The 67512-nt window shown below is 39.9% G+C and overlaps 11 protein-coding genes and 2 long non-coding RNA genes across 14 annotated transcripts in view; 5 read left to right on the top strand and 8 right to left on the bottom strand.

The window, feature by feature from the left end:
- Positions 1-5476: 5476 nt before the first annotated feature.
- LOC124197432 lies at positions 5477-6184 on the bottom strand. The gene is made up of 3 exons (XR_006876141.1): positions 6145-6184; positions 5789-6089; positions 5477-5730 (listed from the first exon to the last, which is right to left on the bottom strand). It is a non-coding gene; the product is annotated as an uncharacterized LOC124197432 (long non-coding RNA).
- Positions 6185-6717: 533 nt separating this feature from the next.
- LOC124197431 lies at positions 6718-7365 on the bottom strand. Its single transcript, XR_006876140.1, has 3 exons — positions 7245-7365; positions 6855-7190; positions 6718-6783 (listed from the first exon to the last, which is right to left on the bottom strand). It is a non-coding gene; the product is annotated as an uncharacterized LOC124197431 (long non-coding RNA).
- A 6454-nt stretch (positions 7366-13819) lies between these two features.
- On the bottom strand, positions 13820-18777 carry LOC124197598 (glucose-6-phosphate exchanger SLC37A2-like). The gene is made up of 14 exons (XM_046593113.1): positions 17304-18777; positions 17082-17223; positions 16743-16921; positions 16564-16642; positions 16291-16426; positions 16040-16121; positions 15691-15902; positions 15434-15607; positions 15254-15344; positions 14772-14923; positions 14517-14684; positions 14421-14454; positions 14093-14190; positions 13820-13953 (listed from the first exon to the last, which is right to left on the bottom strand). The coding sequence occupies exons 2-14, from the start codon at positions 17177-17179 to the stop codon at positions 13897-13899; spliced, it is 1560 nt and encodes a 519-aa protein (XP_046449069.1). The 5' UTR covers positions 17180-17223; positions 17304-18777; the 3' UTR covers positions 13820-13896.
- A 1059-nt stretch (positions 18778-19836) lies between these two features.
- Positions 19837-21372, top strand: LOC124197600. 2 transcript variants are annotated; one of them, XM_046593114.1, is made up of 6 exons: positions 19837-20032; positions 20164-20391; positions 20463-20595; positions 20743-20817; positions 20930-20997; positions 21090-21372. In XM_046593114.1, exons 1-6 carry the CDS (start codon positions 19973-19975, stop codon positions 21174-21176), a joined length of 651 nt encoding a protein of 216 aa, XP_046449070.1. In that variant the 5' UTR covers positions 19837-19972; the 3' UTR covers positions 21177-21372. The 2 variants fall into 2 exon arrangements, with proteins under 2 accessions (XP_046449070.1, XP_046449071.1); XM_046593115.1 differs by having other exon boundaries at positions 19839-20032; positions 20167-20391.
- A 772-nt stretch (positions 21373-22144) lies between these two features.
- Positions 22145-27592, top strand: LOC124196731 (B-cell CLL/lymphoma 6 member B protein-like). Its single transcript, XM_046591911.1, has 8 exons — positions 22145-22419; positions 24475-24623; positions 24968-25129; positions 25197-25574; positions 25869-26048; positions 26157-26367; positions 26448-26569; positions 26665-27592. The coding sequence occupies exons 2-8, from the start codon at positions 24480-24482 to the stop codon at positions 27064-27066; spliced, it is 1599 nt and encodes a 532-aa protein (XP_046447867.1). The 5' UTR covers positions 22145-22419; positions 24475-24479; the 3' UTR covers positions 27067-27592.
- LOC124196730 (integrin beta-PS-like) lies at positions 27564-30713 on the bottom strand. The gene is made up of 14 exons (XM_046591910.1): positions 30533-30713; positions 30284-30470; positions 30092-30199; positions 29755-29860; positions 29617-29683; positions 29397-29552; positions 29306-29320; positions 28976-29236; positions 28714-28872; positions 28508-28642; positions 28295-28430; positions 28179-28227; positions 27878-28118; positions 27564-27809 (listed from the first exon to the last, which is right to left on the bottom strand). Exons 1-14 carry the CDS (start codon positions 30665-30667, stop codon positions 27735-27737), a joined length of 1830 nt encoding a protein of 609 aa, XP_046447866.1. The 5' UTR covers positions 30668-30713; the 3' UTR covers positions 27564-27734.
- A 739-nt stretch (positions 30714-31452) lies between these two features.
- On the bottom strand, positions 31453-35203 carry LOC124198545 (protein zer-1 homolog). The gene is made up of 12 exons (XM_046594418.1): positions 34511-35203; positions 34104-34453; positions 33883-34037; positions 33633-33820; positions 33407-33564; positions 33165-33342; positions 32933-33094; positions 32704-32865; positions 32481-32630; positions 32267-32421; positions 32094-32191; positions 31453-32029 (listed from the first exon to the last, which is right to left on the bottom strand). Exons 1-12 carry the CDS (start codon positions 34835-34837, stop codon positions 31842-31844), a joined length of 2271 nt encoding a protein of 756 aa, XP_046450374.1. The 5' UTR covers positions 34838-35203; the 3' UTR covers positions 31453-31841.
- Positions 35204-35339: 136 nt separating this feature from the next.
- Positions 35340-37661, bottom strand: LOC124198546 (probable medium-chain specific acyl-CoA dehydrogenase, mitochondrial). The gene is made up of 9 exons (XM_046594419.1): positions 37501-37661; positions 37199-37334; positions 36966-37133; positions 36800-36900; positions 36649-36729; positions 36332-36571; positions 36122-36262; positions 35763-36035; positions 35340-35669 (listed from the first exon to the last, which is right to left on the bottom strand). Exons 1-9 carry the CDS (start codon positions 37516-37518, stop codon positions 35526-35528), a joined length of 1302 nt encoding a protein of 433 aa, XP_046450375.1. The 5' UTR covers positions 37519-37661; the 3' UTR covers positions 35340-35525.
- Positions 37662-42337: 4676 nt separating this feature from the next.
- LOC124197563 (probable G-protein coupled receptor 21) lies at positions 42338-54702 on the bottom strand. Its single transcript, XM_046593081.1, has 3 exons — positions 54241-54702; positions 51596-52115; positions 42338-43808 (listed from the first exon to the last, which is right to left on the bottom strand). Exons 2-3 carry the CDS (start codon positions 51912-51914, stop codon positions 42895-42897), a joined length of 1233 nt encoding a protein of 410 aa, XP_046449037.1. The 5' UTR covers positions 51915-52115; positions 54241-54702; the 3' UTR covers positions 42338-42894.
- A 2641-nt stretch (positions 54703-57343) lies between these two features.
- On the bottom strand, positions 57344-60075 carry LOC124197792. Its single transcript, XM_046593339.1, has 3 exons — positions 59439-60075; positions 58374-58748; positions 57344-57621 (listed from the first exon to the last, which is right to left on the bottom strand). Exons 2-3 carry the CDS (start codon positions 58716-58718, stop codon positions 57577-57579), a joined length of 390 nt encoding a protein of 129 aa, XP_046449295.1. The 5' UTR covers positions 58719-58748; positions 59439-60075; the 3' UTR covers positions 57344-57576.
- A 1653-nt stretch (positions 60076-61728) lies between these two features.
- On the top strand, positions 61729-63864 carry LOC124198803 (chitin deacetylase 7-like). The gene is made up of 9 exons (XM_046594848.1): positions 61729-61889; positions 61976-62049; positions 62121-62319; positions 62434-62551; positions 62617-62766; positions 62884-62943; positions 63017-63069; positions 63149-63347; positions 63449-63864. Exons 1-9 carry the CDS (start codon positions 61819-61821, stop codon positions 63650-63652), a joined length of 1128 nt encoding a protein of 375 aa, XP_046450804.1. The 5' UTR covers positions 61729-61818; the 3' UTR covers positions 63653-63864.
- Positions 63865-64956: 1092 nt separating this feature from the next.
- On the top strand, positions 64957-67033 carry LOC124198801 (chitin deacetylase 7-like). The gene is made up of 9 exons (XM_046594845.1): positions 64957-65117; positions 65198-65271; positions 65341-65539; positions 65651-65768; positions 65827-65976; positions 66076-66135; positions 66198-66250; positions 66327-66525; positions 66628-67033. Exons 1-9 carry the CDS (start codon positions 65047-65049, stop codon positions 66829-66831), a joined length of 1128 nt encoding a protein of 375 aa, XP_046450801.1. The 5' UTR covers positions 64957-65046; the 3' UTR covers positions 66832-67033.
- Positions 67034-67426: 393 nt separating this feature from the next.
- The window catches only part of LOC124198802 (chitin deacetylase 7-like), a 2793-nt gene continuing 2707 nt past the window's right edge, over positions 67427-67512 (top strand). Inside the window, exon 1 of the mRNA XM_046594847.1 lies at positions 67427-67512. This exon is cut by the window's right edge and continues 791 nt beyond it. The gene's annotated coding sequence lies outside the window, so the exon portion shown is untranslated.

The following is a 67512-nucleotide window of genomic DNA, read 5'->3' as shown; positions in this document are numbered from 1 at the left end:
ATTATTGTAATTACGTAATTGATGAATTCTTATAGGATATGGGTAATTAAACTGAGGATTTGGACCATTTATCTAGAGAAAGTGATAATAATGAATTAGCTTCTTATTGCTTGTAATATTAGGCATGTTATGAGAAATATTTTGTATGAGGTTTTTTTTTGGTACTGAGTAACTATTAAAAATAATCTCTACATTATAAACATTAGATTTTTCAGGACTTTTTCTAATCTTTCAAACAAAACGGAATTTTTTTTCTCTCGACATGGTATTGATTGCAATGTTATTCTATGTCACTGAACTTTTTTTAACTACTTACATGTTAATATTTTTTTTAATGTTTTTTGCAATCCTTCGTCACATACTGTGTCACATCCGTTCCTATCTGCAGTTTTCCAATCTTTTTTTTATATAAGAACTCTCCCCCCCAAAAAAAAATTAATGAACGTGAAATGAAAAATGCAAAGATATTTTTATAATTGCATATTAAAAATCAATTTCCATTTAAAATCATAGCTGAAACGATTGGGCTTAAATACCACGTATTTTAAGTGCCATTGGTTCAATTAGTGGCACTCTATTCGAAATCAAAGTCTGTATAGATAAAAATTCCAAGTCCTTTTTACCGGGACTTGAAAGGTTAAAATTCGTCTGCCAAGACGAAAAATATTCCTAGTAAGGCCTTCTGTTATTGACTCAGTTGCCACTTTCATGTTAAGTAGCGTTCCTAAGCCAAATAAAAAATCTAAGTTAAGTCTAGTGAAAAAAGTGACCTTTTTGGGTTCGGAATCATACTCGGACTTGAGATTGAAAGTTTGTAACTTAAGCTCAAAACTTGACTTTACTCGGACTTAAATAAGACTGTTTAAAGTCAAGTTCAAGTCAAGTCTTTAAAAAAGTTCGGAATTTGAAGGTGTGGGTGAAGCCAACCACTAAACCCCCACACAAGGTCAACTTCTGTGTTAAGATTTGTGTTAAAAACACATAATCTGAAATTCTTCTAAGACTGAGTCTTTAACTGGATTTGAACCCAACACTTACTTGCTTTAAAATCGTAGCATCCATCGCTGACAAATAAGCTAAAAAACATTGTTTCATATTATTATTTTGACAATTGACATAACGCGGGACATTTAAAAAATGAACTTAGAATTTATCATGAACCTCGAGTCAAAGTTAAAATAAAGAAGACAAACACAACAACTAGTTTATCTCGATTTATTATATACCTTTCTTGGATTATTAGTGTTGAACCCTTCGAAAAAATCAAAACATAACTACTTGTTCTTCAAAGTATTCCAGCATAGGATGAGACACTACAGCCGATTACAGGTAGCAATTGAAGACATTTGGACAGGACAGCAGTTTAGCCAACCGTGCGACCAAATGATTTCGCAAAGCCATAATAGCCAATAGGCTAAATTAACTGTAAATATAAAAGAAATTGATAATAATTCAAATGATGAAACAGTCTATCGCGTTTCTAGAAAAACAACTACCTTTTTAAACTTTTTTTCTATGGCTCTATAACCTGCAATAAGCTTACAGATGCACCTTTTCAGTGGGTAGCGGTAATGTTTCCACTCCTTTCTGCAAAAGTTCCTAGCTTCCGCCACGTTGGCGCCCTCATTAAAAACGAAATGGAAAGTATGATGATGGGCAAGTTGTAACAACATAATCCCCTGCACACTGTTTCAAAGTGTGAAAAGGTATGGGTTGGCTATGAGCTATAAGCATTTAAGGCAGTACAGCTATCCCCTTGTGCCTTTTAACGATAAATAGAAATTAATAGCTCGAGCATCAAGGGTACGTTTAAATAAAACGCACCAGTCCGCAGCTTCGCAAGACTCGTAGTAATGTGGAACTTTTCACGGAATTGCTGCCGCGAATCCTCCGTATACTTGTAGGACACCCTATATGCAATGAAAATATTAGAAAAAATATTCCATCTTTCATGCTATCACGACAGAAACACACTTACACGATCCAATTCTTCGGTTTGCTAAAGTGAAGTTTGTTGATGCTGAAGGGGTTCAAATCTTCCATGTGCCAGCAGGAGAAAATCCCCATCAGCTGACCGAGGAAGATTTGAGGCACGTTTATCCCAGGTATAATTTCATCTGGGCGATGCAGAAATGGCCTAAAAGTCTCGCGAAGATTGGGTAGGTACCTATTTAAAATGAATAATGGATAAGACATTCCCATTATGAATACCTGTTGTTTTTTACCACGTGCTGTTGCTGTTAACGAGGAAGAGGTAAAACTGAAGATCAATAACGTACTGCGGATGCTGTTCCCTACCTTCCGCAACGTTCTTGAAAAGGTGCAGCATGACAAACCAAATGGGCAACTTTTGCTTTGTTACGTTTCTGTAGAGAGCTCCGTGTTTTGCTTCGTCGGCTTTAAGGAATGAATCGATGAAATTCTCAACAGTGACAACTGTTGAAAATTTGAAATTAATTTGAAGAATGAATTTAATATTTTAATACCAGAAAATTTACTGTCACCTTTCTCACCCTTCCTTTTCTTTCTGTCCTTCAAGTCGGTCATGGGAAAAACCCCATCCTGCTTGCTGGGTGGCGGTGTGTAGACTTGTTGCAAGTGGGGTCACTTTTGGTTTTCTGAGATCTGTCATTAGTTCGTAATCGGGTTTCAAAATTGACAGTGGCCTGACAATGAAACGACTGTGTTCCTCCCAATTATCAGCATAACTTTGTAAGATTAATCTTTCAAATTAATCAAACTCATTTTGAATTGGCGTCAACACCAAACCGGAGTTTTCTGGTAAATCTGAAAACAAACTCTGTTTAAAGTGGGCCTCTTAATTCATAGAAATGGCTAATCACCGATCAAAGACAGCCTTAAGAACTCTGATTTGTCATCGTTGCTGAATGTATCGTAGCATTTTGACACAAAGTGTGTCGAAATGTCAACTTTAATGGTGCCCCATCGCGAAACAATGAAGGCAAGGCAAGGACTTGAGGCTGGGACACTCTCGATGCAAATGTCCAGCTTCACTGCATTTATAGCATGTACGTTCGATTGAAATCGAAAAAACGAATAAGAGTTTCGAATTTTTGCGACGAAAAAATTCGAAACTTGGCGGAACGCAAGGGGAAAAAGTGGTCAAATTTTCATTCGATTTGAATGAAAATTTTTTCGTAGGTTTTCTCGGATGCCAGGAACAACGCTATTTTTTTTTTTTTTAATTTTAAAATAATGGGAAGGGTAGGTTTTTGTCCGAGGCTAAAGTGTCCGGACAGTAGATTGGCCCATATGTAAATGGGCTTACTTTGAGTTCCGATTGTGACTCATTGAAAAGTGCTAGAGAAACGCAAACGGTCTTAAAAAAAAGATCTGCGTTTCTTCTATGGCACCCGTGAGTCACGATTTTGACGGACGCCATTTTTGATTTCTACCGCCATTAGTTGGTTTTCCTTTCCTTCCTACTTTGAAGCATCCACCCTGGATTAAAGTTGGAGCAGACCAGCGTCCTTCCCCTTGTGCAACAACCCGATTCTATAAACTAAATATTTTTCAGAATGACACACTAATACCTTATAAATCTGTATACCTCATTGGGGTTTTTCACTTTGAGCGGATATACGGAAGGTATTCCTTGAAGTCGCTGAAGATGCCAAGCGCAAGCTTCCTGAAGCCGATAAACGAGAGCGCGAGCTTCTTAAAGCCGATAAACGAGAGTGTGAGCTCGAATGGGAGGAACTCGAAGAATCCCTCGATGTTGAGCCAGTGTTTGAATCGGTCAGCAAGGAAGTTTTGTTGTTCGAAACTGGAATGGTGTAGGATTGTCCAGTAGTCTCGTTGTTCTGACCATCCACCCTCGCATCCTCCCCTCCGACGTCAAGTGGCGTACTTGAATTTTGACTGGGGTACTGTAATCCAGAGACAGATACCACATTTACTTTGGCAGGAGTGGTAAAAAAAACCTCCCGCACAAGTATTATTTGAAACTTTGGTTTCGACTGGGGATAGCATCCATCCGGAAGCGCGGTTGGCAAAAAAACCCCGTTTTTCCTAATTGATTTTTACAAAACAGTTTAAACACAGCAAGTGAGGTATCATTATAAAGTATACCCTTTGTGGTCCAACTGCGTACGATACAGGCCTTTGGTTGGCCGGTGAATCGATCCCTGTCTTGGGAGTAGAAGTGTTATCCGGCGTCATCGGGACTCATCAGGCGGACTATAGTTCAAGGAAAAAAACTCGATTTTGGACCATTTTCCATATTTTCTAGTGACACATGAAATCAACCCAGAATTTGGCGAGAATAACGAATGGGTCGTTCCGCTAAGTTTCGAATTTTTTCGTCACAAAAAATTGGATTTGCTCCATTTTCATATCGCGTGTTCTTCCAACCATGAAAAACATTGTACCAAAGGATTTTTTTTATCATGAACGAGAAGCATTCAATTAAATGTTAAAGTTTTGCGCTTTTTACAAATTTTATGCGCGTTTTTTCATTTAAATTACTGCGCAGGTCATTTAAGTTAATTTTTAAATTATGATGTACGTGCGCCCCATCCCTCCCTCTGCCTCTCCCTCGCTCCTTCCCTCCGCGGGAAAAGGGAGCGCGTGCATCAAAGGCATAGGGAATAAAAACGAAATTAAAAAATCATAACTCTTGAAACGATTGCGGAACAAGTTTTATTCTTTTACCAGATGTTCTTCATACTACCACCTATAAGTGGTAGAAATTTGGGTTCTATCCGAAAGACCAAATTTGATCAGCTAATTATTTAAAAAATATATTTGAACTGAGATTGCTCCATGAAGACAACATTTTTTAAAAGTTCCAAATACATCATTAGAAAGAGAAAACAATTCTATTTTTATCGTTATTTTTTCATAATTTATACTACAGTCTACCCTTTTTTAAAAAAATGCCGCCTATCGGTTCGCAGCAGAACTACATGAAGTAACCAGACAGTTAGGGTATGGGGTAATATTCTAGAAACGGACAAAGGCTTAATTTCCAAGAAAACGAGACAGCCTTAAAGGCATTTAACTCTCTAGCACATGGCCTTGATAAAGGAGAGGTTGGGTCAAGTTGCCGCAAGCCATCCAAAACAATTTTTCATTTTGCCTGGCTTTTGAGTTACGTGTTCATTCATTCCACCTTTCTTCAGTTCTATTATGGATGACCCAGAAGGAATAGTGAAATCAAGGAATAGTAATTCTACTTCCATAGAGAGTTTTCGCAACATCTCCCTCTTCGTAACTTGAGCTCACATCAGATCTTGTTCAATACGACGATTTTCGTTGACGATATCCAATAAACAACCATGGGATTTTGATAGAATGACATCTATCTGCTCTAACTCTTTATATGTCCATTGCTGAACCTCGTCAACAATCCAACGGTAAAATAAGGTATTAAAGGATATGCCCAGCTTTAGATAAAAAGTATACAACTTATTAGTCCATTTTGTGCAATCGTTTTAACCATTATTATTTGTCTGGAATCCATTATACATCTGGTAAGTAGTTTCCCAACGAGATAAAATGACCAGCCGGACGTTGAGTTCATTTGATCACGGTGGGTTGTTGGTAATGAGAATATACAGTCGTACTTTGAACGTAGTCAACCGTCTGTAACGGACCATCAACGTCAAAGGTAACCCGTTCTCCTCGCCACAGGAAAAGGTCAAATCTCTGGATTTCTCGACTCAGAAGAGAAAAAAACTCCCTGGTCGGACCCGACCCAAATCCATACTAAACAATAAAATGAAAAATAAAAATTTTCCGTGAAAATTTTTGGAAAAAAACTCACCTCTCCTTTGAACATAATTTCGAGAACAGCATTCTCTTTTACGGTCAATTTCTGTAGAATCGCTTTTGAATCTTCCCGAATCATTTCACGATCACATTCTTTTGCTTTACGTGCAGTTGAGCAGTGATATGAGCACTTCTCGGTCCAACAAATTCGGGATTGAAGACAGCAAGAATCCGTAATAATGCGCGCTCACGGTCAAACGTTGTGGAAAAGTGTCCACAGGAAACAAAAATGGACAGGAGCTGACTATATGTGGAATCCACAACGGCAATTCACCGGTTGTAATGAATGTGTAATCCTGATAAAACATGCTATTCAGTGTTTATAAACGAAAAAAATTTAACCGTAAATACCTTCAAATATTCGTTGACTTTACTAGTAAAGAGCTTCTGAATAAATCCGTCATTGGTTAAAATAGGTTGGAAGTAATCGACATCGTACAGCGTTCCCCAAAAACGACTGATACCGTATAGAATCCGTATCAGATTAATTGCCTCCAGGGACGGATCTTTTGCTGTAACAAAATTGGGCAAACGCCCAGCCAGGAAAGTTTCAAAATGCGAATGCACTTTAGGTGCACCCACAGTTGAAAGTACTTACAAAGAAATAAGAAAAAGAGATATTAGTACTCCTTGCGAGGTGTGTGGAAATACACGCGAAGATTTACCCGTCTAGGAAGTACGTGTGCTAGTTGCACTTTCCCTTTTGGGCTCTGGATTGTCACTGGTGGATGCAATTTTTCAGTAGTATTCATACTAGTAAAGAGGTCGTAAGAAATTGTATGAATGATGTCCCAGATTGCATCTTTCTGAGTTTGATCCACTTTTGAAAAAGTAGCGTTCTTACATTTCGAATTTAAACAATTTACAAATTTTATACCAGATTCAGAAAGTACACCATAGACAATTTTTGTCAGAGGGAGCCAATTTGTCGTTGATAAAAATAGCGAGTAGATGAGGAACAACATTTCCTCTCTGAATGTGCCTTTCCATCTAAATGTATTTAAAAATGTGAACTGTTGATGTAAAAATAACTTAAGTCTATAAACTTAGTATTTCGTTACCTCATTTCTAGCTTCCACTAGATCCTTGTTTTCACTGTTGAAGTCGTCGTCCCTTAGACGCGCATAGTCATGGACTAGGAGAAATTTCTCAACTTCTTGAATGAGAGAATGTGGTTCAACCTCTATAACAACTCCTTGATATTGTTTCAGATGCGTGCATGATCTATGGCGCTGTAACTTGCACTTGATTAGGCGAGAAGTTGGCGAGGAAAACACGTTTACAGGAAATTGTTCCATTATCTAGACTCCCTGTCCCAGTTTATCAATGAAAACGTTCAAATGAATTTTAGCTCTTGAAAGAGAAAAGTCATCCGTTGCGGAAATCTCTAAATAGTGCTAACAAAATCATTGTTAAAATAAAATAGGTTTAAAAATTGTCAACATTAATACTTTTAGAAAAAGTCGTAATCTATTGTTGAGGTCAGGACCATCAGAAGTGAGGTATTTCAAAAGAACTTGGACCATTCGCCTACTTAATATTTCTAAGGCTTTCACTTGATCGTTTTCAATAATGATCTCATAAATTTTTGATTGCCATCTCCAATCTGTTACGGATTTTTTAGAAGATAATGAAAATGTTTGCTCAGGTCTAACCGAGGATCGTGCGATGTAGCCAGCGCGATGTTGATTTCCCACATTTTGTCAATGTTTGCTTGTAATATGCAAAAAGCGTCAGTTTCGCTTTGTGGCTGAACATTTCTTTTCTTAGGCTGGCACACATTTGCGTCGTCGTTTTTCATCCTTTTACCCGAAGGGAAACGCGTTGGTCTTTCCATGCTGTAAAGTCTCTGTAGTTTGTAATATAAAAGATATTTCAAATTCAATATTTGAAAAAATTGTGAGTTACAGACGAACTAACACACTCATTAAGAATTTTAGTAAATTTCAAAATATTTAAAGTCCAAGAATCCAAAAATTTCCCACACAAAGTTCATTTTAAATTTATTAGACTTATGGAAAACCGTAGACCAAGAATAGAAAGACTAAGATCTGCCTATAGGCAGATCTTATAGTCTTAGCGATCTTAGCTTGCTAAGAGGATGCTTAAAAACGATGCTCGTCGATGCCGCCAGTTGGTACTGCCTCTGCTAGATGTAAATATTTCAGCGATTTTTACATTTCCTCTCCATACCCCTGATCTAGGTGATCTAGTGGAGACAGCGCCAACTGTCTCATCGACGAGCATCGTTTCCATGTGAGATAGGCTGCCCGAAGCATGAAGATAGCGGTTTTTCCCATAAATTTAAAACATAATCTCAAAACAAAGATTAAACTTGTCTCCATAATTTCTGATCACAGTTCTTCTGTGAATTTCAGTTGAAGAGATTGACTACGCTCTTGATTTTCTGAGGCTTCCCTTACAAACATAGTAAAAACATGTAATTGAAACCCGTCCCGTAAAGTTGAATTCAAGTTTTGTCATGAAAGATTGACTGCTGCTTTTGTCTTTCTGAGGCCTTCCTTGTAAACATAGTAAAAACACAAAATTGAAACTCGTCCCTCACAAGTAAGGTTTAATTCAAGTTTTGTCATGAAAGATTTACCGAGTGCTTTTAATTTTCTGAGGCTGGCTTCCCTTGTAAACATAGTAAAAATATAAAATTGAAACCCGTCCCTCACAAGTAAAGTTGAATCCAAGTTTTGCCATGAAAGATTGGTCGTGCATTGGATTTTCTAAGGCTTCCCTTGTAAATATAGTAAAAACATGAAATTGAAACTCGTCCCTCACAAGTAAGGTTTAATTCAAGTTTTGTCATGAAAGATTTACCGAGTGCTTTTAATTTTCTGAGGCTGGCTTCCCTTGTAAACATAGTAAAAATATAAAATTGAAACCCGTCCCTCACAAGTAAAGTTGAATCCAAGTTTTGCCATGAAAGATTGGTCGTGCATTGGATTTTCTAAGGCTTCCCTTGTAAATATAGTAAAAACATGAAATTGAAACCCGTCCCTCACAAGTAAAGTTGAATTCAAAATTTGTCATGAAAGATTTACCGTGCTTTTAATTTTCTGAGTATAGCTTCCCTCGTAAACATAGAAAACACATAAAATTGAAACCCGTCACTATCAAGTAAAGTTGAATTCACGTTTTGTCATGAAAGATCGACTGTGCTTTTCATTTTCTGAGGCTTCCCTTTTTTAAAAACAGTAAAAACATAAAATTGGAACCCGTCCCTCATAATTCAAGTAACCTGGCCATCCCAAATATCTGATCTTAGTACTTCACTTTCACATTTTGAAGGGAAAAATTTACTGTGTGTTTGGTCTGAATTGAATGTATTTAAATTTGGCACAAGAATCACATAGACGAGGGCAGAGCAAAGACTGTCTGGTCTATTGTGTAGCCCGGACTCAAGACGACTGACCTTCGTAGGGGGAGACATTGGCATCGATGCCATACCTGATGGCTACCCAACCCTTAAGCTCGAGCATACAACAGAGAGAGCTTGAAAACAGACGGATAAAGACAAAAAGATACAGATAATGGGGGGGGATATCCGTTCAACGGAAAAATATTAGCAAGTAAAATAGAAAATCAAATACAGAGAGCAGATTGGGGTCTTCTACTTCTAGTCGTCAAAACATCGCGGAGGCTTCCGCATTCACGTCGATCGACGTGGTGGGTGGAGAAGGCGGGTTCGTTCCAGTGGTGGTTGCGATAACGTCTGACGCTGAAATCGATGGAAGAGTGACCGGAAGATGCGATGACAGGCCTCTTGGGTGTGGTCGGTGCGAAGGAAACGTCGATTACTCCATAGTACTCGTCCGCTGGGTTTCTTGATCCGGTAATCCCGGCGATCTCCGATTCCGACGACGATTCCGATCTGGTCCCATAAGCCCGTGTCCGTGACCTGGACACGAACGGGTGTGCCAATGCGGAGGGGGGGGGGGGGGGGTAAGAATGAGCGCATTCATTATAGCGTTGGGCTGCGCAATCTGTTGCTATGGCTTCTCGTGTGTCCCAATCTGCCATGGATTGTTGCCATTCAGCCGAGAAGGAACGATGATGGGCAGGCACCAGGGAGTGGATGGGGTGTCCGAACACAATTTGGGCCAGTGATGCGCCGTGATGTCTCGGAGTGTTGCGCCACTCCACCAGTGCCTGGAGAAACACCTCCTTGTCCAAATCACCGTTAGGGACCGTCCGGATGACCAATTTTCTCATGGATTTGACTGCAGATTCAGCGAGGCCGTTGCTCTGTGGGTAGTGCGGGGTTGAAGGTACGAATGACACGCCCCAGCGCTGTAAAAAAGAGCGAAACTCGCGGGAATCAAATTTGGTTCCCCCATCAGAGTGGAATTTTACCGGAACACCAAGATTAAGAAATTCACGGGCAATCGTTTTGATGAGATCATGCGACGTCGGGTCCTTTCGCCATGCTGTCACCGTCCCGAGAGACGGTCGTCGTACGCCAGGAAATGATAGCCGCCGTGTCTGAATAAATCCGCGGATACCTCCTCGAAAATGCGTGACGGTGGCGGATGCAATTTCATAGGTTCCTGTAGTAGACTGGCAGCCGCTCGTTGGCAAGGAATACAAGATTCGCAGTCGGACTGAATGTCGTTATTGATGCCTGATCAGTAAACCGTCTGGAGAGCCCGGCGCTTAGTACCGTTGATTCCCTGGTGGGCTGTGTTAATTTTTGGCGTACATCTTTCCTCGCGGCCATTGGGATGACAAGGCGATGGCCAAAAAGTATGAGGACGTCGTCTACAACTAAATTTTCTCGGATCTTCCAAAATTGTCGGGTGAACATCTCCAGGCTTCGGCTGTCGGTGGGGAATCCGTCGTCGATCAGCAATAGTAAGCGTAGATAATTGGCGTCGAGGGAGGCAACTCTGCGCAATTCCTCCAGTACAGAGTCTGGTGACGCCGTTGGATTCGCTGTATCGTCCCCGTTAAGATCAGTGGCACAGATACGAATAATTTTCTGGATGTGATGGTGGATGCAGAAATCGTCCGCAATGTCACCTGGAGTTGGGGTGGAAACTGGGGCACGAGAAAGAGCGTCTGGTATGGCATGCTCACTTCCTTTCTTCCATACCGCCTCAAAATTGAAATGGGAGATCCGCTCTTTCATACGTTGGAGACGAGGATTTTTGACGGCGTCTAGGGTAAACTTATTGAGAATAGGGACCAGAGCTTGATGGTCGACAACTACCGTGAAGTTTTGGAGGCCGATGAGAAATAAACGGCATGCTTTGAGCGCCCATACAACGCTATTCATCTCCAGTTCTACCATCACGTGTCGTGATTCCGCGTCCGATACGAAACGGGATCGGCATTGCACCAACCGCCATCCCTCCGGGTGATGTTGAAGGAGCGCATATCCAAGGCCATTTTGGCGCGAAGCGTCAGTGTGAAGAGCTGTTTCTAAATTTGGGTCGAATTGCTTCAAAATAGGAGGCGAAGTGAGAGCTTCTTTCACATGGTTGAAAGCCAAGTCGTGGTCGGACGTCCAAACGAAATCATGTGATAAGCTCAACAACTGGCGAAGAGATGTCGCCGCTTTGCTTATAATTGAAGAAAAATCCGATAGTTCTTCCACCATTCCCATGAAACGTCTCAGCTCAGTGATATTAGTGGGCGCTGGGAATTGAGAGATGGCGTCCAACTTTGCCGGATCCGTCGAGATTCCGTTTTCGCCAACGATGTAACCGGCCCACCGGACTTCGGCCGCTGGAAAAACAAATTTATCAAGACCGAGGGTGATATTAGCTTCACGATAGCGCTGTAGTAAACGGCGGGTCCCCTCTACATTACTAGCAAAGTCATCGTCGAACTGCAGAACCTCGTCCACTACTTTCACCGTATTCGGTAGATCACCAAACGCCTCGTCGCCCCGCCTACAATATTCGTCACCCGTAGCACTCAGGCCCATAGTACCGCGTAAAAACATACATCGGCCCCATGGTGTGATAAAGGTAGTCAGGGGTTGACTGTCGGGGGTTAGGTTCAATTTGATGGTAGCCTTGGACCGCATCAACGGTGGTGAAGAAACGGGCCGACCCAGAAATGCAGGCGATGACATCCTGACTCGACATCTTTCCGGTAAGTGACACTGACACGAATCAAATCGACAATTTTCCTTTCTTTCTTCATTACATTTTTGCTTCAATTGAAATTACTTTTGTTTGATGTTTATTATTTATTCGGTCAAATATTTTAATTAACCCAATCAAAAGGCAATTTTGAATTGTATAATTTAAAATCCTTCCTCGGATTCATTTGAAAAGTCTTGCCTTTATCGTTTCAGGAACTCGAATTTATTTCCAATGTCTATTCTATACCAAGGAGTAGCGGTAGTGTTGGCAAGTCCAACAGCAGTGCCACCCTCGCCAGCCAATTAAACATCGATTTTCAGCACAGCCTGGACAAGTACTTCAGAGACGCGACCCAGTTGACTACAGATTACGTCTGCACGGTGGCAGTTTGCTACTTAAAAACGGGTAAAGGCTTAAGTGCAAATCTACTAAAAGAATTATTTGAACACTTAAGTTGTTGTATCGGGAAAAAAAGGGCGCGAGTACCGAATAGTCACCCTAACTCTAACTCTTCCTTTCTACCTCATCACCCACCTCCTCTCGCCTAATATTCATTCCCACCACTCGCCCACCACCCATTCCCACCACCCAACATCACCACCCACCAGTTAGTTGTTAGGAAACAAAATTTAAACTTTTTTTTCCTAAATTCATCGGCTTGATTTGATTTGAACCATATGTCCACATGATGAGAAGCTTCTATCTCAGTACGCTACTGGCTGAGCTATGGTTCCTTATATCATTCTAAATGTATCAGACTAGAAATCAATCACTAAGGGTATGGACTTAGAACATTTTTCAGTCTCACACTAACGGTTTCGACAATTCTAGCTTAATTTAATTACTCTGATCCCAGACAGCACCATTCCGTCTTTTAGACGTCTTTTTTCCCAGTGATCGGGACCGACGGTACCGTTTAAAAGACGTCTTTCTGGGTGGTTTTATGAGGACCAAACTGGGAAACATGTCCGTTTTTTCGGGGTTTAAAACGGGCCAAAGCCGGTTTTTTGGACTTCAAACAAAATTAATCAAGTTTTTGTTTAAATTTAGCCTAAAGGCTAAAACATGCTAAAATTTTTTTTATTATTATTTAAAAATAAAATTATGGTTAAATCACTTAAATCGTACTTTCTTAAGCCGAATTTCAATTATATAAGATCTCTACGCTCTGCGGTTTAATCGCGATTGCTACTCATATTCGATTTACTAGTCCGACACTCTAACCATTCGCCCAACTCCTGTTGCATATCAGTAGAAGTTTGAAAAACGGATTGTTAAGATAGAATTTGGACTTAGAATTTTCGCGCATTTCGTGTCTTTGTGTCATTGTTCACATAAACCCAAAACACGGAAACGAGACCAGTTTTAGACTGCTTTGGGCCAAACGGATTGGAAGGACAAAAGCCGTCTTTTTCCGTCCTATTTTTCCCGGCACGATAGGGGCCCTTAGTTTTTAAGGGTTTCAATTAGAAGGATAAAAACCGTCTTTTTTCCGGACTGTTTGTACGGTACGGAAGGGACGGTTTTTATACCGATTAAAAACCAGGCGTACATTTGAAATATAAAGAACAGTACCTCAGTCAGTAGCGAACTGAACTAGAATATGCCCATCATGTGGTCCCTTGGTTCAAATCTTGCCGATCACTTTAGGAAATAAAAGTTTAAATTTTTTAAATCCCTTTCGAGACCGTTTGCACACCTCGCCATGGGTGAAAATAGATAGCCATGTAGAATCTCATTCAAACTATTTTTTTTTAAACATCGATAAAAGAGCTCGTTAAGATGTTTGGAACCGTTTGGCCTTAATCGGTAAGAACATCTTGTTCTTAGTTCACTTTCTATTTTATGGCTACTTCGAAGCACTCTATCACCGATAACCATAAATATAACCTAGTAATAATGGTACCTTATTAAATACTCTTGAAAAAAAATTAAACTGACAGTTTTTTATTGAATATCCTGTGGAATATCATTATGGACTATAAAATAATCAAGGCGTTTAATCATATTTGCGGCACTTCCCCTTGACTTCGTTGATCATCAAGCGCGTCAATAACTGTAATAATGAAAAAATATGAATATATATATTACAATTCCCACTTTCTCGTTTTTTCCCCCTCATTATAATGACAAGGAATCTTCGTAAAATAAATTATATTAATCAAGTTTAACTCATGAGTTCTAAATATTCTTACCAGCAACCCCATGGCGCTTGCTATCATCAAAACGTAGAATACGTAATCCCATCCTAAAGTGGACAAGGGTCCCACGAGCAGCGGACCGACGGCCGCACCTTGTGATAAAATATGACAAGAAATTGTAATTAAAAGCATTGAAAAATAACAATAAATTAATTTCGGAATCCCTAGTTTTTCGCGGTAATTCGAATTGGTAAGTGAGGTAGCGTATTGATAAATCTCGGCAAAAATCAAATGGCAATACCTGATGCGCTTTAACTATCAACTCTTAATTTTCTTTATACGATAACAAAAACGTAAACTTTGTAAATAGGTTTTAGCTCACCTATGGAACCTGTGCCGTCAATGATGGCCGTAACCTGGGAACCAATGCATCACACAATGAAATGAACTTTAGTCGAAGTCAATAAATCTTTATTACCGTAGCTAAGGCGCGTGTTGAGCCTTTCAACTTAGGATGAGTACCTAAATCAGCACACACAGCTGTAGTGATCAAAGCGTAAGGACCATTTGCCAGAAAGCCCACAAGAAACAATAAAGACATATTAAAGCCTCCACTCATGGATCCAAATGCCCGGTAAATGAACAACTGTGTAATTAAAAAAATTATATAAATATTATTATTTTTGAAACCATTGTAATGAAATAATCGTGAATGTTATTTAAAAATTATTACCGAAGGTATGGTGAGAATAAAATAACCAGCGCATGTAAAAGCGCTCATGCCAGTCAAGTCGCTCAAAAGACCGGCTAAGATTCCACCGAATATTCCGCCAATATCAAACAACGTTGACAAATCGGCCGCTTGTTGACTGCCCATCGTATCACCTTTGAATATTGAACCGCATTTGACATTCGAAATTTAATAAGCAACAGAAATGGAATTTGAAACATTTAAAAACAGTCTCTAGCTTCTAAAATTTAATTTATTGCTTTTTGCACTGAACTTACATCTAGTCTATGTCAAAAGCTTGAGAAGCCTGTAGTCGTAAACGTTCGGCCAAACCATCTCACGCAACCTCACCATGAAAAATCGCTAATTGAATTTAACATTCTAACAATAACTCTTATAGACTAATAGCAGCCCAATTCGGTTTTTCAAAGACTCTTATTAATATTATTTCGTTACTTACAAATTTAAAATTAAAAAAAACTTACTTGAATCCTTTAAATAACGAGGCAGCCAATAAAGAAATGTATAATTAATACACTTTGTGAAGAAAAGACTGAAGGAATATTCAACGACGCCCTGTAAAATTATGAACAATAATTTTTAAAAAATACTTAACAGTCATCTTCTATCTATGTGATTGACAGACATGAGAAGGAAGACATTACTGGAATTTTAACGGCTCGCCAGAAACTGATGGCTTCTTCTTTGCCATCGGGTTTAATTTCCTGTGTCTGCTCGAAACGTTCACGTAGTTCGAAATTAACCATAGTTAAATCCACACCATTATTTCTGTGATTTTCGTCTTTTGACAAATTGCTGTCACCAAGTGGACTCTCTTTCTTTTAACAGTATAAAATCCTCTGATTAATTCGGCAATTAAATATATTTCAATTAAACTATTAATGATGAATAAAATCCTCACCGACATATCGCTACCGTGTTCTGGAACAGGGCACCCCACAGCTCGTGGATCAGGAACCAGAAAGAAATAGAGAAGCAATCCAAGTCCAAAAATGATGGCAGAGGGAACAGCAAATGATAGACCCCACGAATCCTCGACAAATGCTCCAGCAATGAGGGAACCCACTATGTTACCGATGCTGTGATGAGAACGCCAAATTCCCATTATAAGCCCTGTTTGTAGAATTTTTTAGTGGGCATCAATTTTTCAAATTTCTCAAGTAGGCTATACATAGACCTAATTAATTCAAGCTAAAAAAAAACGCAATATTTCTATTCCTTATTATTACGAATAATTGCATTATTATTACCTCTTTTGCTTTTACCAAACCAATTACCCACGACTGCGACGCACCCAGGCCAACCAGTGGACTGGAATAAACCAGCTAAAATCTACGCCAATAAAATAAGATTAAAAAATACAGTATATATAAAAACAAACTACAATTGAATTAAAATTTGATTGAACTCCCGAATAAGTGGGGTTTAAATCTGAAATTTTTAAAAAATGTCGCAATCTCACCAATCTAAAAATAAATTACAGTCAATTACTACCACACACCTGAACGGAGAGGAAGTAGGTTAATGAGTGAATGTTAGCCCAATAGGCCAAACCCATAAGAAAGGCAAAAAATCCTGAAAGCATCATTCCGACGGAAAGAAAGTATCGGGTGTTGATACGTTCACCAAGCAAGCCCCTGTAACATTTAACGTCTGCCGTTAGTATATACATTTTATAATCCGTGTTGATTCATACGGCCAGATTGAGATTTACTCTTTATCACTAATTTGGGGTTGTTAAATAACTGAATTTAAACTGAAGACGTATACTTACATAGCATACATCCCGAAAGCATATGAAAATAGCGAAGCCGAATCCAAAGCTCCCAGAAGAGTGTCCGCATTGTCTCCATCTGATGTGCACAATCCATTGCGGGAATAGACAAAAATCGGAATAATAAGATTGTTTGCTGCAATTGAGAACGTAGAAAAATGTTATATGGGATTACTAACCAAATGGATGCCAGCTACACCAGCTATCTTCAATGCCACTGATGTTTAACTCGGATAAATGTGGTTGTAATCCGGTGCAGTTCTGTTTGAGGACATTTTTAACGACACTAGTTGGCTTACGAGCGATGTGGTAGCTGGCGTAAGACAGGAACGTCAGAAATAAAATGTTGAATTTGTGCCTTTTCTTAGAAAAAATAAATTATGTCACGATGATTAACGATATAATGATGTGTTTTTTTTCCCATTTTGATGATATCTTAAATTTCATGACATCTTAAATATTATGTGTTTTTTTTTCCATTTTGATAACTAGTTTAAATTTGATTAGATTGTAATTACCAGCGATGTTTCCAGTCGTAAGAAAGTTTCCTTAACGAGGGAATTTTCTCTAATAAACGGATCCCAATGGGGACGTCGTAAACTTTTTCGAAAAACATGTCGCGTTTCAATAAACTGACAATGATACACGAAATGGAGGATGCTGTTAAACAGATGAATGGACACGATTAGTTGTACACATTCTTTGAATTCCTTCAGATTCAGACTAGACTTGCTACTTACGTAATATGTAGAAGTATAACTGTAACTAAAAGAGAGAACTCGAGAAGTCAACGAGCGGCTCGCTATTAGTTCTCTAAACAAAGCCCCAAACAGCACGTTAGAATTTGCCAACAAAGAAGTAAATGCAAGTAGATGAAGTATGTCCAAAAGAAAATGAACAAAGTACAAGAGGGGAGGATCAAGTTTTCCGGTTAATGCCCTTTGGCCCAACATGAAAACAGTTCAACCAGCAGGTCATCAAGCAGATATGGGCTGTGGCAGCAGGGACCCGGTTCGGCTGGACCCCCCTCAAAAAATAAAAATAGTTATTTTAATAATCTTTTCTTTGCGATATGTACTTGTAAATGCGGAATTCCAAAAAATTTAATCGCAGAAATGCGCTTCCTGTTTTGAAATATTTCTACAATATTAGATAGTAAAATGATCGAATAAAATTTAAAAAACAAGCAAAAAGCGAAAGTGTTACGTAAATTTGACATCTTTAGTTTATCGCAATTTCTTAGTCAATTTATCAGATATGCCAAAGTGCTGTAGAGTGTTAGACAACTGGTAGAAAATTCATGTATCGATTTTCTCACATTAGCGGCATTGCAGCATTTTAATTAGGAAAGCTTTGTGAAATGCGTATAATTATCAATCAAATTAATCATTTAAAAAATTTCTTTACAAGACTCGTATAGAAAAATTTACTAAATATTAAAGACTATCGCGCATTTACTTAAATTCGGAGACTTAATCGTAGTTTTTTTCAGGCTCATTTTTTTTTAAATGAACAGCAGTATTAGTTCGACGACTTCGCCATCTAGGGAAGATATTTAAAAAAAATTGTCTGAAAAAGTCGATGCGTGACGTGACTGACGCGACCTAGTCGTTAGAAAAGACAGTACTATGTATAGCCGCAGACGGGCTACAATCTTTTTGTTATCCTTTTTTTACTAAATTATTTACAATCACCACTGCGCTACTACGCTCAATATTGCGCACCGGAATTTGTTATAATCAAGTTCATTCTTCTGCTAATGGCTGCATTAGAGGCCTTTATCAAGTCACATATATCTTCTGTAACTCTTCAATATAGCTTCCATAGATGTTTGCTATTCACAAGGCCCAAAAACTTCACTCGAGTCAAAACGAGGAATTTTTGTTATTCTTCCTGTGAAGAATCTGTGCGTTTTCTTTTTTATCTGTGAATAAAATAAACTTCGCAATTTGATACACACCGAATAGTCCTGGAGACAACTATGTTGAAGTTCCAACAAAAAAAATTAAAAAGTAAATGCGTCAAGATTCTCATCAGCGAGATTCCCAGCAGGTTGAACACTAGACAGAATAACTGAGGTCGCTAATAAATAATCCATGATCGACCAACACCAATCACAGACAAGTTCATCTTCATTCGTTTATTTCCAGTCATTTCTCCCGACAGCCGAATTCATGAGCATAATTATTAAAAACACTACAAAGAGTATCTGAAACAGCTTAATGAACTGAACCATCTCTGACTTGATGACGCGAGGCCACTACTACCGCTTTCTACGAAATGTATTCGCTAACTTAATCGCTTGAATCTAATCACTTTTTAAATTGAACTACTATTATTAATTGCTGTTTAATAATGCATCCAAAACTACATTATTGTTACCAGAAAAAATCACTAAGTGTTAGCGCTTTTCGTTAATAATTCCATTATTAAAAACTCTAAGCAGCTTACTGCCGCCATAATGTAAAAAAAATAATAATAATATGCGGATTAACGGGAAAAGCGCAAAAAATTGTAAACCTTTAACAATTTTCAGATTTGAATTTGATAGTGAGCAGTAATACGTTAAAAAACAACCAAGTTCTCTTTGACAAATTTTTTTAAATAAAAAAAAAGGGCAAGCAAGGAGATCAATAGAAATGCTGGAGCATTATGTAAACGTAGCTAATTTGGATGAGCTTCGATTTTTATTTTTTTTTTCTCAGATTTCTAGCTTCACGGAATTATTTCGATTGTTCGATCTACGAGCGATTCTGCGTCGTCGCCTCACCGTCAGCGGAACAATAGTAAAGCTGACGCCTCTTGAAGTAAAATTCATCTTTCAGTCCATCGCATTTAATTCTTTCTAAATTGTGACTGTGACGTAGCAATTGTTTAATTTCAAACTGAACCGGAGAAGAAATTTGACCGGCACAGACTGACTGATTTCTCTCAAATTTGCAAGTATAACAAGTAGACAGTGAATTTTTAAAAACGTAAAATTCTAAACCCAAATCTTATGTGAAGGACTTTGGCTACTACTAAAAAACCTTTTGCTTTTCTCAAAACTCTTTTTTACACGTAAAAGCTAAAAAAAAAAGTAGCCCACATACCTGCAGAATTTGTTTGGAACCTTCACAAATTTTGGTTGCCGTTGGTAATAATTCCTTGAATATTTTAAAAGTACTAATTTTTTAATTGGCTTGTCATACCATGCAATAGATGGCAGTAGATCCACCTCCTTTGGAAGAAGAAAAAAAACAAATGAAATGTGAATAATACCAGGAAATCAGGATGAATTTTTTGGACAGCGCTTTCAAAGATGATGACAATTTGATTCGGTGGTTACACTCCGTCAAGTGAAAGTGAACCATACGGTTGCTGTCCCTACTTTATACTGCTACTCGATTTGATTTCACTACTGAATGAGATGGCACGTGATCAATCTCCAGTCCCGGTATTAATAACCCCACAGACGTCACTGGAATCGGTAAGACATATTCAATTTCCCTATTCAATTCTTACCTGCAATTATCTGTGCCAAGTTCCTAGCAGTCTTAATTTTTTACGAAAATATCTATTTCTGACTTGTCTCAAAACCTGTTACGAAATTCTCGGAAGCAGGTGTCTAGTTCTAGCTGCAATCAAGGTAATAGTAGTAGCCAAACTGTGAAATCACCGTGGTCCCGTCTCCGTCAACGTGTTCACGAGGTGACTGGCCGTTCTAGAAACACGAAAAATCACAGCAGCAAATATGGATCACTTCTCAAATTGGCAGACGAAGAACGTCGAATCATTCACGGAGCTCGGCGATCCAACAGTCAGATTCGTCTCAATCCCACGTCCGATGTAAACTAAATTAATTGAGAAACCCACACTTTGGGTCATTTCTGAATTTTCATAATAATCCAATCTGACAGGATGGCGTCAACGCTTTGTGGCACATTATTCATTTGTTGGAGGAACGAGTGGAAGTGCTGGAAAACAACTTGGAAGTGAGTCGGGAGCACATTGCCAAAACCGAAGAGAAGTGCGATAACCTCCAGAAACAAGGTAAAAGGAACGTTTACTTTTACTTTTTGTTATTAATTGTAGTCATGTGTGTGTGTGTGTGCAGACTGTGTTTGCAGACTTATGAGTAGTTCCTGGAACCTAGTGCCTTATATTTCTCTTTTTTTGTTTCCATTTAATTGGCCCAAGTTGAAAAGATAGTCGAACAACAAATCCTTGAGAAGAAATTGTTGAATCCGCCGCTAGATGCTGAGACTCTTCCAGGTATTTACGAACGTTTTTCCCCGAAAATTGACACACACACGCACACAAAAAAGGAATAACAAACGAAACATTGATTTTCTAAACGAACGCGAAACAAAAAAACCAATTCTAGATGGTGTTAAGGCCGAAATGAGTCGCTGTTTCGAGCAGATTCGCAACAAAGAGTATCGTCTCAATCGCGTAAGGAAAATTGGATTTTCTTTTCAAAAATTTAATGATCATTTTTTTTATTTGGTCTAAAAATGTCTTGTGAAATAATTATCATATCCAAGGTGGAAGCTGCAACATTGGACCGGACGTCGGTGGTAGCGTCGAGAAATAGGAGGAAGTGCGCTGGATGCGGAAAGGGCACATTTTAATTAACTGATCCTACGCGCTCCGCATTCCTGATGAACGTTCTGAAGTCCGCTCTGCTCTCACAGTCTGCTGCGAATGATGTCGAAAAATTGTTGCTTTTGTTTTAATCGAATATTATTATTATTATTTTTGAAAGAAAAAAAAAATAGCCCGAGGGGGATTTAAAATTGATTCAAAATACACGTTTTTCTCTTTTCATTTTCTCTTTTGTTGGATTTGCATGGGGGGGAAATGATTTATTTTGCTAATGAATCTGACGAATCTGAATGCACCAAGATTGATTGCTTTCTGATGAGTTTTTTTTTTTTTTTTTCGTCAACCCCCCCTCCTCTTCCCCCATTGCTGGATCGTTAAAAGGGTTGAAATTGCTTGTGTGCCGGAAATAAGCAAGAGATGGCAGCGTTTTGCGGCCGGCCATTTTCGGGCGTTTGTTCGTGAAAAAAAAAATCGACGGAGGGGAAAATAAAAAGGAAAAAAACAAAATAGGGAAAACACACACAACAAATGGAATCCAAATGCTCCGCCTTCCCTCCGGCACCGGATCTAAGAGTTGGCCAATGCGGGACGTCGTACCATTTCGGCTTTTGCGCGCAAAAAAAAGAAAAATAAAGATAAAAAAAATATTTAAAAAAAAAAGAAAATTAAAGCATTTTTCCAGCTTTATACCATAAAGATTGGTGGGAATAAAATTTCCCCGTTTTCTATCTTTTGATTTTTCGTTTAAAATAAAAATTTCTTTTATCTGAAATATTTTCTCGAAAATTTTTTTTATTTATTTTCGAACGAAAAATAATTCGAAGCTCCGCCCATCTTTTCCGAGTATCCCGAGATCACGTGACCCGCGCTACTCCCCTTTCCCCAAAATTTTTTCCCCCCATTTTTTTTATTTTTATTATTTTTTCTTTTCGTTCAACTCTCCCACCATCCACCCTCTTTTTCTGTGAGAAGCTCCCCCCACCACCACCACAGGTCCCGGGGCCCAACAACACGGTGTGGGTAAAGCCAGCAGAGGAGGAGGTTTGCAGTCGAGAGTCGACACTTGAAACCGATTGCAGCTCGTTGCCGGGGCTCTCCACAGTCTCCAACGGCTGCGCGTGTGTTGTTTTGTTGGGGTGTGTGTGTGTGTGGGTAAAAAAGAAGAAAAAAAAAAGCAGACGTCCATCCACGAACGACGAACGAACGACGACCATTTCTGTTTGTTTTTGGCGCGCGCGCGCGCTCTACCCCTTTATTTTGCCTCTGCCGGTAAGTTTTTTTCCGATTTTCACGCTCACGCTACTATTTTGTATTTGTTGGTTGTTGTTGACTTGTTTTTCGACTAAAATTATTTCTTACTTCCAATCATGGGGGGTAGGAAAATAAGAATTTTCGGGAAAAAAATTTTCGTGTGGGAATAACGGTAAAAGTAAGCCGCAACAATATGACGTCATTAAGTGAAGGGATTTCGTGGAAAAAAAAACGGGGGGAATTTTTTTTTAGAGGAGCTAAACAAAAACAACGAAAAAAAAGAAAAAAATAATAAATAATAATATCATCCGGGAGAGAAAAAAAGAAAAATAAAAAAGCCGAGCCAAAGACGCCATATTTCCGTCTTTTTTAAGTTTTGGTTGTTTTGTTTTGTTTTTTTCGTATTTCCTCCGGCTGTTCAAATTTCGAATGACCGTCATGGCTTCACATTTCTATTCATTCCTTTCTTTTTTTTTTTTTTTATTTTGTTCGTGTGTTAAAAAAGAAACACACACATCTATATGGTTGAAACGTTTTCACGGAAAGAGAGAAAGGACACGAGAATTCGATTCGTCTCTTCCTGGAAATTCGCTCTCTCGCGCCATGCTCCTTTTTTTGAACATTTGAAAATTTGCCTTTCAGGTTTTTAGAAATGAGACTATATAATATAATTCTCGAACGAAAATGGTCGGGGGGAAAGACAACTGTAGATTTCAAAGTTCGTTCGTGATCTCGGACTTTGGTCGTCTGAACCATTTTTTGTGTGTGTGAGAATATCGAACGAACTAGAAAATTTTTTATTATTATTATTTTTTCGAAATCGGCGGGAATTGATTAATCCGTGAGATTGGATTGGGTGAAACAAGCTGAGCTTTTAGTTTTATTGATCGTCGAGCATTAATCATGACACGAATGCATTTTGTGTGTGTGTGTGTGTGTGTGACTCACTTTCAATTTTGATCCAATTACAAATCAATAGTAGAAATAAATAAAAAGACCTTGAAGAGATGGTCGAATCGATTTTTTCAAAATTGCTTCTCCCCGCCGAAAAATTTTCTTCAGCGAGTCAGGGGGGGGGAAGAAGAATTTTTCCCCTCTTTTCTTTTTACACGTTTTCTTCGTTTATTTTTTTTCTATTTTTTATTATTTTCCCGCCGGCGCATGCGCTTGCGCCATCTTTGCTATTTCGGCGTGACTTTTTTTTTTTTTTTAGTTTTTTTTTAATTTTTTCTTTTTTTCATTTTCATATTATATTTATTTTTCCTTTCTTTTTTTCTTTTTTAGAGGGTCGCATTGTATTCCCTCTTCTTTCTATTCCACCCGTCCGGGTTCTCTCTCTATCTGGGCCATGACTTGTAGGAAAAAAAATAACACAAAAATAACGAACAGCAGACGGGTTATATTTCCCTCTTTTGTTGAGAAAAAATAAATATACTATTTTACTTTTATTATTATTCTATTTATTTTTTTCCTCGTCTTGTTTTTCGACAATTTCCGTTTTTTGCTTTTTTGTTTTTTAACGAGAAATTCATCCACCCGAAACCGGTTTTTCGAGTCCTTGCCAAAAATTCCGAGAAAAAGTGTCGGTTATATTTTCTCCACAAACTTTTTTTTTTTTATTCTTTTCTCTTTCCGTTTTTTGTGCGTGTGACGTCGAAAAATAACAAGTTTCAGCTCGATCGATTTCGAGGCGTCCCTGCGTCGTTTTTTTTTCTTCTTTTTCTTCTTCTTCTTCTTTCTCCCGGGGAGGAGGGGCGCCGGCGGGTGGGTGGGAGGGGAGAATAAACAACCGAAAGTAGACACAACGTATATAAGAGAGAGAGAGAGAGGGAATTAAAAAAGTGGGGAAAAAGAAAAATATATAATATCAAAATAAAAAAAAAGAATGATAACAAAAGACCGGCCCTGTGTGCCTGTGCACAGCTCGGCACCCCCCCAAAATAACCCAAAAATCTACTTCGATCGGGTTGCGCATTATTGACGTCGTCTAATGACATTTGATTGCATCTCTTTTATTTTGTTTATTTCTTCCCCACCAAGTCAAAATAATTTTCTTCTCTTTTCCGTTACCAGGAACCATGGAAATGTCTCATCATCAATTTTGCCTGAAATGGAACAACCACTCTAGTAACCTGCTCAAAGTCTTTGGTCGACTCTTCTCCAACGAGAGTTTCACCGATGTCACTCTGGCGGCAGAGGGCAGAAGCATCCGCGCACACAAGGTAAAATGCAGCAGCAGCAGCAGCTTCAATATTCCCCGTGTTTTTTTTTCTTCTTCTTCTTCTATCCACCCCTTCTCTTTTAGATCGAAAAAAAAAATATCCATTATATCCTCCACATAGTTTTTTTTTGTCCCCCCCCCTTTTACCTCCTCCTCCTTTCCCCCTGGAGCTCTGTGAGCTCTCCGCTCCCGAACCCGTTGTTGGCGGAAAATCGATAATTTTGCTTTGCTTTTCCCCGTTTTTTTTTTCTTCTTCTTCTTCTTTCGTTTCTTTTTTATTTTGTATTTTTGTGTGCATTTCCTTTTTTTCTTTTTTCAACATTTGCTTTCTTCTTCCGACTGCAGATGGTGCTGTCGGCTTGCAGCACCTACTTCGAACAGCTCTTCTTGGAGCACGCCGAGCCGCCAGTCACGGGGCCGATGATTGTCATTATGCGGGAGACCAGCTTCGATGATTTGGCCATCATCGTCGAATTCATGTACAAGGGCGAAATCAACGTCTCCCAAGTTCGTTTTTTAATTGTTTCAAATGAAAAATGACGGTAATTATAATGAATTGAATCGATATATGTAGGATCAATTGGGATCGTTATTGAGGACGGCGGAGAGTCTGCGGGTCAAAGGTTTGGCCCAGGCGTCGTCGGGTGGGAGCGGCGACTCGTCGTCGTCGGGCGTCGAGCACCCCGCAGCGCCACCGCCGCCGTCACAACAACAGCCGGTGTCGCTGATGGCGGCGGCGGCGTCCAACTCGTCGTCGATCGCGACGCCGTGTCAGACTAAAACGACGCCCACCCCTGCGACGACGCCGCCGCATAACAGCCAATCTCACCAGCAGCAGCCCGGCACATTCTCACCTCCTCCGTACCATCACTCGATGGGTCAAGCGCCGCCGCCGCCGGCCCTTTTGCCCCTTTTCCAGAACGCCGCCCTTTTGTCAGCTGCCATCACAACGGTATGAAATATAATGCGACCATCGAGAAAAAATGGGGTGACATGATGAACAATCGATCGATCCCACCTTTCCAAGTTTAATTTGGGCGCCCTCCTTGTCCGTTTCTTCTTCTATTCTGGTTTTCGGTGGGAAATTCAAACAACATGACAATTGTTCAGGTGGTGAAAAATCGATATCGACTCTCCTGGCTGGCCAGCAGCTGTTGTCGTTCCCTTGTTGAATCAAACTGGAAACACTCGGACAATTTTCATCATGTCTTCTTTTATTTTATTTTTTTTACCTTTGTCGATATAGGGCATCGAATCCTCTTCGTCGTCCACCGGGCGTGAATCGCCGACGAGCAAACGCCGGCGACTTCGACCGAAAATCGAGCCGGGCACCATGGCCATCCATCAAGACTATTCCAATCATTCAGACAACAGTCGCCCTTCTTCGGCCACTTTCACGCCCCGCATTGAAAATGTCGTTACCATGGTAACTTGATTATTTCCCCCCACTACCACCCTTTATTTTTTCTTCTTGACAAACCTTTCCCCCCGCACCATCAAACGAATTAACGCGCGTTTCTCTCATCTCATCCAGGGCCCGCCGCCGCGTAACGAGGCTTCTTCGGTCGACACGATGACACGATGTGAAACGACAGAGAACACGCCGACCTCAGCGCTCGACCTCCGCCTGACGGATCCTTCCCACCTTCAGGAGCTGACAGCTCGGCTGGAATTGCGAGGCAATTTCGCCATCCAGCCGCCCGGCGGAGACAGTGAAACTCTCCGCAAAGTCCAGCAAGAAAAAAGTAAAAAAAATAGAATCATCAATAATTAATCCATATTTTTCGGTACATTATATAATTATTTTATTAAATGAAACTCGCAGGTGAACCTCACTGTTTCTTTCGGGGCTTCGCCGTATACAAATTCAACGACTATATTGCACACGGAACTCGGCAGCAGTACTGGGAAGAACCGTTCACCAAAGCCGTCATGGAGGGCATTCAAGTATAATTCATTTATTTTTAATTCATTTTCCTTGCCGCAAAAAATTTAATTTTCTACAAAAATTTCAATTTCAAATTTTTTATTTTTAAAATCAGGATCGTGAATTGGACTTGAAAAAAGGTGCTGAATTATTGGGCGTGTCGTACAGCACGCTTTATGGGCGGTACCGTGAGTGCCACGGTTACTTGCGTCACGCTTGGACGCGGGACTACCGCCGTTCATCGGGTTCGGGAGCCGGCGGCAACGGTGGCGAGTGGTGGGAATCCGATCCCCAAGAAGCCCATCGGCGCGGTGAAAACGGCGGGATGACGGCCGAAGAGTTGGTCGTCGAAGTCGACAGTTACATGGACGAGGACGTGATTGTCGAACGAGTGTCGGGCGAGAAATCTTCGACCGACATCGAGGCCGCCAACAAACAAGAGTCTCTCATACTCAGCATCAGACACGGCAAAGTCCAGCGGAAACTGCAAGGAGCCCATCACAAAGAATCGTCGTAAAAATAAATAAAAAAATCCAGCAGACACACAGAAGTAAAAACAAGAGATTTTTATTGTATACCCATTTTATTCAGAACGTCCGTTTGAAAAAACAAAGTCATTTTTTTTTATTAATTTTTCCAAAATGTTGTACACACTTTGTTAGTTGTTTTATTTCTACGAAAAAAAAGAAACGACTCCAAAAAATAGAAAAATATTTCACCCAGAAAAACAAAAAAACAAAATAAAACAAAAAATAACGGAGTTGAGTTGATTGTCTACATACAATTCAGTCGATCTCATGGCCAATCATGTTGGACATCTCTATATGCTTCTTTCAACTTTTTGGTTTGCTCGCTCGCTCGCTATATAACATATAATCCTATATTTATCAGATATGTTTTTCGATGTCTGAATGTCACAGTAAAAAAAAGTAAAAAACAACAAAATAATTGGGTTTTTTTTTGTGTTCGTAGTCGAGCACTCGCGCAACGGTGTCCAGTTATTTTTAATTTTGTATTTTTTGGCAAAAAAAACTTTATATCGACCTACTGTGTTTTTTTTTTGTTTGTGCGTGTGGTGTGTGTGTATGTGTGTGGTATTCTCATATATATTTATTGGATCTGATTTTCAAAAGATGATTACAAAAAAAAAAGTTTTGACGACACATTTTGTTTTGTTTAATTTCTTCATTTATGACCTCCTTGTTGGAAGGCCGGATTATTATAATTAGTCGAGGCTTCGACGTAGAGCGGATTATTATCCTGATGGGAAAAAAAAACAAATCATTTTTAATAATTGTTTTTGTTTTTCTTAATTTGAGAAGACTTACGGCCGTCCATTTTGCATTTTGGCTTTCGTTGATGAATTTGGCGTATTCTTTGCGGTCGTACATGAAGAGCAAGAGTCGCCACAAGAGCAAAAGTGCCAATCCGACGGCGACGAGAGAGCCCATCATCATGAAAGCAATGTTGGGGGTTAACTCGAATTTAAAAGCCGGCGTGCAAATTGTGTTGTTGAAGAGAACTACTTTCTCGTCGTCCGCCGTGTAGCCGTAAACGAAATCCCTTCGACTATAGATTTAACATTTTTTAGTCAATTGAAATTATTTTGATAATTATATTATGACGAACCAGCCGGTAGCGTTGTCGAAAATCTCGCACCTTCTCATAGGAAATAGATCTATGTAATTCAAAATGAATTGATTTTAAAAATGGGCGCGAAATATAAAAATTTGGAATAAATTTACCCGGCGAAGATGGGTCGTCTTTGGTCATATTGAATTTGCTACATTCCTGAGCTATTTTTTCCGATTCCAATAATTCCTTCGGGATGCGACTGGGCTCCAAACAGTAAGTAAGTTCGTCACATTGATGGGGACAACTCTGCGTTTGTTGATCGTCAAACCAATAAATGTTCGTGTCGAGGTGTCAATAACATTTTGAAATAAATAGAAACTTGCCACACTGTCAGCTCTCTCGCAAGGGCATTCGTCACATTCAATTTCCAGATCGATGACCAAAGAATCGGTCAATCCGACAGGAGAAACGACAACAGTTTGACGATGGGTGGACTTTCCAGCAGGACATTGGTCGATCTAAAATTTTAGATTTTTTAAAAAAGTCCAGTGACCCATGAATCTAACCTATAAAGGCACTAATAACCCACTTCGATAGTGATGTTATATTTGATTAGACTTCCAACTTTGAGCTTATCACAACTAGCCGTCTCTCTGGCTGAAGAATCTCTGTCGAGACAGTTGGTGAAGTATCGAAGTTTGACTCCATTATTGGCGTTATCTCTCAATTCCACCGAAGAAGTAATGAGCTGTTGAGACATCAATGACGCCATCAAGTCGATCAAGATAATAGATAACACAGCGGATTATTACATAATGATTTATGACTTTTTATTTTTTAAATTTTTTAACCTTATACTGCTCTTCGACAAGGGTGACGACGTTGGACGAATCTTTACTCATAACACCCACGGACGAACCTCTGACTAGCGGTTGGAAAGCTTGGTAAGCTTTGGCCACATCTGCCGTCACGGCAAAGATGACATTCATGGATTGCTCTTGGACAAGGCGACTGATTTGGCCTAGCGAGGGGTAATCGTGTAACAGTCCAAATCCGTAGTCGATTCCGTTCAAATGACACTTGCCGTCATTCGGAGTCAAAATGCCTCCCAACTTGAAAATCAAATGTTTTGATCAATTTTTGATAAAATTCTAAAAATTAAAATTGAAAAAAATCCAAACCCTTCCATCGCCAGCCTGTTATAATCACATAGATGAAAATAAAGTTAATTGACATAAAAAAAGGGAATACAACGCTAATTTTCTCAAATACCAAATGTGAATAATTGTCGGTAATCAATAGAATGATGTGTCGGGCTTTTTCTCTCCATCCGATTTCGTTTGTACACACAATGGCTTGGACGAGGGCTTCGAACCCACCTTCAGGCTCGTCGTAGGTGTTGACAATTCCTGCCCGTTTGACTTCGCTCTGGGAAATGATTGCATTAAGTTTTAACTCACTGATTTATTGTCTTCGCCGTGGGGTTATGTACCGTAAAGAGCGCAATGTTATCAGCTATTTTCATATGGTTTTTGAATGAATACGTTTCTTGTGTTGGCCTGTTGATCAATCATAATTTAATTGGTAAATATTAATTGCACGTAAATAAACATCTAGACTGATGATTTACCAGCTGTAAGGGAAGCGATGTTTGTCGACGAACGAGCCGAAACCCATTGAAAAAAATCGAGTGATGTTGCGCATGGTGTCGGCCAGTTTGGAGCCCAGTTTCTCCACTAAAAAATTTAAATTCAGATTTTTTGGAAGTTTTTAGAAATTGTTAATTGTTTAATTAAGGAAATTTTGGATTTTTGAATTTTTTTGGAAGGCCCACTTTTACTACTAGAAAAGGTAGTAAAATTCTGGCATATATATAGTAAAAGTGGGCCTCATGACAGGATAATAATGAGAATAATGATTCAATATAATCATAACGGCCTAAACTTCAGAAATATCAGTTTCTCCACCTGAAGCTTTGTCGTCGGCCATCGAATTGGACAGATCCATCAAAAAGTACAGATCAATCGGATAATCTTTAGCCTGTTTGAATTCGACCGGAATGGTGTAAGTTTGTCCTGTTGAACAAAAACGAAACAAGAAAAGAAGGTCTGACAAATCTGCTTAGAAGCTTTTCCAGTTGGTTCTTAAAAGCTCTAGACCGTTTCTGGCGTTGCTCACGGAAACCCTCTGCGGCTTCAACTGGATGGGATCATCCAATTTGGACGCTTCAGCCAACGGAACGTTTTGAACGTAGTCGATAAACACTTGAGGGTCGACTACAAATTGGGAAGAACATTGAGCTGTTTTGGCTTGATCTCTTGTCATGCAACGATCTCCGTTAAAATTCTAAATAAATCAGGAAATTAATCGGACTCGTAACAGGAATTTTCACGTACATTTTCGCTCACCGTTTCACGACACCAGACGCAATCTGGAATGGTGGTGCATTTTCCACAATCGACTGCTGATGCGCACGAGTCCAGTTGTGACCAAGCCAAGGGCCAGAAGATGGCAATTACTAGGCTAGTAATCTTCAAGTCCATGTTCACCCCACAGCTCGTGATCGTTGAATCGTCAAACTCTAACTAAAAGGAAGGTTCTCGGAATGTTTTTTCGCCCACTGTGGTTTGTGTGTCAGCCGTATCGCTGCCGGAATTTGCGGTCAACAATTACCCACGCAAAACCGCATTATTTATAATTGTTTATGCCATGGTAACATATCCTGCCGCTGATGAAATATTTGATATACCGATGATTGTAAGAAAAAATTCCGTCACTTTGCAAACAACCAAATGGGAAATTTTCGACAATTTTTTTTAATCGAAATTTTATTTAACTGTAAAAGAATTTGGCAAATTTTAAAAGTGCGAATAAGCGAACTTAAAAAATTCCAAAGTCGTATGATTCTTGGAATAAATGTTAAACGAGATCTGTATTTTCCTGTTTTGGCATTGAATTATCTGAAAGAAAAAAAAAGTGACTTCTAGAACCCATAACCACTGCGCTGTGCGCAAATGCATAATATGTAAAACAGGATGCAAATTCAAAATGATGGCGATATTCGATATTGAGGGGTTATCAACGATTTTTTTTTCTTTTAAAAATTTCGAAACTCCCGGAGAGAGTCTGCATCAGAGTGACGATCGAAACTGGTGTCGAAATATTTTCTTACAAAATGACGCGTCAAAAAAAAAATACAAAATTTAAATAAGAAATCACAAGGTTTCCCCAGAGTTCCATAAAATAAAAATTCTTTCCAGCCATTTGACTATCAGAATTGGATAAGAAGCACTCGTTTATTATTTTTTTCCTACAAATAAAATAAGAATAAGTTCAAGAATAATTGTATTGCAACGTCGATCTGGATTAAAGAAATGTATCTTGTTTGTCGGCAACCGATATGGTGTACACAATTTACCAAGAGGCTACTCTCATTCGGCTGAATAAATTTCGTAAGAACTATATTGGTGTGACAGAAAACCCAAGACACCAAATGCGCAGTATTTTTTTGTTTCAATAACTTTCATAAATATAGATAAATCATTTTTGTGGGGGGAGAAAGGTTGGGAAGCGTGTAAAAATGAAGACGAAAGAAAACGGGCGTTTTTTTTTTAACTTAAGAAAATTTCTCTTAATCGATAATATAATCATACAGACAGCTAATGTGTACAGCTTGAAAAAGAATCGGAAAAGGGTAAAATGAAAAGCGAAATTCCGTCACCCTTCTAATTCGTCTGAATGGTCATCGACGCAACCCGCCACTGCATTGCGTTCGAGATATTCGATTGAACCTTCGAGCGCGTTTTTGGCGAAACGTCGCACTTTATCGTCGACCGTCCTGGCCACCAATTTTTCCAAGATTTGAAATCCATTTTCTTCTTTCAAGAGTCGACAGTATTTCTCGGCTATTCAATGAAATTAAGAAATTAAATGAGGATTTTTCAGGATAATTAGGAAACCAAATCTTACCGTAAACTCGAGTCAGATTTGCCAATGCCCAGACAGCCCAATACTGACACTGCGGTGTATGATCCATGTTCAAGAGACGGAGAATCGGTTCAAATGATCTTTTTTTGAAATGAGAATTTTCAAAGAAAAATTTAATCGACTTGGGTTTACAGCATTAATGCAGAATTTCATACCTATAATTAATATTTCGCTTGGAATCTATATCCCAGCGATCGATGGCGGTGACGATTCGGTTTAGAACGTCTTCGCGATTAGGTTCTTTGATTTTCCAGCATTCTGCACCATCAGATGCGATATGCGCCAAGACGCCGGCTGCGTTGTAGCTCACCTAAAGAGGATTGGATTTAATCAGTCTAGTTCCAAGGGCCTGCACGATAAGACTCTCACTTCAATCCCATCGCTGGTTGAATATAATAAATCCGAAAATACGGTGATGAATTCGGAAGTCATCAGTTGCGGTCTTAGCTCTTCCACTTCAGCCACATTACCCAAAAGACCCATCATATTACGAAGCAATTCGGGATGATTAGGAAAGGCCTGGAAATTGCAAAAAAAAGGAATGGCAAGTAGAAATTTGGTTTTTTAAAAGAAAATATACAGTTCAACTTACTTTGAGACAATTAAGAAAGAACTGCATGCCGCTGTGCCTTAAAAAGCGTTTGCAGTTGAGAGCAGTTTCATCGGTTACGTTCCACATTGTGGACCACGCTACTTCCATAACATCATCGCAGACATTGCGTCTCAGTTTCTCTTCAATCAGCTGTAGCATGGTCTGGAATAATCAAATATATCATTACTTAACTTTTCTAGTTTAAATAATAATGACATTTAAAATTTACCTCGATCGCTCCAAGACTACCGACCAGTTGTTTAAACTTCCCGTCGACTTGGCAGGCCAAGGAGTTTAACAAATAGATGGCGATCCGCCGGACGAAATCGTCTTGATTGTGATCCCCCACGACATGCAGCAAAATCAGTATCAACCTCTCGTAACTAAATAACTAGTAAAGTCAATCATTGATTAAGAATTGATCTGTCGTGACAAAAATGAACTCAAAGTCAAATACGTACAACATCCTGAGGGATTTTAAACTGACAAAGCGTCAGACATCCATTCCGCATCATTGTAGGATCATCACAATGCATATCCATGGCTTTCAACAGTACAGATATGGTTTTTTGTTTGATTCTGACGTTGAGCAACGATCGCTCACGTTCGGGGCTTTTCACGATGTAAAACAACGACGCACTGTTAGGGGGGAAAACAAATTCTGAGTGTTGAAAGAAATTCAAAATTTAACGGATTCGATTACCTTCCAGATATTTGTATGTGACTTTCAGTCCAATGATTTTCCATCGCTTGTAATATAATATCCAAAGCCGCCAGTGGATTTTGGCATGTCTCTGGTCTTATAATGCCATACAAGTCGTTCAAAACTCCTTGCATCATCTCTGCCCTATCGATATAAGCCTGTTGCGAGAAAAATGGTAAGTCTCAACTCTTTTTCCCCCGTGATCGTATGGAATTGAATTTTATACCTTTCCAGCTGCTAGGATTTGCTCTTCACTGGCGTCTCCAGTGACACAAAGGGCAGGGATGTGATGACGATGACAGGCTTCGTGGGATGTGCCGTAAAGTCCCAACATATCCAATGGATTGGAAATCCGGCTTCGCAATCCTGGAATGTCTGTGGCTAAATTGCCACTTGGTGTTTTTTCAGCAACGCCTATCGAAAAATAATAACAAATTTAATATCACCATACTGATCACGGACGAAGAGTTTTTTACCTGTTCCAGCCAAATTCGTCCCTGAAATATCTAGACATTTCAAAAACGGCAGGCTTTCGACAAGCATTGCCAAAGTCTGATTGGGTAGCTCGTATGTTCCGTTCTTTTCATTAGATCGCCCCCGAATGTCACTGCTTTGTGAAATATCTAGATGTCTAAAACATAAATGAAGCCCAATGTATTAAACTGTCCCATGACCAATTCACTTTGTTAACACTTACCTTAAACTAACCAGTTTGCAAATATACTCAATGGCATCTTGTAGACCAGATACATTATAAAGAATCAGTGTTGATAGATTAGGACAATGTAACAGGCAGGACAGATCACCAACATTATTGCAGTCTGATAGATCCAGATAGGCTAGATTAGGGAAACCCCTTAACAAGGAAGAAAAGAATTCATGCCCAGGGTCGACATGAACTGACTGAAGGACAAATTTTCTTAATTTTGGAGCTGTTATTAATAGTTCGGTGATGGGCTGTGAGAAGAAATCAATGCATTCTGAAACAGTCAGGGAAATCAACTGTTGGGAATATTCATTTAAAGTTCTTCTGACTTTTGGGGCAACCTGTGTACAGAAAAAATTAGCTTGAATTGGCATGAGAAAACTTTAATGAGATATTACCTTCATGCGAATTAGTTCTAGCTCTCTGAGTTCATGTCTAAACAAGATTTCAGCTTCATGTTCCTTGAGGGTACACAATTTGAGTGAAACACGTTTGAGACGGGTACAGCTGGTATCCTCAAATATGCTGACAAACTGGGAGTCCAAGTCTCTGTCTTCCTGAATTTGATACTGCAACAATCTCTCACAGAGCTCTGTTGGTAAGGACAAACCATCTCGTGCACCCAGAAAAAGGTTGGCTGAATTCAAGTACTTTCCCAGTGACTGCAGGCAAATGTCTTGCAAAGTGTAAGGGGTGTTATCAACAAGGATCGATTTGAAAGGCATCGCTGTAGAACATAAACGTTATCTAACTTAATGCGCGTATATCTGAGCCCGGAACTTTAAAAGGGACGATGGATTTTGACAAATATCATGAAATAGAACTTTGTGTAAGGTAAATCACATTTCAATTCTTTACGTAAACATTTGCCTAATTCTAACGTTTAAAATTTTTTCATGTCTACCATTACGATTAATTTCGATTGTTATACGTTTTCATGTCCACCAATTACTCAATTACTGGACCTGATCATCTGGCTCTTCACAATAAGAATCTTAGAAAATGTAAACACAACAGGCAAGGAGCAGGAATGGAAACCCTACAATAGCGCCACCGATGGCGGACGTGTGAACCAAACGGGCAGCAACTTTCTTTTATTCCACCCCCTTGTTCGACCTTTGTTTACTGCCAAAATAATGACGCCAAAATCGGATGACCGCACGCAAACCTCGTTTCGTCATCGTAAAACAAAAACATATATACAGGAATAGAAACCAACTCATGTTCGGCTGTGCTGAACTTCTTGTATTGCAGAAATATAAATGTTCACTTAAAAACTAATTGCATTGTATCGATTTTTCGTTTTTTTTTTAAGTCTTTTAAACCTTTATTATTCGGATGAGCTCAGATCGATAGATGAGATTGAATTTTTAAAAAAGTTTCACGATAAAAAGATTTCTAATTTTCTTTTCTTTAAGCAGTGAAACGAGAAACGATTTCTTTGGAGATAATAACGCGCTGGATTTGGGCAGTTCCTTCATAAATTTGATAAATCTTGGCATCTCTCATGAGTTTTTCGACGGGATACTCGGAATTGAAACCATTGCCACCAAAAATCTAAATGTCCCATTTAAAAAAGAAAAGAAGAAAAAAAAACGTGATCAGTTAAGTGGATCACCTTGGGAGCATTTCATAACTTGCAGTTATTACCTGGACAGCGTCGGTGGCACATTTGTTGGCCACATCACCAGCCAGAGCCTTGGCGATGGAAGCGTAATAGGTGTTTCGCCTTCCTTGATCAATTTCCCAGGAAGCCCTCATCCAAGCCAGACGAGATGTCTCGATACCGATGGCCATGTCAGCCAACATGAAAGCCACAGCCTGGTGTTTAAAAATGGGGACGCCGAAAGTCTTTCGCTCCATGGCATATTTCATGGCTTCATCGTAAGCTCGTTGAGCCAAACCAACGGCACCAGCAGCCACCTGGGAGGGAAACAGGTCTCGTTATTTTTTCTCCAAATATCTGATAAAACAGTGGCCAAGATTGAAAGAATTTGGTTTTGGTGTACCGGAGGGCGGGTCTGGTCGAAAGCGCCCATAGCGATTTTAAAACCGGCACCTTCACCAATCAGAACATTCTCTTTGGGCACTAAAACGTCTTCGAATGTGATTCCCCGGGTATCGGAAGCTCTTTGGCCCATATTGATTTCCTGGAAATTGTTAAAAATTTCACTTTTGAATAGACTGGCTTGCACAATTTATTACGAGGAATTTTTTACCTTTCGGCCGGGAGTGAGTCCGGGTGTATCACGGTCGACGATGAAACCAGTCAGAGCTTTATGAGGTGGGGCTTTAGGATCGGGATTTGTGCGGGCCAAGACGAAATACCAATTTGCGTGACCGCCATTGGTGATCCACATTTTCTGTCCATTCAAAACGTAATGATCGCCCTTCTTTTCCGCCTTGGTTCTGATATTGGCGACATCTGATCCTGCTCCAGGTTCGGTGACACCGTAAGCCTGTTGTTAAACACGTATTTAATGCTTCACAAGGCTGATATAAGACCTGGGATATTTTTTTTAAAATATATACTTACACACATGAGGGGTTCCTCAATCATGCGACCCAAGTACTTCTTCTTCTGTTCCTTGTTTCCAGCCAAGATTACTGGGGATTGCTGCAGATATAGGATTCCTCATTAGACACAAGGTTCAAGAAAACTTGCAGAATTAAAGTCTGTGTGATACCCCAAGACCGTTGGCTTCAATTGCAGTTCCAATACCAGTGCAACCATATGAAAGTTCTTCAGCAATGAGGCATCCTTCAAAATTGCTCAGTCCCATGCCACCTAACATGATAAGAGTAAATTACAATGTCAAGAGATAAGGATCAAAAATTTGTTAAAAGCCATACCAAATTCAGCATCAATGTGACCATTCATGAGTCCCAGACTGTGAGCTTTCTTAATAAGCTCCCATGGGTACTCTCCAGTTCTATCGTGATGGGCTGCAACAGGAATGACATCTTCACGAGCAAACTTCCTGGCCAGCTCTTGAACTTCACGCTGTTCTGGCGTAAGCTCTGAAATCAACAAGAAGAGTAAATCAATACCAGTATGATTCAACTTAAAAACTGCAAAACATTACCAAAACAATAGCCAGTAGATGCTCCTTGCTTCTCATGTTGGGGTGCAGGGATTGACGATGTAGTTGGGTTGGTAGTGGAAGCCAAGCTCCTTTTAATGAAACCAACAGAACGAAGGCCAAGAGGGGTCTTCAATGCCTGGAAATAGCATTTCAATTCGTAGATAAAATAAAAATGGGGAACAGTTGTTATTTTCGATAAAATGGCGCAGATAAGTGAAAGTGCGTCGTTGTAAAAAGGCCATCTGGGTGATAAGTCTTAAGTAGGAAAACATGAGACGTGCAAACAAACGATATCTTCTTACCTGGATTAACGAAGTCATGTTGACGGCAACTGGTATCGAAAATGGAGGGGAGTAAATGTATATATTTCGGACTTTGCTCTTGCAAAGTAACAAACAACGTAGTCCCGACGAGAAAGCTTTATATAATCTTTGCTTCCTGTTGTGAGAGTTTCTACGTTGTTGCCAGCGGTTCGAAAAAGAAGCCGATTTTAAAAAATTTTGTTCTTAATTTTCTCCTTTAGAAATTTTAAAAGTTGTGGAGTAAAAGTGTGACTTGAATGAATAATGAGAAAAGGAATTGCTTTTTTTGCCAGACACGATTTTGTGATTTACGTGGCAAAGCGATCGATCATTTTACAGCCGAGTTTGCAAAGAAACAATCGACACGTCGCTAATTCAGACGAATGGCAGCATCGAAGCGTCCCCAATGAACTTGATTGGCGCTTAATGCGCACATCTGAAATATAAAAAGTGGGCGAATTTAAAAAAGAAAAAGAAAAACAACAAAAGAAGAAAGAGCTAGAGAAACCCGCATTTGGAAAATGAGATGCAAAGATTTTCGGTACTTTACTGACGTCGGCGTCGTCGCCTAATTGAATTGGCGGGGAAGAACTTTGAACGACGAAAAAAACTTGGGTTAAAAAAAAGGAAAAAAATAAATCGAAGGAATTGTCGAGACGACCGAACATTATGCACAAAAGTTCCTTGTTCTTAACAGAAAAGGGCCGGCCAGAAAATGTGCACCGACGGACGCAAATATATTTTATCCTGTTAGGAGAACACACAGCACTGGCTGGGCTCCTATAACATTATAATGCGTCCATTTCCTATATAGGGTCTCCCATTTATTATTCGGGAACTCCCGAACAAAATAAATATGTCTGATTTTCATATATAGCGATTATAGCTTATATATTTAAAAAGGCCAGCCCGGGCTAAATAGTCCAAATACTTTTTCGCCGACGTCGCACTTTTGGGTTTGATATCGATCTGGTTTCCCCCCCCTATAGATGTGCTGGATATATTTTCTATATCCCACATAGCTCTCTATATACTCTGCTCTCATGTCTACATGTCCTTAAAGGCAAGTCTCTACACACGCAGTGAGATGCTGAGAGCTGCGGGTTTGATTGAATCGCGGTCCAATAGACGACGCCACCGGGACTCCGACTCTCTCCCGAAAAATCTAAAAATGTAGTCCCAGTCATATTTCACCAGCACTTTACACAGCATATGTATATAGCTAGAGAGAGAGGAGGGATTTATGTATGTATATATATTACTTTTGTGTGTGTAAATATATAATATAGCTAAGGGAAGTTGCTGGCCCATTCAAGTGTATGCTGGGTTTGGTTCAAGTGCGCCGAAGAGAATATTGGATATGGCCAGAAATGATTTTTTTCTTCTTCCAGAAAAAAGAAATTGATAACGTGTAGTGAACTATTGTTTTCATCACGTCCGTCTGTGACTATTGCCTTTGCTTTAGCGTGTGCTGGCCTGGCTCATTCACTCATTTTTTTGGGGGGCTCCTTATAAATAGAGATGGCCAAGCATATATATATATATAGATATAGATTGGGCAACAAATAAATATGCTGGTGTGTCTTCATTGTGTGTTGGTGATAGACGGAATCGACAAAACATATGAAAGGCCGGCGCGCCATTTACAAAAAAGCTGAGACGGGCAAAAAAAAAATAAAAAAAAATAAAAAAGATCCTAAGCAGATTCAGCGCATTTCCTGGGATGGCCTTCCAAATCATTTGGGAAAGAGATTACGTAACTTTGCCAGCAACCCCGGGAACAAAAAAAGGAGAGACCTTCTTTTCTTTCCCGTCTGCTGGACTGAGTGAGAGACTCTCCTCGGCGTATGTGGATATAGTCGAAAGAGGTTTTCCCTGTATTTACCGGCCAGATTATAACTGTGTATAGTTTCTCCGCGTTTGACTTTCTCCGGATGTGTACTACTACGTCGAAATCTATTTATCTTTTATATAAGAAAAGAATGTAAAAGTTGTCTTCCCTCTTCTATAGTATACATGACGGACAAACACGATGTGAGCTAGCTCTTTATTCATTTTGATATTATAATATCCAGCGGCCGTGCCATTTGCACCCTGGCACACACGAGGAATCCATTTGATTGCCATTTTCGACCGAGTAGAAAATATGATATATCCGACGGCACAGCAGCAGCCAGATGTTTGATATTCAAATGTCATCCGGAACAATGAAAAAAACAAATAATAATAATATAAAAAAATAAAGCCCGTTTTTAATTGAAAAATTTCGTTTTAATCGATTAAAAAAAAATAATAAAAATATTGAATTGATATTGTTGTAGAGTTTTATGAACCAACTTTTATTTTTTTTCCGCAACAGGTAGGACATGTACAGTACATGACATACACGCAATATCATATGTATACTTTTATCATCATCATATTTAGAGTGAGCTCTTCTTTCTTTTTTTTTCAACATCATTTTGCAGGGGGTTTGGAAAATTTTGGAAATGAATTGAAACCCAAAAAAATAATTAAAAAATGGCTGAATTGACAATAAATTGGCCGGGAAATGATAAAATAATTAATCGGGAATGTGTGGTTGTTCCAATAATTTTTTTTTTTTTTTGGCCGAGCACAAAACGACAAACATTTTTCTTAAGGATTAATTATATCGAATTACATCATAATCATCTAATTTTTTTGTTTTTTTTTCTTGGTTTCAACTCTCGGTGAATGAATACACAGCAGCAAACTGGGGGGTGGAGGAGTTGACCAAACGGATAAACCATACTTTGACACATTAAAAAAAATAATCAAAAATTTCACATAAAAAAAAAATTAAATTAAAAAATTTTCCTCATCCTCTCCCCTCCCAATCTATTACGTCTTTTATGTTAAGTTTAAGTTTTTTGTTTGTTCTTTTTGGTGGGGGGACTGTATAGGAATGTTTTATTGATTCGCTTGATTTCGTTGTCGACCGAGCTACTCTATAATTTCTATGCAATGAGAGAAAGGGTGGGGCCTTTTTTGTTTAGAATTCAAATACACACACACACACACAGACATACACGATTTGATAGGGGGGGAGTGACACAACACGACCAAACGATGATCAAAATTGGCCCGCCTGTATATTATATATATATAATTTTACCCCGACTATATCTTCATTTTGAGAAAAAAGATATATAATATGATGGAGGGCGCGGTCATAAATCATCATCAAGACGAAAAAATGCCGGCGAAAGAGGAGCAATTTCTATAAAGTGCGGAGGATCGATGCTAATCATTTCAACAGCTCCACCAAAAATAAAAAAAGATAAAATAAGAAACTTGCTGGTACTAGAAACATGGAATATAATCCTTTTTTGTTTGGCCGAGGCACTGCTGCTGCTGCTCTCCACCTCTACATAGACGACTCTAGACTGGGGCTAAATGGGAGATGGAAAACGGAAGAGAGAGAAAAAAAAATCAATACCCATGTACATGTGACTGGGGCCGAGCCCGGGGTGTGTATTATAGATAGGAAAGAGAGAGAGAGCTAGAAGAAAAAAGACCCATAAGAATGATGATGAATTGATTGTTTCTTTTGCCTATATATATACGTATATAGACGAAGCTTTTTCTTTTTTGAAGGGCGCCAACACGAAAATGTAATTCATATTAAAGCAGCTCTCTCTCTCTAAAAAAAAATAATCAATAAATGTATGGCACCAGCCGACAATTTTTTGGGATGAATTTTTCTTTCTTTTTTGGGTTGGATATCTAATTGGATTCATTTGGTTGGCGCCATATGTTGCCGATGGATATGACAGCAGGTGCCAAAGGCGCGGGAAAGTCGATAACACATCCCCCCCCCTCGACAGCGGATGGCCGACTCACACACACACACACATTCAATTAGATTGGCCGATGTCTAAACGTAGATCATAATAATGGGGAATTATTATCGGACGTTGATAATAGATGCAAAAAACAACAACAACAGAACAGAGCAGCGACACAAATCACCAACACGCACACAGCACACACACACATAGAACAGATGGCACACGGTTTTCGAACGAGAGAGAACATGGAGAGGCGGAGATAAGCAGCGCAGTTAATATATATAATAACAGCTCTAATCTTTTTTGTTTTTCGAATATTTGATGGAGAGACAATTTTTCAAGGTGATGATGACGACGCTAAGCATATTATGATGAGCCTGATGTATACACACACATCGATATTATAGAGAGACACGACGATCGACATCCAATTTAAATTGATATTATTATATATATATAATACGCATCACGACACGCAGCACGGTATAGATGTATTTATATAGAATATTGATTTCAATTTTTTCGGGGCTGGCGGCTGCTGTTATTATATATTTGTTAAGTATATAATAACCGCGCTCGTCCATATCATTGATTTCCAATTATTTCCCTCTGCTTTTTTTGTTTCAAATTTTGACTTGAAATTGACTGACTATTAGATCATAATTTTCATATATTTTTAATATATATGCACGGAATTGCAATTGTTACATAAGCCTATACGTAGGTATTTGTGTTGACGTGGAACCATACCGATATATAAGCGTTATTGATTTGTCTCAGACGCAAAGGAGCACAAACAATTCTTTTGTTTTGTGTTTGGGAAAAATTGATGTTACAAAATAAAAATTAAATTTCTTTTTTAACCGAAAAAATCATACGGACTGGGACAGCATGTAAATATTTTGAATGACCCATACTTTTAATATTCTCATGAATTTTTTTGAAATTTTGTCTGGCGTATTACATTTAATATATTAGCAGCAGAAGCCTATATTTTTATTTTACTGTACACAGCACGAATTTACTTTTTTTGGGAGGGGGGAAATATTTAATTCTACATTTTTATTCAAAGCCTATTTTCTGGAAATATGTTTGTCGACCGTCCCTGTTTTTTCCCCGTTCTTTCATTGCAAAACAAAAAACATATTTGGCCTACTGGTAAAATTATTATGTATACAAATTACAAAACACCCATCATATTTATGTATAATATATATAATATATATATATATATAACCTACGTTACAAGATTAATTATATAGAAGTCAACCGTCTACACAAAAATAGTTGGATGCCGGCCATGGTTGTCTTTCAATTTTTTTTTTTTAATTAAAAAATTTTTTTAAATTTTGGAATTAAAAAAAAATTGAAAACCTGAGCAGAATCGTCTCTCGACACTGTCCATAATTTCTTATTTTTTAAAAAACTTTTTTTTTGCGGAAGTTATATTGTTCTGGTCTTTTGTTAAAATGTTTCAAAATTTGATATATCATCACAATATATAGAAAATGTTCTAGTTTTTCTTTTGAAATTTGCCGGGTATTATTATTATATAATAAATCATAAAAATATATTTGAAAAATCACCGTCTGTAGATGATTTCGTTATTGTGATGATGATGGTGGTGGTTCCTGTTTGCCGATCCGGAAGTGAGCGGTCTCCTGTTGTTGGCGCTGTTTCTCTTGGCGGCCCCGCAACAGAGATAGGAGAGACAGAAGATTCTGAGCTTGTGCCGGAAGAGCGGGCTCATGGCCACGTAGATGAAGAGCTTGAAGAACGAGTTGCAGATGCCCAGCCAGAAGACGGTGAAGTGGAGGAATGGGATGGAGTCGATCCGATGCTGGGCCAGGTACTCGTACAGGGTCAGGCAGATGAACGGCAGCCACGACAGCCAGAAGGTCATCACCAGGATGAAGGACATGAGGTGGGTCGGGTTGGAGAGGTTCTCGCTCAGGGCCGTCGCGTATTCCTTGTCCTGCTGCAGCAAGGAGCTCCTCATCTTGCGCATGGAGCTGAAGATGTAGAAATAGGTGTAGGCCACGGTGGCCAGGGTCGGACACAGGACCAAGATGACCAGCGTCACCGAGTAGGCCGACATGCCCGTCCAGTTGAGGTGGCAGACGAAGGCCTCCGGGTCGAAGTAAGGAGCCCCGCTGGCGTAGCCGGTCGAGCCCTGGAGCAATGGCGGACAGCAGGCCAGCATGGACGTCAGCCACGTGAAGATGACCCAGCACTGGCAGCGCGACGGCGTCTGCACCGTTTCGTAGCGCAAAGGCTTGCGGATGGCCAAGTAGCGGTCCACCGATATCCACATGAACGAGTACACTGAGACGGCCCACAGAGTCGCTTCCACGTAGCCGGCGATCGAGCACAACACGTCACCCAGCGGCCAGCTGTCCGTCAACGCCGGGTAGATGGACAGCGGCACGACCAAAAGGCCGGCCAGCAGGTCGGCCGCCGCCAAACTGATCAGGTAATAGTTCATCACTTCGCCACCTATTTCATAATAATAAAAGAGAGATAGAGAGATATTACCATCAATTTTGAATTTTGAATTTCCCGCCACGCTTTGATCATTTGACATTATAGATATAGGCCTATATAGACGGCCCGGTGCGCCCGCATATTATTAATTGGGGCTGGACATGTCGACATCTATTTATAAGCCTTGTGTGTATGGATATATATACGGTGACCGGGCTCCTAATGGCTCCTAGATAGGAGCATCAGCTGTAGCTCGCAGTCGGACGTGAATGGGCTAATCAATTTAGCCCCTACTGTGTGTTGTGTGTGATGCTCCTGGTCGTCGTTGTGGATAAAACGGACACACAAGGGCCAGCAGACGGCCATATAATTTCCCTCCATATAGCCCAGCAAAAGGAGGAGGGGGGAAGAGAGGGCTTGGCTTTTGGCTGCCAACATCAGACGACGGCTCCTTGGATGAACGAGCTCCTTGATCGTCTCTTTATCTTCTTCTTTTTTGTCATCTTCATATAATCGGATGTGTGTGTGTGTGTGTGGCGGTATAACACACACAGAGGAGTCGACTGCTGGCCTGTTTCGTGTCGTGTATACACGCATATCAGTGAATTGCCGTCCGGCAAAACAAGATGCTCCTGATGCTGCTGCTGCCGGCCAGCACCAAGAAATCGAGTTGGAGGGCGCGGCACGAGGTCTCTCAAAGTCTCAAGACATTCATCTTGTGCTGTGCTCTATGTGTCTCTTCGATGTATTACGTCCACTGGGATATACGGACAGGAGCAACTGTTGGTGCCCTATATATATGCATGTATACAACAAACCAGACTACAAAGGATGTATACAATTTATATAATCTATTTAAGTTGTAGCTGCATTTAAATTTGCGTGGAAAATAGTATAGCTATATAATGTGGTTTGTATTATATGTGTGCATCGGGGGTTGTATATGTGCAAGCTCCTGTGTAATAGGTTGTCAACAGGGTCCGTTTATTGCGTCAGTCAGACGTGAATGATGCGCTCCCGCAACCGACATCATCATCAGGTTATACACACACACACGACATGGTGCTGCTGCTGCTGGTGTATAGAGTATACATCAGCAATATAGAAATTATATATCTTGTCATTCCATCGGTCTCACTTGGGGGTCCATCCATTCGTTTTCGTGTCGTATCTTTTATAATGGGCGTAGTCTATTATTCTTTTTAGACTTATTTGGAATCAAAACGCGATAGTCTTTGATAATAAATATCAATTAACTTGATGTACTATAATACGAGGCTATATACATCTATTGAATGTGACCAATTGAGAGTTAGATTTTCGTGGGATGAATACTAATGTCGGTTGGCCTACATTTGATCTCAAATGGTATAAATAGATTTTTTTAGGAGCAGCAGTTGGAATAAAAGGAGCTCGTCTGCTGAAAAAAAGGAAACTGGAAGGGAGAAGGAGCTGCTGCTGGTTGGTGGAGAGTGATGACGGCCGAATCTGCTCCAGACAGCGGAAGAAATGAGGTGCGATTCTTCTCTGTCGTTTGCTGCCGAACAAACCGGCGACGTATTTCCTTATATGTATTTTTTGTATTTTCTATATACGACATCAGCACACACAGCCGTCACTGTCGATCCTTGTTTTTGTCTCTCTCTCTCTCTCTCTCTCTTTTTCTAGATGATATACATTTAACGTCCATTTATCTTGTATAGAAAAAAGCAGCTCTCACAAGGCCGGTCTTACTATATAATAAAGTTTCAACTGACGTCAAAAATTGCGGGCTGCTATAGTCGTGATGGACTCCTATTCATCCCGCCTTTTTTTTTTCTTTCGACTAGATCTATCCCTTTGTCTCCTAACTTTGGAGATGGCTCCTGTTTTATTTGGAGAGAAAAAAAGGGTGGTGGGGTTGGGAGGGATTTCATCGGGTGGGGCTGGGTAATATACGTCGGTCTCCCAATTCTCCAGGTTCTTTTCTTCTTTTTCTAGATATTATATTCCGTTCTTCTATAGGCCTATACTTGCTGGTTTTTGTTCCTTGCGCTCCTGAGTCAGAGAGAGAGAGACGATGGGATCTATATATAATGCCATAGAAAGAGAGAGAGAGAGAGAGAAAGAGGGTGGAGCTAAATCTAATATTGATTTAGACAAAAAGAAAAAGAAAATGAAGGGAGAGAAAGGCTCGCGGTTTTGAAGGATGCCGAGATATTGCTCCTGTTAGGAGCCCAAGTCTCTCTCTCTACCGAATGTTATGATGTATACATCTGTACTGCACAAGTTTTCCGACTGTGTGTGTTTTCTTCTTGAAATCTTTGCGCCGTCGATTATTCCCTTCCATATCAAAATCAAACTCAAAAGAAATACAGGCACAGCACAGCAGCCGACGAATGTATATATAATAATAAAAGGAGCTAGTATAGGAGCCAGTCAGGAGAGATGAAAGGCCTTGTTGTGCATGCTGTAGTATATGGTGTGCTGGGCTGGGCTGGGGTGGGCTGGGCTGGCCGATCGATATGGATGTTTCCCGGTCGTTTCTCTCTCTCCGCTTTAGTAGTATATGGCATCCCACCGATGCTGCTGCTGTCGACAGACGCCCGCAAATTCACCAGCGTCAGCCACCGCCGCCGCAGGGGCTTGCTCTCAAGACTGGCTTCTCTCTCTCTCTCTATGTGTGTGCTGTGTGTAGGCCTATGTATAACACTGTGGCTGTTGTGGCGCCACTAGAGCAGCAGAGATTCCCTCCAACACGTCTTTTTTTCTTGTTTTCTTTTATAGAATTTCTTCTAGACATGCATATATAGGAGCCAGCTAGGAGCTTACATTTATACATATAGCAGGAGACGCGTGCTGTGTGGGCCTATTGGATTTCATTCCGGTTGAATCGTTTGTGTACGTGTAAATCGGCCAGACAACTGCCATGCGCAACACGCTCCCCCTCCCTCCCCCAGCGCACACACAACCAGCAGCAAATGGAATAAAAGTCACACGCCCCATAATTGACTAATAATGTACGACGGCACAGCAATCGAAATCCAATTCGACTTTTTTTCTTTCTTTCCTGCTTGTTATATAACGTGACCCAATTCGATATATATCTAAGATATAACGTTGCGTGCTGCTGTGTGTGGGCGGACGTGAAAGCTTTTCTTTATTATAATATCGAATCCTTAAAACTATTAGAGCTCCTTATTTCTTATTAAATGTGATAACCTCAAATATACTATTTTAAAAATGGCCTTTATATTTCGATGCCCGACACACAATTGTTCAATATCGCCGCTGCAAAGTACAGATCTAGGTGATATCGTTGTATATTATGATTATTGTTTGTTGTAAAAAAAAAAAAAAAAAAAAAAAGAAAAAGAGAGATAGTACATGTTTTATGTTTCCAAATGGCCCATGTATACATATAAAAATATATCTCTATATAATACGAGAAGCTATATAATATACGGTGGCGAAGGAGAAACATTGCAGCACGGATACATCTATAATAAGAGCCTATATCTCTCCTCTATATGCTGTGGAAAGAATTTCCTGCCTTTTTTCAGGAGGGATGCTCCTTATATAATAGGAGCCGAAGCGAGCCCAGGTCTATATTATATATACGATTGAAAAGGATATATCTATAGGACCTTTCTTACAGCAGTTCGCTTGCAGACACAAGAGCTATCGTTTCTTTTCATTTCGCAATTCTCACTCGGCACAGTATTTTCCTTATACTATATATATGTACGCTCCTGCAGGAGCATTGGCGTCTCTTTCGTTGTATAGATCGGCGCTCGGTCATTGGCCAATAATACACACACAACGTCTATAGCTGCTATGTGTACAGTGTGCTTCTGCTGCGGATGCTGGAGCAAAAGGAGAGCAAACAAGTCTATAACCTCCACATGCGTTCTCTCTGCTGTGTATATAGAAAGGATAGATGTGCATGTTTATAGGAAAAGGAACGAGAGTTGTTTGGGTGCTCCTGTGTACTCTCTCTCTACTATATATCGATCGTGTGTGTGCTGCTGGGCGCCCAGCATCTTATATTGCTGATGCCATCCGACAGGAAACTCTCCTATATCCTACTGAACTGCTGGTGATAGGCTATGCTCCTAGCTGTGCTGCTGCTGTGGCTCCTGGGTACGTATATATTATACATTTATTTATTTATTGATGTGTTGTGTGTGTGTGCTGCTGCTGCTGCTGTTGTGCGTTGTGTGTGTGTACTTTAGATATATATCTGTTGAGGTGTTGAGAGAGGCCAGCGGCTACACAATGCTATACTATTCAAGGAGCTATACAGCAGGGAGAGAGTTGGAAACTCTTTTTCTTCTTTTGATTGCCCCTCTTCTTTTTTTGTTAGATATATATTATATAGAAATACTTTTTCGGTTGGAGAAAACCGCTGGGATTGCCAGACACTCTATTTTGAGAGTCTGGCATCAATTCTATATATATAATGTATATATAAGAGTTATATAATAGAGAAGGAGGGAAAAGAGGAGGATTGTTCAAAAAGTCGAAATGGTCGATTGACCAGCAACAGAGAGAAATGTTATAGAAAAGAAAAGAAGAGAATGGTCTAAATCAGTCGCACATATATATAATTGAAGGGGTCTGCTGCTTCTGCTGCACTGAAGGTTATAGTATGCTGGCCTTTTTTGAAGAGGGAGAAAAAAAAAGAAGAAGAAGCCCAGTAGCATCGATTTCGCATTTCTCCTTGCAGTGCACCAGACGATGCCGGTTCAACCGGGCGCTGAGAGCTCCTGACTGATGGGCCTATTTTCAACCCCCCAAAAAAACTGTTTCTGCTGCTGCTGCTCCTGATGGAGGACACAAGTGCTGAAACGTATATCTTTTTCCCCTTTTCAGATGGCCAAAAAAAGAAAAACGGCCTGTTGTGAACGACGTCGCCGGCGGCCATTCGAGTGTAATTAGCCAAGCTATAATTGAACCGTATATACTAGATATATATTATAACAGCAACAGCAGTTGCTGCTGCTATTCGGCTGGATGTGACGGCCCGCAAAACGGACATTGATTCGCGTAACATATAAATTTATTTTAAGCCCTTTTCATTTCACTGTAGAACAAATCTGGTTCGCCTATTATTATTGAAAAAGGATGGAACATTTATATCGATTTATCAATTGGTTTGATGGCTATAGAATGCTTCTGGCCACACCCAAAAAAAATGTATTTATCATTATTTTGTTGGTGTGGTCCAGGGTCAGGTCCTGGGCGTGAAGCCACGTGGCCTGGCCAGCATATCATCATCATCACACTGTAAAGCAGCAATATATATGTATAAGGCCGCTGCTGCTGCTGCTGCTGCTGGGCTTTTTTGTTTTGTTTTTCTGCTGGGCGATATGGTAAATAAATGTAGTCTCTGCTCTATAGATAGTACAGCACATGTGGCGTTTTGTTTTATATTATTTGAGCTGGCCCCTGTTGGCGGACGTGCCCGGCCGATGATTTGCTGCAATGGCACATATATAAGAAGAGCTATATAGAGCCAGCAAAGAATATAATAAGGAGCAATATAGACAGTATGGGAGCCTAACGTAAGGCGTCGATCAGATCGGCTCCTATATAGGAGCCAGCAGCAGGACTAGATAGTTTGTTTTTTTGTGAAAGAAGAAGAAGAAGAAGGAGGTTTGAATTAGAGTTTGGGGCGATGTAGAGCAAATCATCATGGCTGCCACGCTCGAGTGAACCAAAGACGACAGTTGCGCGCTTCGATGGAAATTCTCTTCTCTCTTCTCTTCTCTCTCTCCTTTTCCTTCCAATCTAATAGGATATCCTCGCGCTCCTTCTTCTTTCCATTCTCTCCTCCATTTCTCGTTTATTTCTCCTCCGCTCTCTCTCGTCTCTTCTCGTCCGTGTAGATGAAACGAGATCGACGTCCACGACGACGACGCTATCATCTGTGTGTGTGTGTAGAGAGAGTAGACACACGCGGAGGGCGCCCTATTCGCGTGTCGGCGCTCTACATGGTGACGTGTCTTTTATACATCTATGTGGAGACGCGTGTGGGTGGGGCCCAGGTTATAATATTCCAGCATAGCACAGCACACCCAAAAGGCATTTTCCAACTTGTGCAAAGAGTATATATTTCTATATAGATCTTTTTTTTTCTTTCTCTCCAATTCAATTGAATACATTTTTGTTCGATACATAGCACAGCCAGGAGACATATAGGTCAATTATATCAAGAGAGAGAGAGAGACGCCATCCATCTTTTTGATCAACTGGATGTTTGTTTTTGATAGAGTTTCTCTTTGGCAATATATCGGGAATATAGAGAAAGAGCCATCAGCTTCTGTATTCGTCCTTATTGTCGTCTATAAATATAGATTTATCTATAAATAGAACTGGCAATGGCGTATATATCTATACTAAAATAGAGATTGAAAGTATTGCGTTATTCCATTATTATTCCGCTAGGCTAGATGGAAAAAAAGTCGTTTCGATTTTCTTCTCTTATATTTCATTTCGTGTATATGTATGGGATTGATTGCTGTCCTATTTCTCTCTGTACTATGGTTGGGCTGCGCTTTTTTATGTATATGGAAAGTATTGCGCCGTATATCTTCCGCCGTTGGATCTCTCTATTATACGAGGAATTCCGTTACATATAAATTAGCTTTTATGTACATATCTAAGAGTGGTATCTATAAATTGTGGACGAATCTAGTCCTCGTCGGAGTGAGTTGTCCATTCAGCAGTCTAGTGAAAATATATAGGCCTCGCCTAGATAGTATAGGCTATATATGTAGACTGCTGTATCAACAGACACACATATATTTATACAGAAGATGCTGTGTATAGCCCCAGCAGCTCTCTGACTGCTTCTGCTGTGTGTATGCAGAAGAAATACACACACACACAAATATCAAAAGGAAAGAATATATCAAGTTGCCCTTTTTTTCTTTTTATTTCTTTTTGGGCTGTACAGCATCAGCTCCTGTGTGTACAATGGGAGAGAGATCCATCTGCTCTTGTCCCAAGAAAAATAGAGAGAGAGTAAAAAAAAAGTTTTGTTCCCTTTTGTTTTCCTGTTAGATTCGCCTTAGATATATATTTGCTGGTGGGCAGAAAAATAACTCGGACAGGCCTTCGTCTATCTTATATTGCGTCTAACTATTTGTGTTTCATTATATTATGATTGTATATATGCTGTATATAGTATATCTATCTATATAGATCTAAAAGAATCGGATGACGTAGACACAAGCTTGAGAGGGAGGAGATAATACGATCGAAATTGCTTTCAATCGTCTCTTGTCTACTATTTTCTCGAAATCTTTTTTTTTCTTTTTGTGGGCTGCAATTTACGATGAGTTTTCCGCCGAAACTTCTTTTTTCTTCTTCCGAGAGAGGAGACAGTCGGCGAATGGAAGATGAGGCAAATGGGAAAAAAAAGAAAGGAGAAGAAGAAGAAGAAGAGGACTTTGATTATAGATGGAGCGCGAGAAAAATCTAGACATTTCCTATCTGCTGCTGCTCTCTCTATAAGGCGCAATAGGGTCTACAGAGTATACACCGGCGATGTGACTCTGTGTATATCTATGCTAGATGTATAGAGACGAGCCATTCATTCTTGTGTCGATATATTTATAGATATTATAAAATAGATAGAAAGGTTGCTGTTTAGCCTTGTCCCGAGTAACCCCTATTTTTCCTCCCCAGCACAACCGGAGGAGCGGATGTGCAGATCAAACGATTTCCATCAAAGGAAGAATATGACGATAGAGAGAGTTGAATGAAAATAAAAAAATGGTGGAATAGAAGAATTTGATTTGATTATTATTTACCTGATCCTGTGGCGAGTGTGGCGATGATGAGGAGATTGGAGCAGATGATGACCACGTCCAGGATGAGGATGATGACCGCCTGGGTCAGATTCTCTGCCGTGAGGATGACGTCGGTGGCCCCGCTGGGCGAACCTCCGCCACCACTTGCAGCGGCTCCGATGGACGACTGGTGGGCGGCGGCCGAGACGGCGGCCACGGCCGAGACTGCGGCCGTGACGGCCTGCGAGGCCGCCGAAGAAGCTGAGGACGCTGCTGCTGCTGCTGCCGATTCTGCGACCGATGACTGCCATCCTTCGACAGATCCGAGAGAGATGAGCATTTTCTAAGGGGCCGATTTGGCTGACCAGCACAACCAGCCCGGGCTGCCTTGCTGCTGCTGCTGCTGCTGATGCGAAGGCAACAACCGCCGCAACACGTCGTCGTCTTCCTCTTCGTCCTCTCCGCCGACGGCCGCACAGTAGATGGCGCTCCACCGTGACGACCAACTACTAGTCAGTTGCAGCCGCCAATCAGCAATTGTCTATTATTATTATGTGCGTTCGGGTCCAACACCAGCAACCACACGGGCCAGCAGCCAAAGAAAGAATATAAGACAAATCAAAAGACAAATAATAATCAAATTTGAGAATTGATAATTCAATTAGAGATTAGATATGCTGTAGGTGTATATAGTCGCTATAACATTTATAATATAACGCCCCCAGCATATATAACAGCTGGTTCGCCTTTGGTTGATCGATCGACCAATATCGATTGACTCTCTCTTGCCCGGCCCAGCAGCACCAGTATAGAGAAAATATATATTTACAAGAGGTGACTGGGCATAAAACACCAACAGGAGCCCCCCAAGTCTATACAAAAAAGGAAGGGGGGGGGGAATCGGTCGATCGGTGCAACTGTCAACGGCAGTCGGCACCTTTGGCTGACAGGTTTTTTTTTTTTCGTTTCTTTTTTAAATGTCCGGCCTATTTACTGAACTGTGTACATATACAAAAGATGTGATGGAACTATACCAACTATATAGCGCGTGTGGTACTATATATCTACACACACACACATATAGCAAAGTTGATAATATAATTTTCTAAAGGTTGTTGAGGAAGCCCAACTGAACAACAAAGACGGACCGAACGGACCCCAGCGAAAATTTGAATCCCCGCGGGGGTGAAAAAAATGTGCAACATTTCTAAGGTTTTATCTTTTGATCGATATATGACAGACAGCACATGTCTAAATACATATGCGCCAAAAATTATAGAAGACTGGTGGTGTTTCTCTGGAAATTTCCCTAATTCTTTCTTGTTTCTTCTGATTGACATTTGGCTGCTGGTCGGGCTGTGTGTGTGCGCGTCCTATAATATATAATCGAAGAAAGCCGAAAAGGACTGCATATAAATGCTGCTGCTGGATTGCGCAGACGCGTATGTATAGGTCCCTATATAGCCTATACACACACACTCTGTGTCAAGCAAATTTCCCTTTTCTTTTCTCTATTTTTCCTTCTTCTTTTTTAAAAAAGAAGAAGAAGAAGAAGGAAGGAAAGACCTTCTTGGCTTTCTTGGCACGGATCTGCTAGCTCAACAGTGTCCGGATGAGGGAAAGCGAATGCTTCCATAGTGGTGGTGGTGGTGGTGGATATAATATATTAGCTCCCCATTTGACTCTTATTAACAATCAATAAAAGAAAAAAAGAAAATAATTTCCCTCATTTTCTATCGACTAGGTATTACATCACCCAGCCGGGAAGGTGTTCACCCTCGCCAATTAAATGGAAAATAATTAAAAATCGACTATAATAATTCATATTGAACGAAGGCCTATTCGCTATTACTATTATATAAAATCGAATATAGCCGGTTAGATTTTATATATGCCGCTGGCGGGGGGTCGACGGGAGAGTTTGATGGAAACGAGACAAACAGTTTCGAGTTGAAGAGGAAGAAAAGGCAAACAGGAGCGGAGCACATCAGCAAGGAGAGAGCAGCAGAAAGAGGAGTTTTGGCGTCGTCTGTTTGAGAAGACGCACAGCGGGAAAGAGACGTCGTCGTCGGCGACGATTTAGTCGATTGATTTCCCCCCCCCCTTCCTCTCGCTCTCTCTCCTTCTATTCCTCGTTTTCATCCGCTCTCCTTTGCTGTCTCTCAGCGTTCCGTCGAGTTGACACAATCGATGAGCCGTGAAAAGAGTGCGGGAGCAGCAGCAGGGGGGCCACATCTCTGCTGCTGCTGCTGCTGCTCGTCCCTGTTCTGCTGACTCCCCCTTCCAGCTCCTCCCCATTAGTCCACCCCACCACCACCACCCATCAGCTCTATATACCTTCTTCTATATACTTGTTCCTTCTTTTTTTCTTTCGTGTGGGATCTTTTAAAGGGCAAAGTCACATCCCGATGGCGTTTCGTCAAGAAATAAACGACCTGTATATAAATCTACACATAATATAAGAAAAGGGAGCGAATCGATTCGATTGAATTCATCTGATTTTCCCACATTTTTATATATTTTGTTTCATTTTGCGGGGTTTTCCCCGCTATGCTGCTGGTGGTCTCTCCGCGCAATTGGATTACGTCAAAAAATAAAAGAGACGACGCACATCACTATATAGACACACACACATCACTAACGGAACATGGGCGCAGCACACCTACCTGGTTCATGATGGCGGGAGACAAGTCCCGCTGTTATTCCTCCGACTCCAGCACAAAAAAAAACTGATCGAATTGCCCTTTGATTTCGCTCACTTTTCGATCGATTTTCTTTTCTTTTCCTTTTTTTTTAAATTTAAACCATTAAGAATTTCTCCCGGAAAGAAAAAAAAGAAAAAGAAAAATCTAGGAGACTGTTGCACACACACAAGAGACACTGAGCACACAGCGACACGGAAGAAAACGACGATCGAAACACACAACACACTAGAGAGTTTCTATGTATATATAATATATGTATAATATATATAATAAATATATATATATAATAGGAAAAGGGGGATGTGGAAGAGCCCGAGCGAGAGCGTTGCTGCTCCTGCTGCTCCTGGTGCCTGTCTGGGAGTTCCGCCCGCCACACAGGACAGCATATATATATACGTGCCAGGGCCAGCCAGGGCCAGCCAACACAGGGGGTGTGGATATAGACTTTTGGCCATATGTTGCATCGCGCTCTATATATGTGGGGAAAGTTGGCCCACCGTTTCGGTGAGATATGAATTTTATCTTTTCTTATTTATATTATATTTATATCCAGAAATTAATTGAATTGAGTTTGGAAAATATTATAGTACAAGAGAAGACGAGTGGGTTTTTTATAATTTTTTGGGGTTCAGGTGTCCGGCGCAGAAAACGATGTGTAAGCGCGCGCAACTCAAATAATTTCAAATCGACTTTTTATTTAATTTTTCTTCACCAGAATTTTAATTTGTGCAGTGAAATAAAAATTAGATTGACATTTCCTAAATGAGCGGGACGATTTTATATGTGTCTCCCGTGATGTTGGACGACTCGGTGAACTCCCGCGACTGTACGTACGGGAGTCAGGGGCAGCAAGTCCCTCCCTCTGTGATATGTATGCACTGCCTGGAGGGTATGGTAGAGACTTGTGTGTGTACACATTTTGCCCGTTGCTTTTCACTCTCTCTCCCGAACGGAGGGAAGGTTCCACTATAGAGACTCCCGCACGAGAGGGGAGGAGCGAATGACGAGAGAAAGAAGAAGAAATGTATATAGGGAAAGAGAGAGAGAGCGAGAGAGCCTTTTGCCTTTGCAAGTATTGAACGACCCGCTCCCGTACACATCCCCCTCTCTCCTCCCCCCTATATAATGGGTAGAGAGGGGGAGGGGAATATATAAAAGCCTGTAGAACCGTATACAGGCAAATCGTGACAATTTGCAGAGCGGAGCTATATTAGAGACGAAGAACACCCGACACTGAATAATTATAATTATCAAAAGTCATTTTCTGCTCTGCTCCTCTGTATAGATTCTTTTCGATGATGAAATTAATTAGAAAATAAGAATATATCTAAGGTGATTGCGGTTTATAGCATACACTCTGCCCTTTCCCGAACAGATTTCCCGGAATTATATAATAAAATAAATCATTATAATAATAATAATTGATATTTGATTTTTCGTCATTTTGGTTGTGTGTGCAATTCATTTGCCCAAGGGGTGGGTGGGGGCTCGAACCCAGGTATACATTGGAGCGCTCACACAAGATGTGAAAGGAGGGGGTAGAAAAGTCGAGGTACAGTCGTGAGAGAGAGACTCTCCTTGTCTCTGTGTGCGATCGATCGCCGGGCGGGAGAGAGTTTGCTACGCTGCTGGTTAGCTCACACACAAACAAGCATATACAGCGCAGAGCACAGCACAGCACAGCACACACCCTCCGCTTCAAGGAAGAGAGAGAAAAAACGATGATGTTTCAAGAGCTGGGCGGCCTTCACTCTCTAACGTCCCTCTTCTCTCACGTTCGTTCACTTTTCTTTTCTTTCACGACCGCAGATATGTTCCCTGCGTGCCGGCACGTTTCTCTCTATATATAACATATTACATCAAAACGGTCCCCCTACATTTATATCGACGACCTGTGATATTTATTTTTAGAATCTATTGTCTATGTATAAAAAAAATTATAACAGCATCAAATTTAAAAGAAGAAAAGAAAAACAATGTCGGAAAAATAAAGGAAAAAGGAGGGTGATATCCGCTCGATTGGTTTCCAGAGTGTCTCTTGTATATATATGTATATAGTCCTGTATATATAGACTGTGTGTGTGTCCACTCAGCAGCTGGACGTCCGTCCCTGTCAATACATATATTTATTGGGTAGGCTATATAGATGGGCTTCCCCTATAGCTGGCCGCTGGAGCGTGATCGACGAGCCAACACCCAACACAAGAAAATGGTGCAAGGGTTATATAAGAGACATGTTTATCGCAGCTCTTATAGATATATTCTCGACGCTCCTCCTCTTTTCTTCTCTCGACGGATGAGAAGAAAAAAAACACAGGGGAGGCGACACTGTGTCCTATAAAAAGAGCGACCGACCTAATAATAAATGAAAATCATCATCACTTATTCACGATCTATATGTGCCCATATATTTTATGTAATCGATCAAAGCGCGCTCGCTTTGATGTTATATATCTATCTCTCTCCAGTGGAAAAAAAAGAAAAATATTTGAAATTCTTCTGGACACATGATCGATATTTGAGTGTTGCAATAATAAATGGATGATGGAATATATATATAGATAGATCTAATATACTTTTTTTATTTCACATTTTTTCTTTATTTTTCGGAGGGGAGGCTAGCAGCAACAACAGCAGATACATCGAGATATTACATGTATATAGTATATATATAAGACTCTCCCACGTTCTTCCATGATGCGGGTTAGTTCCGGTTGTTATGGCAGACCATCTTCTTCTTTTTTGTTTGTTGACGGATCGTGTCGGTATACATGTGATGGGCCGCGGCAGCAGCATAGTCCCGCGCTGTTTCTTCTCGTATAACAACAACCACGCAATCCGACTAGACATGTTATATAGTTGATATAGAGATTATATAGTATATAGTTCTTCTTCTTATATATATGGTAGGGCTCTTCCATATATATAACAAAAAAATGTCGACATCATCAATTCAATATCACTTGCTTTTATGATAAATAATTTGAACATTGAAACGAAATTTTGGGTTGCCAACAACATCGAGAAAAATGAAAATTTCATCGATTTTTTTTTTAATATTACGAAATATTATGAACACGAAAAAACATTTAAATTGGATGGTAATGTAATTTTCCAACCGGGCTGACACATGTTGCCGGGTATCGTAACATGGATGAAAATTTCGCACCGACTAAAACAAATAATAATAAGTCAAATACATAAACATAGATTACATAAAAAACATCATGATATCTATGTGGTTTTCTGGATGTGGAATAACTACCAAATATTAAAGTCCAAAGTCGCAATGGCCTGTTATTGTTGCTGTCGGTCGTATTTTTCCATCTTCTGCAATTCCGTCTGTCGATTTGAGATAAAAGAGAATAATAATAAATCAGTTAGAGGCTGTGGTGCTGGTGTTATCCCCTCGCTTCTTCTTCTATTATACATAGCCACCAGCGAATCAGTGTATATACATATTTAGAAGCGCTGACGAACTCGTTAGTAATTATCCCTCCATTCCCTTTTTCCCCCAGTCGGTCTACTACCTCGAAGCCACTTCTTTATTTTTTCTCCTTCTTCTTCTTCTATTTTCTCCTTTTAAATATAATACCACACGAGCGCGTATAAGTGAGTGTCTCTCTGTGGGTACAAATGAGAAAAGGGTGGTGGTGGTGGGAGGGTAGAGCAAGTGATTTGTCGTGATTGTTGGACCGTGAGCCCGCTCTGCGGATCAATTCATCTGCATCTGTTTGATAATGAAGAGAAGAGGCCATCCAAGTCCCTATGGGTGCTGTGCTGTGCTGTGGGGGTGCGGCTCGGGACCCCCCCTTTCCTTCCTATCGCCGCCGTCCTCTCACTTCTCTCTCTTCCATCCTTCACTTTCGTCAATGATTAATTGGCTCGCTAATTGGCTTCTAACTCATTCGTAAAAAAAAACACGCATTAAAATATATATATTTATAAAATATCTACGGATGTAAAGCCTACATGTCCTATTGGCAATGGGAAAAGATTTTCTATTTTAAACCTATGCATCCATGCCATCTAGCGGTGAATTTATAAACTATTTTGAGATTGTAATTTGTTTTAAATTTTAAAAGATATTCTACCTCAACTATTTGATTGACCAACAAGAGAGATTTCAGAATTGATAGGCAAGGACTTGGTAGAGATATGCTGATTCGTTGCTCTTCGGCGTCGTCGTAAATCGTCGAGGAAACGGTGTCGAACGATTCGGGAAGATGCTGATTATTGGGGAGCGATTCCAGGGTCCCTGACTCGACCTTTTTCGAGTGGAAATTTTGGCGGTAAGAAGGAGCTGAAGGTGGTTCCGCTGCTTTCGTCGAAGTCGAAGGTGAGCGCTTGCCCCAGCTGGTCGAGAAATTCACCTGAGCGCTGGCCAGGCCGATCATCAATAGCGTCAAGATCAAAATGCGATGATTGGCAGTATCCATTCTAGAAATATTTCCGTTATTCAAAAATTCCTGGAGAAAAATCAAATAATTGAAGTTGAGAAAAATCAAATCAAATCTGAATTCGTTTAGCGTTTAATAGCATCCATTAAGTGTCTTCAAACTGTTGCCTAATATATATATATATAGCAATGGAAATCAATGGAGTTGTAAAAGGACACCATTCGGGTCTCTCTCCTGTGCGTTTATTGGACTGGTGGTGCTGGTGGTTCGTGCTGGGCCTATATTACGTTACACAGCGGCGGCAGTTATATTGCCGTTTGCCTTTTCATGTTGCACGCGCGCTCGCTGTGCAAGCGATGAAACGAGATGTTAACGTCCACTATAATCTCTTTGTTCCGTGACCGGACGCCGGACACAGCACTCGCCATCTCTTCTTTCGCGTGCCGTGTACCCAATAGCCTTATATATATAGTTACATGTCATATCACTAGGAAAATTGAATGCGTATACATATACCAAACGGCAATCACCTCGCCACACACAAATGATGATATTATTTTATGGAACTATAAACAAGGCCAAAGTTTAGACTGCTGACCAGCACTTTATATATATCCGTGCACTGTCTCCTAATATGTATAATAAGAGCACACATCAATTCTTTTTCTTATAAATATATTTATTATTCCTTTCTTAAAAAAACATATTTAGAAATCCAAAGTGCGTCGCCTGAACGAATTAAAATTAATAATAGCAGACCTGCTGTGATGGTTTGATGCTGAATGTATTAGGATCCGCTTTCGAGTTGCGTCAAAAAAAGGGAGGATTTCCGGTGCGGATGAGATGCTGAACTTGTCGGAGTGAAATGTTAGTTTCTTTGGCCGGAGAAGAAATGATTGTGAATCCAACAGTGTCAGTCTCTCTCTTTATATACAACGGCGAAAAGTCGCCAAGTAGGTACTGATGGTTCAGCCCCGGCAGGCAAAGTACCTTTTGGAGGAGGTGCGTCCGGAATAAAAGAGATTCTTTTCCGTTTTTTGTTTTTTTTTGTTTTGTTTTTATTGTTTCGTCTATATTGGATTGCTGACATTTTCTACTTCCGTTTCTTTGGTTTTTTCTATGTTTGTTGCGGTCGTGGAGACACACAAATCGAGGTCGGCGGCGACAGGAGAGCCTATACACAGTCTCCAGTGGCTATATGGCCAATAAAATGAAGAAACTAAAACAACAACAAAAAGGGGGGTGCTGGAAAGAAACAATAAGATGTAATAGATATCCGTCGTCTGTTATGGCCCATGATAACTCAGTTGATCCGGGCCTTAATACACGATTTTGCTCTCTACTCACTGGCCCACCCACCACCACCTACATTAGAGCGACCGCCATAGCTTAACGTGACTGATCTTTATTAGCCCCCACAGTCAGCTCTGAATGGAATCGTTACAGATAAATACAGACGCGCTCCACACCGCGTTCAACCTGATAACGGTCGTCGTCAAATCAACAGCACCAAAAGTCCACACGGCATATCATTTATTTTTTTTTTCTCTCCTTTTCATTTATGTAATTGCAGGGGCCCCTTCTGGCGAAAGCCAAAAATTGGACTATTAGGGAAAAAATAATAAGTTTCGACTCTGATACGTCAATATTCAAATCTTCCCGCTAAATTTCAAAATTAATTCAGATAAAAATATGTAATAAAGGTTATTTTATAGATGGAATTAAGCGATATAACTTTCGCTGATGTTCGAGAAAAAAATCTGATGGTGGCATTTTTTGGCTGCCGTCATATGCGTGCGAAGTAGTCGGCAGCCTTCGCCTGGAGGTCATTTAGATAATCTGTATAGTGATCCTTCCGACGTCGGAAACGAAAGCTATACTGGCTGACGTCAGGAAAAGGAATGCCTCCATCTATCTATCGCCGGCCTTATAATATCACCAGTCTCACGAAATGTATAGAGCGAAGGCTATAAGGGTCCAGCAGCATTGCCCAGTGAATTGCAGCACTGGGCGTAGGACTCCTAAATCTGATAAAAAGACATTCGGCGTTTTGGGAGCTGCAATATTTCAGCTCGGGTCGGGGCGTTCGACGTGGGAGGACTCGCGCCCACCAAACAAGACGGGACAAGCCAATTCCGCCTCTTATCATCCCATGACGTCAATTAGACTCTTATAAATGCCACTACGTGTGGATATTGGTAGGCCTATGTATAAAATCAAATGCTGCATCAATCGCAGGACTGAAAATGGGGAATATATCCGATCTTATTTGATTGGCAGAATTCGCTACACGTTATTTATTTTTTGCGTGTTATTTATTACATATAGAAATGATGAGCTCGGCGTGTTTAACGGCCGTGTAATTTCTCCTGGCGGCCGCCTTTTTTATTATTACATATAATACTCGGCTGGTTCGTAGTCATGTGAGTTATTGGTTATTAGCGGCTGATTCATCATCATCCAATCATCAAAACTATTTCTTGAAAAACCCCTGTCGTGCGGCACGAACGCATTTCGTGCCGATTATAATCATAATTCTTCGTATATATAGACCAGTCTCTAAGAGCAACTATAATAATACTATTTATAAATGCATTTAATAAATTCCCTGGGCGGCGATTTGAGTATGAAGAAAATGGTTGAATTAAAAATGTTTGTATAATATTCGACATTCGAGTCTGCCACTATAAGCATTATATCTCGGGTGAGAATTTTTCAACGGACCCAGTTACCTATTATCTTCTCGCCTTCGTTTTTTAACGAATAAGAGAGAGATTAACTCTTAACAGTAGGGGAATGTCACACAAAATGTAGATGACAAGTATCTACTTTTATGAACTTTTTCTGGACCAAATGTCGAAACGCTTGACAATTTTTGTCGACCTTTTTTTCGACATCTTCTCTTAGAGAATTAAAGCATTGCAACACGCACCGCGTAGAATGTATAGACGCGCAATAAAATTATGGTGCGACGCAATTTACGATCCTACGCGCTGGAGAACATTCTATAACAATTATCAGATGGTCATTAAATATGCGTTTTTCGAGACGATAAATACGGATGGAGTAGCAGCAGCGAGGCAACAGTCACGTACAAAATCCTATAGTTGGGTCGTCTAAAACGCTAACAAGCGCCAAAATGCAACGAATTTTGGCCGTCATCTTCTTTCTCGCCGTCTTCCTTAACCAATCGCAGGCGCAATGCAATTCGTAAGTTTCGTTGTAATTATTATTGTATACAAAATATTTTTAAAATTGTACGGGTTGTATATAATCGATTTGTTGCATCACTGTAGCACGAATTGCGTAGGGCCGGCCTGCAGATGCATGTCCACGTCTTCACCAGGCGGTTTAACGAAGGCGCAAACCCGTAAGTTTGATCGTTCGCTCTATAAATACAAATTTAATTCAGTTGGAATAATGAATTGAATTGAATTTCAGCTCAATTGGTTTTTTTGGCATTTGACGGAGCCATCGCGACGACCAATTACGACAACTACACATTTCTGTTGAACAAACGCATCAATCCCAACGGTTGTCCCATTGGAATGACTTTCTTCGTCTTCCACGAGTACAACGACTACAGCCTGACCCACAGTCTCTACTTCAAACGGCAGGAAATTGCAACCCACAGCATGTCGTAAGTTAATATTACAATTTATCTTTTTTTTATTTGTTGAACAAAGTTTTTGCTCCTACTTTTTACACATTTTTCTTTTTCTTTTTAAATCCATTCGACTGTTCAAAACAACAGCCACTTAACTCCAGCCGCCACTTGGGCTAGCAAGTCAGTCGCCGAGTGGACTGATGAAATTGGTGGAATCAGAGACGCTCTGTCCAAATTTGCCAACATTCCCAAAGCTGAAATTAGGGTATAAATCATAAATTAAATTTTTGAATAAATCTGTAATGTTCATTAATTGGATCAAAATTCCAGGGTGCACGAGCGCCGTTCTTGCAGTCAAGTGGTGACGCTACTTTTACGGCCATGAAGAATCTTGGCATGTTCTACGACTGTTCCTTCCCAACTACTGAAAATACTAATCCTCCTGTTTGGCCTTACACTTTGGATCAGGGATTTCAACACGTAAGTGGACTATATTAATACCAGCATGATTACGTTATCTCGTTTGGGAAAAATATAAATGAATAGTATAGATTTCTTAATTCGTTTATGGTTTTTTCAAATGTGTTTTATATATAGGAATGCGCGATCCCGCCTTGTCCCAAAGGCAAATTTCCTGGTGTTTGGACAGTCCCGATGGTAAAAAATAACGTTTGAACTTCTTTTTTCATCTTTTATGGCCAATGCATTCACGTTCGAAATATTGCAACAGGTGACTTCAAACCGAAATGGAACCATTTGCAGTATGGCTGATGCCTGTGACAAGTACGTGCCAGGAGTTGCAATGATTTCTTGAAGTGCTTTTTTCATTTTAGCATATATACATTACTTTTTTTTATTTTAGACCGAATACCTTGGATGAAACTTATCAATACTTGATGGACAATTTTCAACGTCATTATACTACAAGCAAGGCTCCATTTGGCATCTACTTGACTGCTAACGCCTGGTTCCAGGGTGCCGAGTACCGTTTGCAGGGTTACAAGAAGTTCCTCGATGCGTTGAGTACAAAGGATGACGTTTACATTGTCCCAATCGCCAGAGTAAGAAAATGAATTGAGGAAAAGCTGCAAGTGTAATCATTCTTTTTTTTTTTTGTACTGACGGGTTATTATTTCTCGATTGGGTTTGAAAACAAATTTAGGGATTGGATTGGATGAAAAATCCTAAGCCGTTGGCCGAAGTCCCAAACTTCTTCTCTTGTCCAACCATGACCCAGACTCCTTGCTCAAGTTATTCGTGCTACTATGAAGGCGATGCGTCTCCTGTCGGCTCGCGCAATATGAAAAGTTGCGTTACCTGCCCTGACGTCTACCCATGGACCGGGAATCCACTTGGCTTGCCATAATTCTTTTAATTTTTTAAATGGTGAACATCATGTATCCTTAGAGCATTTTAGATTTATTTTACTACCCTCTTGTACTAGTAGCAAGGTTTGAATTCTTAATTTTATAACATACTACGAATTTTGTCTATAACGAAATAGCTATAAAAGGCTTGCCACTGTTCCATCATCATATGCTGTTGAGTATATAACGAATAAACACGTGTAATTTGAAAGTGCTTAAAAGTCGTGTGTTGATTCGGGCTGGATTTGAGGGACATTATAATGTGTAAGCAGAAATGTTCTTGTGTTTGATTAATTTTATCATCTTTTTTTTAGTAGGGGCGACCAATGACAAATGTGGTTTTTGAAAAACAAATTATTTTATTTTAAATTTTTTTATTTATTTAAAATTAAAAGTGGTACATTAAAGTGATTTGAACCAAATCCTAAGAGTGATGTCATTGTTTTCCAGTGAAATTTCTTACTGATGGAAATATTTTTATGTATAATATCATGGGCGACTACGAGATGGCGCACGACGGAATTGGAGCTTCAAAAATCGGTTTAAAAATGTGGGAAAAAATAATAACAACACTTTTAGGATTACACGTTTATAAAGCAGTTACCATTCATCAATTTTGGGTAAAACTTTTACACTTAACATATTTGCAATTAGGCTATTTCATCTTACCTGAACAAATATACCCACTCCCAAACAAGATGGGACATGAGTCACATGATATTTCCATTTTCCCCTATCGTGCAGTGACGTCAAGAATACTCTGATAAATACCATTGTGTAATAAATGGCAATTGCGAGGTGTCAAGGCGAATTTTTCCGGGTTCATAGTATTTATAATGGAAAATTATGAGCTCGAGCTCAGCGTGTTTAACATCAGTCGTATCATTTCTCTTGACGATCGCCTTTTTATATTATACTTGACTGAGTCGCCGCCATGCGAGCTATTGATGGTTATTAGCGGCTAATTATTCATCATCAAAACCAATTATAAAATGTTGTTTGAGTCCCTCCCCACAAAAAAATTTAATAAGTGCCAATCGCGTTTCACGAAAACTGTTCGTGTTCAATGGCAATCTTCGTATCGTAGAGCAACTAATAATAATATTTTAATGAATTGATTACGTTCTCTGGGTTGTGATTTGATTGTGTACAAGAGGAAAACTGTGAACTGAACAAATAATTGCTTGACCAGTATAGCTTAGCCTGTTTGTGGTGTGTCTGTGTAGCTGTGACTGACACATGCATTATCTTAGGTGTGTCGCTTTTGATGGCTCCAGTTATCTTAAGCGTTGCAACATACGATTTCAAGACTATAAATATGGATATAGTTCAACAGTAGCGACGCACAGCAGTCAAAACATCTTTGTGGGTTTATAAGCTGAAAAGCGCCAAAATGCAACGAATTTTGGCCGTCATCTTCTTTCTCGCCGTCTTCCTCCACCAATCGCAGGCGCAATGCACTACGTGAGCTTCATTATTTTCATATGTGTTAATTGTTTCAATTGTAGCTATAGGTTGTAATCGATTTTGTTGCATCACTGTAGCGCGAATTGCGTTGAACCGGCCTGCAAATGCATGAACACGTCTCCACCAGGCGGTTTAAGCCTGGCAGATACTCGTAAGTTTTAACGTCCCTTCTATATAAATACAAAATTCAGTTGGAATAATAAATTGAATTTGATTTCAGCTCAATTGGTTTTTTTGGCGTTTGATGGGGCGATTACGACGACGAATTACGACAACTACACATTTCTGTTCAATAACACCACAAATCCCAACGGTTGTCCCATTGGAATGACTTTCTTCATCTTCCACGAGTACAACGACTACACCCTGACCCACAGTCTCTACTTCAAAGGGCAGGAAATTGCAACCCACAGCATGTCGTAAGGGATAAATTTAAGTTTTTTTTTTAAACTAGGAAATAGGTCTTGTCCAAACTGTTATTATTTAGCAAAGATGGAAAAAAAATAATTCATTTATCTGTTCAAAAACAGCCACTTAACTCCAGCCTACACTTGGGCTAACAAGTCAGTCGCCGAGTGGACTGATGAAATTGGCGGAATACAAGAGGCTCTGGCCAAATTTGCCAACATTCCCAAAACTTCAATTAGGGTACAAATTCAATTTTTGAATAAATCTCTAATGTTCATTAATTGGATCAAAATTCCAGGGTGCACGAGCGCCGTTCTTGCAGTCAAGTGGTGACGCTACTTTTACGGCCATGAAGAATCTTGGCATGTTCTACGACTGTTCTTTCCCAACTACTAATTATACTAATCCTCCTGTTTGGCCTTACACTTTGGATCAAGGATTTCAACACGTAAGTGAACTACAAAAATAATAGAATCTCAATATTTTGAAAAACTAAATTTCTAGTAGATTTTGTAATTGTTTTTGATGTTTCAAATGTGTTTTGTAGGAATGTGCAATCCCACCTTGTCCCAAAAACAAATACCCCGGTATTTGGACAGTCCCGATGGTAAAAAATAACGTTTGAACTTCTTTAGTAATTATGCGTTCACGTTCGAAATATTGCAACAGGTGGCTTTAAACCGAAATGAAACCGTTTGCAGTATGGCTGATGCCTGTGACAAGTGCGTGCCAGGAGTTGCAATGAATTCTTGAAGTGCTTTTTAAATTTTAGCACATACATTATCTTTTTGATTGTAGACCGAATACCTTGGATGAAACTTATCAATACTTGATGGACAATTTTCAACGTCACTATACTAAAAGCAAGGCTCCATTTGGCATCTACTTAACTGCTAACGCCTGGTTCCAGGATGCCGAGTACCGTTTGCAGGGTTACAAGAAGTTCCTCGATGCAATTGTATTAAACGATGACGTTTACGTTGTCCCCATTGCCAGAGTGAGAAAATAATTTTAGAATACCTTCAGCCGTATATATGTTCCATTTCGATTGTTTACTGACGTGTTATTATTTCTCGATTGGGTTTGAAAACATATTTAGGGATTGGACTGGATGAAAAATCCTAAGCCGTTGGCCGAAGTCCCAAACTTCTTCTCTTGTCCAACCATGACCCAGACTCCTTGCTCGGATTATTCGTGCTACTATGAAGGCGATGCGTCTCCTGTCGGCCCGCGCAATATGGAAAGTTGTGTCACCTGCCCTGACGTCTACCCATGGACCGGGAATCCACTTGGCTTGCCATAATTCTTTTTTTTTATGTCAACGTGAATCCTTAGATCATTACAGCTTTATATTACTACCCCCTTGGACTAGTAGCAAGGTTTGAATTCTTAATTTTATAACATAATACGGATTGTTTATAAGGATATAGCTATAAAACAGCTTGCCACTGTTCCAATACCGTATGCTGTAGAGTATATAACGAATAAACACGTGTAATTTGAAAGAGCTTTAAAGACGTGTGTTGATTTGGGCTGAATTTGGGGGACATTGGGATACGTAAGCAGAAATGTTCTTGTTTTATTAATTTTATCATCTTTTCTTTTAGTAGGGGCGAGGCCAATGAAAAATATGGTTTTGTTCCAACTTCCACAACTAATGGAAAACTTATTTTCTTTTAAATTTTTTGATTTATTTCAAGTCTCAAGTGGTACGCTAAAGTGATTTGAAAACCATCCCTCCCCCCCCCCCCAAAAAAAAAAATCCTAATAGTGTAGTGATGATTCATTGTTTTCCAGTGAAATTTCTTACTGATGGAAATATCTTATGAATAATATCACGGGCGACTACGAGATGGCGCACGACGGAATTGGAGCTTCCAAAATAGTTAAAATGTGGGAAAAAACAATAACAACAATTTTAGGATTACACGTGATTAAAGGAGTTGCCATTCATCAATTTTGGGTAAAACTTTTACACTTAACA

This window comes from Daphnia pulex, chromosome 7 (genome assembly GCF_021134715.1).
Source record: "Daphnia pulex isolate KAP4 chromosome 7, ASM2113471v1".
Classification (NCBI taxonomy): domain Eukaryota; kingdom Metazoa; phylum Arthropoda; class Branchiopoda; order Diplostraca; family Daphniidae; genus Daphnia; species Daphnia pulex.
The sequence above is the reverse complement of the archived record's forward strand: the minus strand, read 5'-3'. Positions and strand labels throughout refer to the sequence as shown.

Coding starts and splice junctions, on each gene's coding strand:
- LOC124197598 (XM_046593113.1), bottom strand. CDS start 17,179: ATGTTTTTCGAAAAAGTTTACGACGTCCCCATTGGGATCCGTTTATTA. Junction 14,685..14,771: donor TTATTCTCACCATACCTTCG/GTAATAATTTTT, acceptor TTAATTACACAG/TTGTTCATTTACCGGGCATT. Junction 14,455..14,516: donor CAACACGCGCCTTAGCTACG/GTAATAAAGATT, acceptor ATTGGTTCCCAG/GTTACGGCCATCATTGACGG.
- LOC124197563 (XM_046593081.1), bottom strand. CDS start 51,914: ATGCTCATCTCTCTCGGATCTGTCGAAGGATGGCAGTCATCGGTCGCA. Junction 43,809..51,595: donor CACACTCGCCACAGGATCAG/GTAAATAATAAT, acceptor ATTATGAAATAG/GTGGCGAAGTGATGAACTAT.
- LOC124198801 (XM_046594845.1), top strand. CDS start 65,047: ATGCAACGAATTTTGGCCGTCATCTTCTTTCTCGCCGTCTTCCTCCAC. Junction 65,540..65,650: donor ATTGCAACCCACAGCATGTC/GTAAGGGATAAA, acceptor GTTCAAAAACAG/CCACTTAACTCCAGCCTACA. Junction 66,136..66,197: donor GTATTTGGACAGTCCCGATG/GTAAAAAATAAC, acceptor ATATTGCAACAG/GTGGCTTTAAACCGAAATGA.
- LOC124198545 (XM_046594418.1), bottom strand. CDS start 34,837: ATGCCTTTCAAATCGATCCTTGTTGATAACACCCCTTACACTTTGCAA. Junction 34,454..34,510: donor TAGAACTAATTCGCATGAAG/GTAATATCTCAT, acceptor TTCTGTACACAG/GTTGCCCCAAAAGTCAGAAG. Junction 32,030..32,093: donor AAATCTGACTCGAGTTTACG/GTAAGATTTGGT, acceptor TTCATTGAATAG/CCGAGAAATACTGTCGACTC.
- LOC124198546 (XM_046594419.1), bottom strand. Junction 37,134..37,198: donor ATCTACTGGCTATTGTTTTG/GTAATGTTTTGC, acceptor TGTTGATTTCAG/AGCTTACGCCAGAACAGCGT. Junction 36,901..36,965: donor TCACATTGATGCTGAATTTG/GTATGGCTTTTA, acceptor TTATCATGTTAG/GTGGCATGGGACTGAGCAAT.
- LOC124197792 (XM_046593339.1), bottom strand. CDS start 58,718: ATGGATACTGCCAATCATCGCATTTTGATCTTGACGCTATTGATGATC. Junction 57,622..58,373: donor TGGTCAATCAAATAGTTGAG/GTAGAATATCTT, acceptor TCAAATCGACAG/ACGGAATTGCAGAAGATGGA.
- LOC124196731 (XM_046591911.1), top strand. CDS start 24,480: ATGGAAATGTCTCATCATCAATTTTGCCTGAAATGGAACAACCACTCT. Junction 25,575..25,868: donor TGTCAGCTGCCATCACAACG/GTATGAAATATA, acceptor TTGTCGATATAG/GGCATCGAATCCTCTTCGTC. Junction 26,049..26,156: donor TTGAAAATGTCGTTACCATG/GTAACTTGATTA, acceptor CATCTCATCCAG/GGCCCGCCGCCGCGTAACGA.
- LOC124197600 (XM_046593114.1), top strand. CDS start 19,973: ATGGCACGTGATCAATCTCCAGTCCCGGTATTAATAACCCCACAGACG. Junction 20,392..20,462: donor GTCTCAATCCCACGTCCGAT/GTAAACTAAATT, acceptor CCAATCTGACAG/GATGGCGTCAACGCTTTGTG. Junction 20,596..20,742: donor CGATAACCTCCAGAAACAAG/GTAAAAGGAACG, acceptor AATTGGCCCAAG/TTGAAAAGATAGTCGAACAA.
- LOC124198803 (XM_046594848.1), top strand. CDS start 61,819: ATGCAACGAATTTTGGCCGTCATCTTCTTTCTCGCCGTCTTCCTTAAC. Junction 62,320..62,433: donor ATTGCAACCCACAGCATGTC/GTAAGTTAATAT, acceptor TCAAAACAACAG/CCACTTAACTCCAGCCGCCA. Junction 62,944..63,016: donor GTGTTTGGACAGTCCCGATG/GTAAAAAATAAC, acceptor ATATTGCAACAG/GTGACTTCAAACCGAAATGG.
- LOC124196730 (XM_046591910.1), bottom strand. CDS start 30,667: ATGGACTTGAAGATTACTAGCCTAGTAATTGCCATCTTCTGGCCCTTG. Junction 29,861..30,091: donor GGCCGACGACAAAGCTTCAG/GTGGAGAAACTG, acceptor TAAATTTTTTAG/TGGAGAAACTGGGCTCCAAA. Junction 29,553..29,616: donor ATAACATTGCGCTCTTTACG/GTACATAACCCC, acceptor ATCATTTCCCAG/AGCGAAGTCAAACGGGCAGG.